At 34.1% G+C, this 59,809-nt stretch overlaps 4 protein-coding genes and 1 non-coding gene across 5 annotated transcripts; 1 reads left to right on the top strand and 4 right to left on the bottom strand.

The window, feature by feature from the left end:
- Nucleotides 1-28,407: 28,407 nt before the first annotated feature.
- TRNAA-CGC (transfer RNA alanine (anticodon CGC)) lies at nucleotides 28,408-28,480 on the bottom strand. The gene has a single exon. It is a non-coding gene; the product is annotated as a tRNA-Ala (tRNA).
- Nucleotides 28,481-30,012: 1,532 nt separating this feature from the next.
- LOC110641268 (nucleobase-ascorbate transporter 11) lies at nucleotides 30,013-36,586 on the bottom strand. The gene is made up of 10 exons (XM_021792933.2): nucleotides 35,424-36,586; nucleotides 34,260-34,357; nucleotides 33,979-34,149; nucleotides 33,538-33,638; nucleotides 33,029-33,164; nucleotides 32,781-32,831; nucleotides 32,282-32,569; nucleotides 31,475-31,709; nucleotides 30,635-30,915; nucleotides 30,013-30,465 (listed from the first exon to the last, which is right to left on the bottom strand). Exons 1-10 carry the CDS (start codon nucleotides 36,151-36,153, stop codon nucleotides 30,244-30,246), a joined length of 2,313 nt encoding a protein of 770 aa, XP_021648625.1. The 5' UTR covers nucleotides 36,154-36,586; the 3' UTR covers nucleotides 30,013-30,243.
- Nucleotides 36,587-41,368: 4,782 nt separating this feature from the next.
- On the bottom strand, nucleotides 41,369-41,976 carry LOC110641266 (protein SKIP34). Its single transcript, XM_021792932.2, has one exon. It carries the CDS (start codon nucleotides 41,838-41,840, stop codon nucleotides 41,550-41,552), a length of 291 nt encoding a protein of 96 aa, XP_021648624.1. The 5' UTR covers nucleotides 41,841-41,976; the 3' UTR covers nucleotides 41,369-41,549.
- Nucleotides 41,977-50,679: 8,703 nt separating this feature from the next.
- LOC110641264 (nicotinamidase 1) lies at nucleotides 50,680-53,275 on the top strand. The gene is made up of 5 exons (XM_058154366.1): nucleotides 50,680-50,994; nucleotides 51,079-51,262; nucleotides 51,347-51,480; nucleotides 51,589-51,774; nucleotides 53,011-53,275. Exons 1-5 carry the CDS (start codon nucleotides 50,755-50,757, stop codon nucleotides 53,107-53,109), a joined length of 843 nt encoding a protein of 280 aa, XP_058010349.1. The 5' UTR covers nucleotides 50,680-50,754; the 3' UTR covers nucleotides 53,110-53,275.
- A 461-nt stretch (nucleotides 53,276-53,736) lies between these two features.
- LOC110641265 (protein NETWORKED 2D-like) lies at nucleotides 53,737-59,397 on the bottom strand. The gene is made up of 2 exons (XM_058154365.1): nucleotides 58,878-59,397; nucleotides 53,737-57,780 (listed from the first exon to the last, which is right to left on the bottom strand). The coding sequence occupies exons 1-2, from the start codon at nucleotides 58,969-58,971 to the stop codon at nucleotides 53,915-53,917; spliced, it is 3,960 nt and encodes a 1,319-aa protein (XP_058010348.1). The 5' UTR covers nucleotides 58,972-59,397; the 3' UTR covers nucleotides 53,737-53,914.
- Nucleotides 59,398-59,809: the final 412 nt, after the last annotated feature.

The raw sequence follows: 59,809 nt of genomic DNA, 5'->3' as shown, positions 1-59,809 counted from the left end.
ATGTAATGAAACTTATGTAATGTATTTTGAATTTTCATGTAAATAATGCAAATTTGTGTTTGTAAATGGAAAAGTGAATATTGATCTGTGATTGTTACATGACTATCAAACGAGATGAATGATTGAGAATTGAAATTGAGATGATGATTATTGGAGTTTGAGAGTGATGAGATATAAATATTGGAAGTGTTTTTCACAGGTTCCGAAGAACTGTTTTCTCCATTTTTAGCCGGTACTTTGCCGGATTTTCTATAAAATTCTCGGAACCTCAAATAAATTATAATTTCGATAAATGGCTTAAATAAATTATATTCCATAAACTATATTCAAAACTATGACAAAAAAATTAATTAAGGAAATGAATTAAGATAAAATAGAGTGCTCGGCACACTGAGTGGCATAACTTACTCGGCTACACTGTAGTCGGGTAAGGGGTGTCACATTACAAGTGAATGAGCCCCAACATGAAGATTTACCTAAAGAATGGAGATTCCATAGAAATCATCCTCAAGAAGACATTATTGATGATCCATCTCAGAGGATGATGACTAGAGCACAATTGAGAAGATATTTTGGTAATGTTGCTTTTGTTTCACAAATTGAACCTAAATGTTTTAAAGATGCTCAAAATCATGAAAGTTGGATTCTTGCCATGCAAGAAGAACTAAATCAATTTGAGAGAAATAACTTTTGGAATTTAGTGCCTAAACCAAAAGATCATTCAATTATTGGTACTAAATGGGTTTTTAGAAACAAAATGGATGAAAAAGGCAATGTTGTTAGAAACAAAGCTAGACTAGTGGCTCAAGACTACAACCAAGAGGAAGGGATTGATTTTGATGAAACCTTTGCTCCGGTTGCTCGAATTGAAGCTATTAAAATGTTGTGTGCCTTGGCATGTTACAAGGACTTTATGCTTTATCAAATGGATGTCAAGAGTGCATTTTTAAATGGTTATATTGATGAGGAAGTGTATGTTGCACAACCTTCAGGCTTTGAAAATCATGAGCATCCAAATCATGTTTATAAACTTACTAAAGCTTTATATGGTTTAAAACAAGCTCCTAGAGCATGGTATGAAAGGCTTAGTAAATTCCTTTTACAAAATGATTTTCAAAGAGGCAAAGTGGACACAACACTTTTTGTTAGGAAGCATCATAATGATATGCTCATTGTGCAAATTTATGTTGATGATATAATTTTTGGTGCTACTAACGAATCTCTGTGCAAGAAATTTTCTAAGATTATGCAGAATGAATTTGAGATGAGTATGATGGGTGAGCTCATATTCTTCCTTGGACTTCAAATTAGGCAAATGAAAGATGGCATCTTCATAAATCAATCAAAGTACATCAAGGATATGTTAAAGAAATTTAAAATGGAAGATTTGAAGAGCATGGGCACTCCTATGAGTTCAACAATTAAAATGGACAATGATGAAAAAGGTAAAGAAGTAGATACCAAGCTTTATAGAGGTATGATTGGCTCTCTTTTGTACCTTACTGCATCTAGATCAGACATACACTTTAGTGTTTGCTTGTGTGCAAGATTTCAATCATGTCCAAAAGAATCCCATCTAAGTGCAGTTAGAAGAATCTTTAGATATCTTATTGGCACATACTCAATTGGTTTATGGTATCCAAAATGTGAATCATTTAATCTTGTTGGTTATAGTGATTCCGATTTTGCAGGAAGTCGATTGGATAGAAAAAGTACTTCAGGTACTTGTCAATTTCTTGGTCTTGCACTAGTTTCTTGGCATAGTAAGAAGCAAACTTCAGTAGCTTTATCTACAGCTGAGGCAGAATATATAGCTGCTGGTAGTTGTGTTGCTCAAATTTTATGGATGAAACAACAATTGGAAGATTTTGGTTTAAAATATAATCTTGTTCCAATTAGATGTGACAACACAAGTGCCATAAACTTGATCAAAAATCTAATCCAACATTCAAGAACAAAATATATTGAGATCAGACATCATTTTATTAGAGATCATGTCCAAAATGGAAATATCAAAATAGAATTTGTTGCCTCTGAAGATCAACTTGCTGATATTTTTACAAAACCACTTAATGAGGAAACCTTTTGTAAAATTAGAAGGGAAATTGGCATGAGTGAACCACTTGCTTGAAATTTAAGTCATAGTAATTTCATATATTTGCATTTTATCCAATGTGTGAGTAATTTGCTGTGATATAAGCTTGCTGAGAAAACTCTAAGGAACATTAGCTAACTTGTTTGTGTACTCGAGAGATTAGTTTACTAAGTTGTATGCTAATGTTGCGTGACTAAAATTAGTTTGCTGTATCATGTACTGTTCAAATTTCAAACCAAAAAGTGATTGTGCTTGAAACTCTCTGCGTGTCCAGCAATGCACTTACTATTCACATTTGGTATCACATTCTCAGTGTTGTGTTAGACATATAGAAATATATATTTATGCATATAAAGATAGATAGACATATTTGAAATAAATAAAAAAAATTAAGTTCAGATAAAGTATACTAAAATAGAAAAGCGCGGGACTCAAGAAACTTAAACCTCTGCTACACGAAACCGTCACCCACTTTTCTTCTCTCCTCTGCATTGGCTTACGGCATTACACCTCCAAAATTTTTTTTTCAGCAAATCTAACCCATTTTCATCAGACCGCTCATCTCTTTCATTTCTCCTTCATTCATCACTACACCGAAAGCCATTTTAGATTTCACCATTCTTCATTTCCCATCGATGGCTCGCACTAAACGCAAATCCCCTGCTGCTGCTGCTGCTTCATCATCCTCATTAGCATCTGACGATCTCCCTGTCGCCGCATTACGGAAGAAATTGAAAGAAAAGAAGAACTCACCTAAACCTGAATCAACTGGTGCATCCTCTGACCCATCTAAGGTTATCAAACCCACTGTATCGGCACCAGAAAAGAAAAAGAGGAGAAAAATGCGAGGGATTGATACCCAACGCAAAAAGGGTGCTGCCCAATCTTCGGGTTCTATTGATAAAGCGTTGCTTGATTGTAAATTCATCAAATGGGATTACTTTGGTCAGGTAAATTTTCAATTCAAAGAACTTTTTGAGTTTCAAGAATGGATGACTGTTTGTGAGTGTACAAATGCGTATTACTCTAGACTGGTTCAAGACTTTTATAGAACTCTAAGAACAGTTGATGATGAAGACAAATTTGAAATTGTTTTGAATGATAGTGTGTATGTTGTTTCTGTTGAGATGATTGCTAAGGCTTTGAAATTGCCTAATGATGGAAATAAAATCTCCACTCATAGAGATGTTGCTAGGGTTCCAGGCTTTAACTTGGCAGAGTTTGAAAATAAAGTCTTCCCTGCCAACACTGCCACTAATGAGAAGTCCACTAGCACAAAAGCTTTTCAACATATTAAAATCATTCACAGTATGGTGAACTACATTTTTTGTCCTAAGTCTGGCAGCTATGGCTATTTGAGTTACCTGGATATGTGCATCATGTGGCACATTATTAACAAAGTAAGGATGAATTTGGCGTACTTGATTTTCAAGAATATGTGTAAAGCTTATGGGATTGGAAAATTGCCTTATGCACATCTCTTGACTGCTTTGTTTAAAGAGCTGAATATAAATGTTTCTAAGGAAAGTTCTAGGACAGATTTGATTGTGCTTAGAGAAATTCACTCTGAGACTGATGGAAGAAAGTAAAGGTTTGAAAAAGGTGGTTCTTCCTCAGCTAAGGTTGGTTCAGATTCTACAAATGAGTTTATGAGTGAGCTTCAAGGGCTAAAAACTGCTATTAATGAGCAATTTAGTACAACCCATCAACCCATTGAACTTCTGAGAAAATTTGTGGATGTGGTTGACTACAAAGTGAGTCACTTGCTTACTCAAAATGAGGAATTGAAGAAACTGATTGTGGATCTTCAGTAGGCCAAGGAAACTGGTTTCCCAACCAAAGTTGAGACTGCTGTACCTGCAAATGGTGCCTCTTCTCCTGCTACTCAAGTCTCTGCTCATGGTACTGATAGGGGTGAAGGTACTAAGCTGGGTGAGTCTCCAGCTGCTGTGGCATATGAAAGTGGACAAGTGGTTGAATCTGAAATTAAACCTACAGATGAAGCCCCTGTTGAACATGCTAGTGAACAGGTTGTTGAACCTGAAGTTGGTCCTGTAACTGATGTTCCTATTGAGCATGGTAGTGAAAAGGTTGTAGAACCTGAAAGTGAGCCAGCTGTTGCACCTCAGAGTGAACCACTTCTGGAACCTGCAGCTGCCTCTACACAGTAGAAGGAAGCCTCTCTAAAGGATCACCAAGAGAGTGCTCCATCTGTAGCTGCTACACCTCCAGCCAAGAAAGGTAGAAAAAGATCTAAGTCTACCGTGTCAAATCCATACCAGTCCCTAGCCGCTGCCCTACAACCACCATCTGATGAAGATGAAGCACAGAAGCATGACCGGTTGGCTAACCAAGGTTCTCAGCCACCTGCTGCTAAACCCACCAGGAAAAAGATGGTGCCTTCCAAAGCCACTCGTAGAAGCAAAAGACTTAATGATTAGCACAAAATCTGAATTTTAGTTTCCTATCTGCATTTTTAGTTTACTAGTCTGTTTGCTACTATTGTCGACTTCCTTTTTAGTTTGCTACTGTTTACCTTACTGCGTTTAAGTTTGGGCTAACATTATTCTTTTTGGGTTATTTTCTCCTGTTTCCTTTTTGGATGATGACAAAAAGGGGGAGAATAGGATGGATATGTGTTTATACTTGTGTTTATACTTTGACAAATGGAAGTATGTTTATGTGCATATTATTTTTAAGAATATTGTGAAGTATGTTTATGTGCATATTATTTTTGAGAATATTGTGAATATCTTATGAATATGCTTTATAGCATAAACTCAGGGGGAGCTTTTGTATAGCTGATAATTGTCTTGGAAATTATGTGCATATATTTAGGGGGAGCATTTTTCTGCATACTAACTTGCTTGGATATACATGAACTTACGCTTATTCTTATTGATTCTTGATTGATGATTCAATTGAGTTTTGTCATCATCAAAAAGGGGGAGATTGTTGACCCCGTGTATCTCAAAATGAGCATTGATTTTGATGATAACAAAACTCAAACAGAATCTATCTAACCCAACTTTAAAGTGATGTGTAGATTCTTTTTCTTCTTCATAAAGAATCTTTGAAGTTGCACCTAAGGAGAAAGGATACTCAAAGGCATTTCAAGACAAATCCAAGATGAGAAAGGAACAAGATTATGAAAACCAAGACCCAAAGTAAAGGTATGAAAGTCATAAAGATAGAGATTGAGTCTTAGGTCTTATATGAAAAGAATAGATGAGAGTTTAGTCGAATGGAGCTCAAAAATGAAACTTTATTTTCTGATTACTTTTTCTCATCATGACCTTGGATACTGCTTTTGGAACTTATTTTTCTTCTTAAGGTCTAAATCTTTGTTTTTAAATATTACAAGTTGAGACATGCAGCTGTTGACTTAGTTTGCTAACTGCTTTGCTAAAATATTAGTTTGCTAATGTGTTTGCTAAAACATTAGTTTACTAACTAGTTTACTGCTGTTGCCAAAATTTCATTAGTTTGCTAAATGATCAGAGCTGCTCAACTTTACACAAAAAGACAAAATAACGGCCATTTTGTCTTGAGCAGTGTGTATAACGTTCCAAAAAGGTTTCAAATGGTCTAAAATGATTTGGGACTATAAATACACCTTCTTTATTTCATTTTACACTTGATGAAAGCCTACATTTGAACTCCAACTTTGATTTTTCATTTATTGCTTCATTCTAGAGCTTTAAAGTCTTTGAGCTACCATTGGCAAATCAACTCATCTCTTCTTTATAGTTTGATTTGTATTGAGTAAGAGTGAGTGTTAAAACATTAAGTTGCATTTAAGAGAGGTTGTACAAGCACCTATTGAAGCTTGAGAGAGAGTAAGTGCTTGAGATAGCACTTGTCAAGGGTTCAAGCTACCTTGGTAAAAGCTTGGTGTTGAAAAGTTGTAAAGGATTTTTGGTCTCTTGCCTTTAAAAGAGCAAATAGTGAAGAGAATACTCAAAGAGGGTTCTTTGAGAGAGTGGATGTAGGCTAGTTAAGCCGAACCACTATAAAAATCATTGTGTTTGATCTCTCTAACCTTAACCTCCTTACTTTTATGCAATTTAATTTTTATACATAACCTTGAATGTTGATTGAATATATTGAGTTGGTATATTTAAGGATTTATGAGTATGATGAGAAATTAGTCGAATATTTTGTGATGCATGTTGTAATAGCCATAAATATTGATTAAAGCTTGAATTGCAACTTAGGGACACTTTCTTGAAATACATATCACTGTCATTATTTATTAAGAAGCACCTAGTTGAACAAAGCCATAATTTTTCATTAGGCTACAAGTAAGGGCTGAAAAATTGTTAAAGTCCAATTCACCCCCTTCTTGGACTATTCTGGGACAACAGTTAAAACATTTACTTTTCAAACTCCTCGTATATTATATATGATATTCTACTGCTCTCTGATTCTACTATAGTGTTTTATTTGTCATCATCTCTTTCTAGAGGGCTTTTATCTTGTAACTATTCATTGACCATTTTTCTGACATTTCAAGTATTCGCTATACCTCACTGCTCTTGACTTGATGTCTCATAACTTCAATCAACTTTGGCGCTTACCTCACTTTTATTATGCCCTAACGTGTCTCTTGGTGGCTTTAGTCCTCGTTCCTTTGTTTCAATAATCTCTTTTTCCCAATGACATAACTTATGTTCCTTATTCCATGGTATCCTATGAGTAGCTTTCCTGTAGCACCTAATCTAGGCATCTTGTTCGAGATTTTCACTCTTCTTATGACCTTAGTGGTCAATACCTATAAATCTTTTCACTCCCATGATACTTCAAATTTTTAATCTCTTTTGTGTCATTACTAAGGTACTTAGACCTACCTCTATCCATCTTATGTAACTAGTTAGGTAGAGTTCCCTCCAAGGGCCAAGTGTATCATTTATCAACATTGGAAAATGAACTGGGTCTCTCCTTCTAGGTGACAAAAGTGTTTATATTCCCTGACAACTCAGTCATGCGACTTTATCGTTTCCCACTCCTTCTCTAGAATGAAAATATTTAGACTTCTTCCTAAAGCTTCTTAGTATGTGTCCTACTTCTGACACATTGGCACTTAGATCGAGGCTCCACTACTCCTTTAATATATCATCTCATAATAACTGATTTCAAACATTTCTTAATGTGTTCCTAGCATACCTATTCCTTCTTATCCTCAGAATTATAACTAGCTCTACTGAGCTTTCTTCCTGTCCTTTGGATCTTATCCACTTCCTTTTTCCTACTTCTGGTATTGTTGATATCTTTTCAACCTACTGTACTTTTTTCTTAATTTTAGTCCTATCTCACCCTTACACCTTTTCCTTCAAAGATGTCTATCCCATCATCAACTTTAACTTTCTTTTTATTTCTTAGTCTTATCTTAATTACTAGTTCCATTACTTCGAGAATTCTACCCTTACGGTTTACTCCTGCCAGCACATTCTTCACCTTTTGTAACACTTATAATTAACCATAGAAAATTCTTTTTATATCCCCTTTCCCAACTTAACTATTAGAACATTATCATTCTCTACTAGCCTCAGTAGGAAATTGCTCATCCTGGATGGATAGGAGCCCTTGAAACTATAAGTTCCATCTGAACTAACACGGCTGGGGGAAATGTGTGCCATGCCTTAATTCTAAACAAAATACTTCATGTGTTCATTCTCCTTAATATAATCACATATACTGCCTATAGCTTTCCAAACTTCAGCCTCAACTTTTCCCATTAGTAACAATTTCATCTATTGAAACTCATCCATAAATAGTACTTCCTCTAGCTCATAGTTTAAAACGGTTGCAAGCCTTGATAGCTAACTCCATTTGACTCCTGTCACTATTCTGATCGTCCTTTCATACTTAACACTAGGTACGTACTTACTGTCATTCTCATATCAGGAAATTGTGTATGAATCGGTGCCTATCAAACTCTCAAATAACTAGGTCTCCTTGACTCAGTTTCTGTTCCTTATGTAACGCTCTAGAATCAAAAGCACGAGCTAAACTTGAAAAGAAAGAAAAATATCCTCTTATTTTCAACTACGCTCGATTATCCATATAATAACGTTTAACCTATGTTTCTTGGTCTTTCTCTTCAAATTTCATCATCTCCTAGCACAATTGTGCTCTACCGTACCATTGTCCTTCCTGACATAATATTTTATAATTTATTAACTTTACTTATACTCGACCTATGATTCATATCTATCATCGTTTATATTGTGCCCTTAACCTTTGTTGAATCCTGAAAGATTTCTCTCACTAATAGATTCTTCCAGCACTAATTCCACCGTTATCTATGGTCATTAATTTGATCCTTGAAATTTCTAGTGATTTATAACCAACCAGACTTGTCACTTTTCGTTCTACCCCTACTGTTGTTCTATCGTTATTGCTTCACTATAAAGTGATTCTGTTGATCACACTAAAAATGTTTGCCTGACATTCATAACGAATCTCTAACTACCTTCTCACTATCTCAAAGGTCTAACCTAAAGCCTATGTGTCATTATTTATAATTCTTTCTACTCATCATACCTATTTGATCCCTTAGATTAACTTTTATTCAACTTACTACTTATTAACTTCTTTTTCTCTGCCTAATTAGATAGTCCGTAATACCATCGCACACTTTTTAGCTTTTGCTCATTATTATTGTATTCCTCGCCTAATCTTCTTGATACTGTTAACAAGTTAAAAGAATCTTGCCCCATTGCTATTCACTTCATTTTAAGAATAGGGAATAAATAAAGTATGATCCAATCATGTAACTCTAAGCTCTATATTTTAGCCCCTGGCACTACCTCAACTACATAATGCCATGAGTATCACATTACTAGATTCCACACCTCCATCACTATCCTCACTAATGTGGTCCCATTTTGGGTTCTCCATCCTTGTCATTCACCTTGCTAAGAATAACACTTAGCTTACCCTATATCTTAACTTTGTTCCTTTTATTATGCGCCTTCAGATTATCCTTTCATTTATTTTCTTTGTCTTACCCAAAATAGAACTTGACTATTCTATCCCTGGTTCCATTCTTCTTCCTAACATGACAGTTGTACCTGCTAACTATATCTTTCAGAGTCTCTACCACGTTATCACATATCTGTGCTACTCAGCTTTGGTCCTTTGACCACTCTAGCTAGTACTTCCACTGGCATTTAGATTATATTGCATCTGCAATCAATTATCCAAATTTTCATTCTACACTTTCTCTATCTACTGGCCTTCTGTGATTTATCTTCGCTAATTTATTACTCTTAACACTATTATAATTAGATTATACTACTGTTTGAACAATATGAAGTCAGAAAGGAACTCAGGAAATTACAGTCATACTTTTATTGTATGATCTATATTCTTATCCTTTAGCTTACATAATACCCTTACTACCTCGAGAACTGATTCTGTAGAAATTTTATTTATTTGTTATTATTATTATTATTATTATTATTATTATTATTATTATTATTATTATTATTATTATTATATTTTATTTATTTATTTTTATTTTTATTTTTTTTTCCATGTTTACTCAATTAGTCAAAACTTAAGATACCGGGCACCCAAACCCGTCATCCCATTCAAAGGATTTACATCCATCATGATCTGATTATATATGATTCCTATAATGAAACTTGTATCAATCTCCAGAATACCCGAGCCAACTACTCTCTACCACACTCTACAGTCCCATCTGGGGCACTATTTTGTTGGTCACCATTATTAGTAATAAATCCCTATCCCTCTTGAAAAAAATAAGACCATTTTACATCATAATTGACTGCGAAAAAGGTACTATATCTTCCACCTTGCCACAACCATGTCAAGCTATCTACTCTCTTATCATACTGCAAACCCCTTAAAGCATTGTTTCACAGGTTAAAAACATCATTCATAGCATCTTGTCACCCTTAAGGGAGAAAAATTGTACCCTGCGCCCTGCTGCTACACAAGGAAGATACTTTTTTTCACTAAACTTTAAGCAAAAGGCCCATTACAATGCCAAAACTCTCTAAAACCCCATATCAAAGACCAAATGGCCTCACCCTATAGGTGTTACCTTTAATTTATGATTATACTGAAACCGCTATTCTTTCAGCAATTCCTGATGTAACTGTAGCTTATGTTAGGGTAACTGAGTCACTGACTCTAGCTACCTTGCAACTGTGACCCTTTAATATTCTAGCTATAGGGTTTTAAATCTCTACCTAGGATTTCCAAACTCTTTTGCAGTAATAGAACCCTATTCTGGCATAACTGTACTAAAACAGAGACTGCCTGCAAACATCCTTATCATGAGCACTACAGGGAAGTACGCAGCTCTACACAATAATTTCATGTCGGTACTGTAATCTGCAGCTTATAGAGCAGACATTGAGAATATTGTATAGTTACTACGATACGTCCTGACAGACTAGGTCTCCTAATCTCTTATCTCTCTTGAATCTACTATTGTCATAAACTTATTCTAACTGGGTCATCCACTGATGACTGCCAGCAGTGGTATCCTCATCCTTATCTAGGGCAATTGTACTTTCAAGACTCACCTTTATGTACTCGTGCCTTGCACGAAATAGGCACACCATTTAAACCCATACTGACAAAAATATAGTATTTATTGGAGTACGTGTTTCCATGGTAGACCTCAATAGTCTGCTAAATCTATTTCACATTTCTATGTACTCCACTAAAATCAAGACATTAACTGAGGCACTTTTATATTTTCGACGTATAACACAGAATCTAGAAACAAAGAATTATAGAAAAGACAAAACAGAATCCTATACTCCGCATGTAACATCCTAACAAGACTCCTTTTTACACTCTCAAGTATATTATTTCCCATGAATCTAGAGCCTAAGCTCTGATACCAACTTTGTCACGACCCAACCTATGGGCCGGACCGGCACTAGGACCTGGGCCAGCCTAAAGCCCCCGAGGCCCGTAGTAAGCCTAACTATTCCTCAACCCATAACCAAGCCCACAATTTAGGCCCAATATGCATATAAAAATAATTTAAATTAAACTGTTATAATTTTATTTCAAGCCAACTTAGCCCAGAAATTATCAGAAACTAAAATTAGGGGAGCCCAACTCAACCCTATTACATCATTTACAAACTATTTAAAACTCATAAAAATTTTTCATTTATTAACACAAAAACTTAAATTCATGCAGTCCCTGACAGGATTAATGCTACTACTAGCACATGCGGAGTTCTAAATTATAAATTTAGACAATAATAATACCGTTAAGTAATTTTTCTCCATAACCTGAGAGGAAAGGAATAGGTTATTCCGAAGAAGGTCTCCTGTAGCCTAGAAAAATAGGTGAACAGGAGTGAGCGTTCGACTTAGAGAGTAAAATATCAATTTTAACCATAATCTCTATAGCTATCTAAAGCTAATGCACCCTGTGAAGTGAAATGTAACATCGTCATAAATTTCATACAAATCAAATCAAAAAGGCAATTTAGAGCACTCACACACCCAACACTGTCAAACAATATATATATATATGGAAGCTGATCCCCTATACAGCCCTCTTAATCCAACCTGTGCCAGTAAAGAACTCAAGCCGAACTTTCGCTTAATAAACCAAATCAGGATCCCAGTGAAGAACTCAAGCTGTGTCTACCCCGAAGGACAGGGTCCCAGCGAAGATCTCAAGCTGTGTCTACCCGTCCTGTCCATAGCCAACACCATACCACACGCACGCCAACTCACGCACACTGCTCCAAATTACCACAACAACATCCATGGCATTTTAACAATTATGAATGCAATATAAAAACATGCCTAGTGTTTAACTACATAAATATATATTTATAAGTGATGCATGGGCATGCTTGAACATATAATAATATCGAAATTACAATTAAAATTAATATTTTACTCACAATACACCGATGACTATTGTGGCTACTGGATGCAGAAAAATAGCTGATCTCGATCACCTAATAATTAAATTATAAATTTATTAGTACTAAGTTAAGATAAAACTCTAAAGAGGCAACAGACAGCCTAATTCATGCCGGAAATCCGGCAGAGTTTCCCCTATACCTGGGACTTACCCAACCTGCAAAAAAGCTCAAATAACACTTCTAGATTCAACTCACATTTCATCATCAATATATGGCCCCTCCTGGGCTCTCCAAACCAAGCAATACTCAAAACCTTAAAAATTACGTTTTAGTCTCTATAATTGACATTTTGTAAAAATCCACTAAAACAAGCTCTAAAAATTCTAAAATTTTGCCCTGCGGTCCTTAATAATATTATAAGGCTATTGCAAAATGAATTGTAATTTTCTAATCACCCATGAATATTTTATTCAAGAATATTACTCAATTTCATAAGTTTCCAACAACTAACATATTCTTAATTCAACCCAATTTAATATTCACATATTTAAACCTCCATCCTCAAGCTTCAACCAATCATATAAAATTTAAATATCTTAATTTCAAATAATCTTATATACCCATATGCTAAAAATCTAACTAAAATTCATCTATATTTTTCAAAAATATTCTACAATCACTCAAAAATTCAACAAATACCATAATATCTCCAAATAATTTTACTTTTATCATATATTTTTCTTAGAATTTTTCTTCAATTTTTCCTGTTTAAGAAACACTGTATTTATGCTCCACAGATAGAGAAATAATGAAAATAGTCTTATCCAAAGTTTATCTGTGTCTCAAAAATTTCAAAAATTTATGAGGAAGCCTCTGGAAGTTGAATCATCTTCAAAGCCCACCGGAGCCACCACCAGAATCACCGCGCATGGTGGCCGGCCGCAGGTTGCCGGCGATATTTGTCGGATCTGATCATACCATCATGTTCCATTCCTCTCCCTCAGTCCATAGGTGGTCTTAGATAGTCAATCCAAAGGTCGGATCGTCGGAAATCTCGTCGGAAAGTCAAAGAAAAGCTGATTTTCTCTCTCCTCGCCAGCGCCGAAAACGGCTACCAAATTCAGCGAGGCTAGTCTCATCTAAAAGGGCTCGCTCTTAGGAGTCCATAGCCGCTGGAATCACTCCAATCGGACGTCGGGATCACCGGATACAAGCATTCAAAGTTTGGGACCCTTTTTTTTTTTTCTCTCTCTCTCTCTCTCTCTCTCTCTCTCTCTCCACTGTTGGCCGGATTCTGGGCTGCCGCCGCCGCTTGGAGGTCGCCGGCCGAGTGGGGAGCCACTTGGGAGGTCGTCGGCCGATCATCGGAGAAGGAAATAAGAAGAAGAGAGGGGAGGAGAGGAGAGGAGAGAAATTGGGGGGGGAGACGCCTCCTCCCGATTTTGTTTTGAAAATTTTTATTTTATTTATTTATTTATTTTTACTGGCAGTGACAGTGGAACACGCCAAGTCCCATCCCCCTTTCCCCCTTTTTTTTTGGTTGTTACTGCCCAAACTTTCATTCTGCACTTTCTTTATCCATTGGCCTTCTGTGATTTATCTTCGCTAATTTATTACTCTTAACACTATTATAATTAGATTATACTATTGTTTTGAATAATTTAAAATTAGAAAGGAACTCAGCAAATTACAGTCATACTTTTATTGTATGATCTCTATTCTTATCCTTTAGCTTACATAATACCCTTACTACCTCGAGAACTGATTCTGCAGTAATTTTATTTATTATTATTTTTATTATTATTATTATTATTATTATTTTCCATGTTTACTCAATTCCAAAACTTAAGATTTCGGGCACCCAAACCCGCCATCCAATTCAAAGGATTTACATCCATCGTGATCTGATTATATATGATTCCTATAATGGAACTTGTATCCTCTCGAGGATACCCGAGCCAACTACTCTCTACCACACTCTACAGTCCCATCTGGGACACTATTCCATAAGTCATCATTATCAGTAATAACCTTCGATCCATTCTGAAAAGATAGGACTATATCCTAACTTGCTGCAACAAAGGTACTACATCTACCACCTTGCGTAACCATGTCAAGTTAATGACTCTTTTATCATATCATAGCTCTATAAATCATCAATTCATAGTTTCGACCTTCTCTAGGTAGTAGAGTTGTACTTTATTCCATACTGATACACACAAGGTATACTATTCTCACTCTATAAATGTCACCTTTACTTTGCAACTAGTCCGAAACCTCTGGTCTAATGGCAACTCTTGATATAACTCTAGCTCATGTTGGGGTAACTGAGTCACTGACTCTAGTTATCACCCAACTGTGACCTTTCAATATTCTAACTCTAGACTCTTAGCCAGGAGTTCCCAACTCCTCTGCAAATATAGAACTCTGTTCTGGCATAACTGTACCAAAGCAAGCCATCTCAAACACCCTCATTATGGAGCACCACGGGGATGCACGCAGACTCTACACAATAATCTCATGTCGCATCAGTCTGCAGCTTACAGAGCAGACATCGAGAACATTGTATAGTTACTACAATACGTCCTGACAGACTAGGTCTCCTAATTTCTTATCTCTCCTGAATCTTCTATTATCACAAACTTATTCTGACTGGGTCATCTACTGATGACTGCCAGTAGTGGTATCCTCATCCTTATCTAGGGCAACCGTACTTTTAAGACTCACTTTTATGTACTCGTGCCTTACACGAAATGGGCACACCATTTAAACCCATACTGACAAAAATATAACATTTCTTGGAGTACGTATCCTCATGATAGACCTCACATGTCTACTAACTCTATTTCATATTTCTGTGTACTCCACGAAAATCAAGACACTAACTGAGGTAATCTTATATTTCCCGAGGTATAACGTAGAATCTAGAAACAAAGAATTACAGGAAAAGACGAAACAGAATCCTATACTCCGCATGTGACTCCTAGTAGACTCTTCCCAACACTTAGATAATTTTTCCCTATGAATCTGGAGCCTAAGCTCTGATACCACATTTGTCACGACCCAACCTATGGGCCGGACCGGCACTAGGACCTGGGCCAGCCTAAAGCCCCCGAGGCCCGTAGTAAGCCTAACTGTTCATTAACCCAACTCTAAGGCCCATTTGGGCCCAATATCAAGAAAACAAACGGACAGAGTCCGGCCATAAAATGGACTTACCAACGGGGAGTTTTCGACTCACCCGACCTGTAAACACAATATATAGTCAATTGGGGAGCTCAGCTCACCCTCCACATACTCATCAACATAATAATAAATGGGAGCTCAGCTCCCTCATCCAATCCATCAAACATGCATAGCATATTAAGTTTACAGGTCCCAAAATAATAATTTAGTTTACAGACCCAAATCAAATAAACATTTCTAACACATGCGGAAATTCTAAGATTTAACAAGTTTATACAAACAGTAATAATTGACCTGCGAGGGAGAAAGCAGGTTAACCTCAAAAATATCCTCCTGTGGCCTGTAAAAATTTTTGAACAGGAGTGAGCGTTCGACTCAGAGAGTAAAATATCAATTTTAACCATAATCCCTATAACTATCTAAAACTAATGCACCCTGTAGAGTGAAATGCAACATCAACAACATTTTCACATCATAACATCAAAAAGGTAATTTGGAGCACTCACACACCCTGTAGTATCAATCATAACATATGGGAGCTGATCCCCTATACAGCTCTCTTAAATCCAACCTGGTGCCAGCGAATTACTCAAGCTCGGACTTACACTTAATAACCAAATCGAGGGTCCCAGCGAATTACTCAAGCCGTGACTACCCCTCGAAGGATCGGGTCCCAGCGAATTACTCAAGCCGTGACTACCCCGTCCTATCCATAGTCCACACCACATCACACGCACGCCAACGCACGCACACTGCTCCAAATTACCACAACAACATCCATGGCACATCTTGATTTATGAATGCAACATAAATTGTGCCTAGAGTTTAACTACATAAATATATGCATATAAGTGATGCATGGGCATGCTTGAACATATAATAATATCGAAATTACAATTAAAATTAATATTCTACTCACAGACTTGACGACAATCACTGTGGGCGGGCGGAGGAAGAAGGCATCGTCTCACGACAATTTTATTACAATCATTTAATAAATTTGACTCAATACAAACAAAGAAAAAGACCAATACGCCCTAAGTCGTCGAAAATCCAGCAGAGTCTCCCTATACCTAGGACCTACCCAACCTGCAAAAGGGTTCAAAACACACTTCTATATTCACAATCCATATGTGCACAACTCAATCACATCACACAGCCCCTCCTGGGCCCACCAAATCAATCATCCATCACAACATGTAAAATCTCAATTTAGTCCCTATAATTGATCATTTTTGCAAAAACTGCCCAAATAAGCTCTAAAAATTCTAAAACTTTGCCCCGCGGTCCTTAGCAATATTACTAAGCTATTGCAAAAAGAATCATAATTTTCTAAGCTACCACGGATATTTTATGGATTTTTAATCCTATTTAAGCACTAAAAAATTACGAAAAAGCAAGGTTCGGGTTTACCTTTGCCAATTCCGACTTCGAACGCGCCGACGCCCGACAATGGTGTGGTAGCCAAAAGCTCGATCCAATTCGGAGTCTTTTCCGTAGTGCATGCGGACGGAAATTCACAGATCCGGACAACTGTAGAATTTCCGCGAATTGAAGATACCTACACGAAGCCCAATAATAATATATAAAAATCAGGGGTGTTACATTCTTCCCCCCTTACAGAAAATTCGTCCTCGAATTTTACACAAGGCAGAATAAAGTACATGATCACACATTGAACAGATAAGGGTACTTGCTACGCATGTCCCGTTCTGACTCCCAGGTGCACTCTTTCACTGACTGACTCTTCCACAAAATCTTAACCATAGGGATCTGTTTTGATCTTAGCTGTCTCACTTGGTAGTCCACTATGGCTACAGGTTGCTCCTCAAAGGTCAAGTTCTCTTTTAGCTCTATTACATCCTGCCGTAGTACATGGGGAGGATCTAGGATGTACTTCCTGAGCAGGGAGATGTGAAATACGGGATGAACGTGAGAAAGGTTGGGTGGTAGTTCCAACCGGTAGGCAACTGCTCCAACTCTATCAGTAACCTCAAAAGGTCCAATATACCGAGGTGCCAACTTGCACTTCTTTCCAAATATCATGACTCCCTTCATTGGAGAAACCTTCAAGAATACATAGTCGCCCACTGCAAACTCCACATCCCTCCGTCTGGGGTTGCATAACTCTTTTGCCTACTGAAAGCTGTTTTCAATCGTTCCCTGATTAAAGGAACTATCTCTGAAGTGTACTACACTAGGTCTACATCATGCACCCTCGCTTCTCCCATTTCTGTCCAACACAGAGGAGACCTACACTTTCTTCCATATAGTGCCTCATAGGGTGCTACTCCTATGCTGGAATGGTAACTGTTGTTGTAGGCAAACTCCACCAAAGCTAGTTGATCATCCCATCGACCTCCAAAATCCAAAACACTCATGCGAAGCATGTCTTCCAGTGTTTGGATTGTCCTTCAATTTGTCCGTCTGTCTGAGGGTGGAAAGCCGTACTGAAGTTCAACTGTGTGCCAAGTGCCTCCTGCAACTTTCTCCAAAACCGAGAAGTGAACTGGGGCCCTCTGTCAGATATTATGGAAGCTGGAACTCCATGCAATCTGACGATTTCTCGAATGTAGAGTCGGGCGTACTGTGCAACAGAATATGTAGTCTTCACAGGCAAGAAGTGAGCTGATTTGGTTAAGCGGTCTACAATTACCCATATCGAATCATACCCTCGCGTGGTACGAGGCAACCCAGTCACAAAATCCATAGTGATCATTTCCCACTTCCATTCTGGGATAGGGAGCTCTTGCAGCTTCCCTGACGGTCTCTGATGTTCAAACTTCACCTTCTGACAAGTCAAGCACTTGGACACAAAGTCTGCTATGTCTCTCTTCATGCCATTCCACCAGTAGCTATCTTTCACATCATGGTACATCTTGGTGGAACCTGGGTGGACATTGTACAGTGTATAGTGTGCCTCTCGCATGATTTCATCTCTGAGATTGTCCACATCGGGCACACATATCCTAGAACCTTGCACTAGGGCACCATCATTGGCAAATCCAAACTCACCACCTTCATCTTGCTGTACTCTTTCTATGATCTTCATTAATTGTTTGTCTCTGTGTTGGGAAACTCTAACTCTATCTCGCAAGTCTGGCCTCACTGAAAAATGAGCCAACAAGACCCCCTCATCTGAAAGATCTAGGATTAAACCTTGATCCATCAACTCATGTACTTCCTGAATCAACAGTCTCTTCTCTGCTGAAATGTGCGCCAAACTGCCAGAAGATTTTCTGCTTAAAGCATCTGCTACTACATTGGCCTTCCCAGGGTGGTAATGGATGGTGCAATCATAGTCTTCCAGAAGCTCCATCCATCTCCTCTGTCTCAAGTTTAAATCCCTCTGTTGGAAGATGTACTTCAAACTCTTATGGTCGGTGTATATCTCGCACACTTCACCATACAGGTAGTGTCTCCAGATTTTTAGTGCAAAGACTACAGCCGCCATTTCCAAATCATGGGTGGGATAGTTCTGCTCATGCCTCTTCAGCTGCCTTGAAGCATAAGCCACTACTTTTCCATTCCGCATCAAAACACACCCTAGGCCAACTCTGGAGGCGTCACATTACACGGTGTATCCTTCACCGCTCATAGGTAGTGTTAACACAGGGGCAGTGGTTAGACACTCCTTATCCTCATCATTATAACTGACTCTATCGAGCTCTCTTCCTGTCCTTTGCATCTTATCCACTTCCCTTTTCCTATTTTTGGTATTGTTGGTATCTTTTCAACCTGCTGTACTTATTCCTTAATTTTAGTCCTATCTCATCCTTACACCTTTTCCTTCAAAGATGTCTATCCCATCATCAACTTTAACTTTCTTTTTATTTCTTAGTCTTATCTTGAATACTAGTTTCATTACTTCAAGAATTCTAACCCTATGATTTACTCCTACCAGCACATTCTTCACCTTATGTAACACTTATAATTACCCATAAATTTTTTTTTTTTGTATCCCCTTTTTTCCAACTTACTATCAGAACATTATCATTCCCTATCAGCCTTAGTAGGAAATTGCTTATCCTAGATGAATATGAGCCCCATAAACTATAAGTTCCATCTAAACTAACACGGCTGTAGGAAATATGTGTCATTCCTTAATTCCAAACAAGATACTTCACGTGTTCATTCTCCTTAATATAATCATATATACTGCCCATAGCTTTCTAAACTTCAACCTCAAATTACCCATCAGCAACAATTTCATCTATTGAATCTCATCCATAAATAGTACTTCCTCCCGCTCATAGTTTAAAACAGTTGCAAGCCTTAGTAGCTAACTCAATTTAACTCCTTTCATTACTCTGTTCGTCCTTTCATACTTAATACTAGGTATGCACTTACTGTCATTCTCATATCAGGAAATTATGTATGAATTTGTGCCTAATAAACTCTCAATAACTAGGTCTCCTTGACTCAGTTTCTGTTCCTTATATAACATTCTAGAACCAAAAGCACAAGCTAAACTTGAAAAGAAAGAAAATATCCTCTTATATTCAACTACACCCGATTGTCATATTATAACGTTTCACCTAAGTTTCTTGGTCTTTCTCTCCAAATTTCATCATCTCCTAGCACAATTATGCTCTACCTATAAGGTATCATCTGCATGAACCCTTTACCGTACCATTTTCCTTCTTGACATAATATTTTATAATTTATTAACTTTACTTATACTCGACCTATGATTCATATCTATCATCGTTTTTATTGTGCCCTTAACTTTTGTTGATTCCTGAAAGATTTCTCTCACTAATAAATTCTTCCAACACTAATTCCACCCTTATCTAGGGTCATTAATTTGATCCTTGAACTTTCTAGTGATTTATAACCATCCAGACTTGTCACTTTTCGCTCTACCCCTACTATTGTCCTGTCGTTATTGCTTCACTACAAAGTGATTACATTGATCACACTAAAAATGTTTGCTGACATTCATAACGAACCTCTAACTACCTTCTCACTATCTCAAAAGTCTAACCTAAAACCTATGTGTCATTATCTATCATTCTTTTCCTCTCATCATACCTATTTGATCCCTTAGACCGACTTTTATTCAACTTATCGCTTACTAACTTCTCTTTCTCTACCTATTTAGGTAGTCCGCAATACCATCGCACACCTTCTAACATTTACTCATTATTATTGTATTCCATACCTCCATCACTTTTCTCACTAATGTGGTCCCATTTTGGGTTTTCCATCCTTGTCATTCTCCTTGCCAAGAATAACACTTAGCCTATCCTATATCTTAACTTTGTTCCTTTTATTATGCGCTCTTTAGGTTGTCCTTTCATTTATTTCCTTTGTCTTACCCAAAATAGAACTTGACTATTCTATCCATGGTTCCATTCTTCTTCCTAACATAATAGTGTACTTGCTAACTATATCTTTCGAGTCTCTATCGCGTTATCATATGTCCGTGCTACTCAGTTTGGTCCTTTGACCACTCTAGCTAGTACTTCCACTAGCATTTAAATTATATTGCATCTGCAATCAATTGCCCAAACTTTCATTCTGCACTTTCTTTATCCATTGGCCTTCTGTGATTTATCTTCGCTAATTTATTACTCTTAACACTATTATAATTAGATTATACTATTGTTTTGAATAATTTAAAATTAGAAAGGAACTCAGCAAATTACAGTCATACTTTTATTGTATGATCTCTATTCTTATCCTTTAACTTACATAATACCCTTACTACCTCGAGAACTGATTCTGCAGTAATTTTATTTATTATTATTTTTATTATTATTATTATTATTATTATTTTCCATGTTTACTCAATTCCAAAACTTAAGATTTCGGGCACCCAAACCCGTCATCCAATTCAAAGGATTTACATCCATCGTGATCTGATTATATATGATTCCTATAATGGAACTTGTATCCTCTCCAGGATACCCGAGCCAACTACTCTCTACCACACTCTACAGTCCCATCTGGGACACTATTCCATAAGTCATCATTATCAGTAATAACCTTCGATCCATTCTGAAAAGATAGGACTATATCCTAACTTGCTGCAACAAAGGTACTACATCTACCACCTTGCCAGAACCATGTCAAGTTAATGACTCTTTTATCATATCATAGCTCTATAAATCATCAATTCATAGTTTCGACCTTCTCTAGGTAGTAGAGTTGTACTTTATTCCATACTGATACACACAAGGTATACTATTCTCACTCTATAAGTGTCACCTTTACTTTGCAACTAGTCCGAAACCTCTGGTCTGATGGCAACTCTTGATGTAACTCTAGCTCATGCTGGGGTAACTGAGTCACTGACTCTAGTTATCACCCAACTGTGACCTTTCAATATTCTAACTCTAGACTCTTAGCCAGGAGTTCCCAACTCCTCTGCAAATATAGAACTCTGTTATGGCATAACTGTACCAAAACAGAAGCCATCTCAAACACCCTCATTATGGAGCACCATGGGGATGCACGCAGCTCTACACAATAATCTCATGTTGATGCTGTAATGCGACTACAGAGCAGACATCGAGAACATTGTATAGTTACTACGATACGTCCTGACAGACTAGGTCTCCTAATTTCTTATCTCTCCTGAATCTTCTATTATCACAAACTTATTCTGACTGGGTCATCTACTGATGACTGCCAGTAGTGGTATCCTCATCCTTATCTAGGGCAACTGTACTTTTAAGACTCACTTTTATGTACTCGTGCCTTACACGAAATGGGCACACCATTTAAACCCATACTGACAAAAATATAACATTTCTTGGAGTACGTATCCTCATGATAGACCTCACATGTCTACTAACTCTATTTCATATTTCTGTGTACTCCACGAAAATCAAGACACTAACTGAGGTAATCTTATATTTCCCGAGGTATAACGTAGAATCTAGAAACAAAGAATTACAGGAAAAGACGAAACAGAATCCTATACTCCGCATGTGACTCCTAGTAGACTCTTCCCAACACTTAGATAATTTTTCCCTATGAATCTGGAGCCTAAGCTCTGATACCACATTTGTCACCACTCAACCTATGGGCCGGACCGGCACTAGGACCTGGGCCAGCCTAAAGCCCCCGAGGCCCGTAGTAAGCCTAACTGTTCATTAACCCAACTCTAAGGCCCATTTGGGCCCAATATCAAGAAAACAAACGGACAGAGTCCGGCCATAAAATGGACTAACCAACGGGGAGTTTTCGACTCACCCGACCTGTAAACACAATATATAGTCAATTGGGGAGCTCAGCTCACCCTCCACATACTCATCAACATAATAATAAATGGGAGCTCAGCTCCCTCATCCAATCCATCAAACATGCATAGTATATTAAGTTTACAGGTCCCAAAATAATAATTTAGTTTACAGACCCAAATCAAATAAACATTTCTAACACATGCGGAAATTCTAAGATTTAACAAGTTTATACAAACAGTAATAATTGACCTGCGAGGGAGAAAGCAGGTTAACCTCAAAAAAATATCCTCCTGTGGCCTGTAAAAATTTTTGAACAGGAGTGAGCGTTCGACTCAGAGAGTAAAATATCAATTTTAACCATAATCCCTATAACTATCTAAAACTAATGCATCCTGTAGAGTGAAATGCAACATCAACAACATTTTCACATCATAACATCAAAAAGGTAATTTGGAGCACTCACACACCCTGTAGTATTAATCATAACATATGGAGCTGATCCCCTATACAGCTCTCTTAAATCCAACACAGTGCCGGAATTACTCAATCTCGGACTTACACTTAATAACCAAATAGAGGTTCCCAGCGAATTAATAAAGCCGTGACTAACCCACGAAGGATCGGGTCCCAGCGAATTACTCAAGCCGTGACTACCCCGTCCTATCCATAGTCCACACCACATCACACGCACGCCAACGCACGCACACTGCTCCAAATTACCACAACAACATCCATGGCACATCAACAGTTATGAATGCAACATAAATTGTGCCTAGAGTTTAACTACATAAATATATGCATATAAGTGATGCATTGGCATGCTTGAACATATAATAATATCGAAATTACAATTAAAATTAATATTCTACTCACAGACTTGACGACAATCACTGTGGCGGCTGGGCGGAGGAAGAAGGTCGTTACGCTCACGACAATTTTATTACAATCATTTAATAAATTTGACTCAATACAAACAAAGAAAAAGACCAATACGTCCTAAGTCGTGCCGAAAATCCGGCAGAGTCTCCCCTATACCTAGGACCTACCCAACCTGCAAAAGGGTTCAAAACACACTTCTATATTCACAATCCATATGTCCACAACTCAATCACATCACACAGCCCCTCCTGGGCCCACCAAATCAATCATCCATCACAACATGTAAAATCTTAATTTAGTCCATATAATTGATCATTTTTGCAAAAACTGCCCAAATAAGCTCTAAAAATTCTAAAACTTTGCCCCGCGGTCCTTAGCAATATTACTAAGCTATTGCAAAAAGAATCATAATTTTCTAAGCTACCACGGATATTTTATGGATTTTTAATCCTATTTAAGCACTAAAAAATTACGAAAAAGCAAGGTTCGGGTTTACCTTTGCCAATTCCGACTTCGGGAACGCGCTCGGGACGTCTGACAATGGTGGGGTAGCCAAAACCTCGATCCAATTCGGAGACTTTTCCGGTAGCTGGTCTGTCTGGACGGAAATTCACAGATCCGGACAACTGTAGAATTTCCGCGAATTGAAGATACCTACACGAAGCCCAATAATAATATATATAAATCAGGGGTGTTACATTGAGAGTCATCCATTTAATTATATTAGAATTTGTTATTATGTTGTGAGCCCATTCTAGTATTTAGAGTTGTATGATATGTCTTTATACGATATTTGAGTGGTGTTAAGAAAGTACAAGTCCTCTAAGTATAAGTGGTACAAATCTAGATAATCGGATAATTTATCCTCTAAGTATAAGTGGTACAAATCTAGATAATAGGATAATTTATGTTGTATTACTACCTTTATGTGGCATGTGAGTGATGTGCATTACAATTCATTATGGTTGAGGACATGTGCCATTCATCTAAGCAGTCAAATAATTTATATTATATAATTAAGGATTAAATCAACTATTTTTAAAATTAAAAAACAATTCAAACATTAATTATAACATGATTACCTAAAAACTCAAAAATAAAATTTTCTAAATTAAATACTATTGTTTTATTTTTGATTGTTTAAATCAAATCCCCTTAACTAGAAATTTTTTTTTGTAAAATTAATATACATACAATAATTTTATTATAATAATTGATTATGATAAGATCCATATAAAATTCATCATAATTAACAGTTATAATAAAATTATTATATATATATTAGTTTCATTATATAATTTTTTCTGTATAATTTTTCCTTAACTAGACATGTCATTGGAGGAGATGAAACCCTAAAAATGCCATCTATCAAATAAACAGTCATGTATATTTATTTATAATTATTAAAACTACAATGTATGAAATATTTTAATATGGTATCCGAATTATTGATCCATAATGAGTAAGCAGGATGGATTGCGATGCTTTTCTCGTATGATTCCTTAAGGTGAAGAAATGCATAAACACGTAAGAGAGTGTGATTTGGCAGCAATTCGGTGCCCTAATTAGCTGAAGTCACTGCCTAAAGTAATCAATTTCTTACTCTCTCTCTCTCTCTCTCTCTTTTAAGTTTTTTTTTTTTTTTTTAACGGGTTGTGTTTTTGAATTGCAGAGGCAGCTGATAAGGTGTGGGGGCGTGGCCTCTGTGTGTATTGTGTTGAGTTTTAGTGGTGAAAGTGACATCTGATTGTTCTGGTTCTGGACTTTTGATTCCTCTTTCTCCAAAGAATTTCTTTGTCTTCTTCCTTCACTTCTCATTTTTGCGGCTATAAGAGACCCTTTGGTTAACAAACTTCCCTGCATCCTCTTCGATATTAAAACCATTTTCAATTTGAAATATAAAATCTTCGGTCAGACCGATTTGATTAGCACATGAAAACCTTTGGCCTTGCTCTTTGGAAGAGACTCTTGACTAATAATGGAAGGGCTTAAGAGACACTTAGCTACTTCTAATCATTGGGCTCTGCATGGGGCATGCAAAGACCACGTTGCACATGTTGTAGAACTACAACTTTGTGAGGTATGTTTGATTTTCATTATGCCGAGTAGATATGAGGTCTGATACTAATGCATTGTCTCCAGGACGGTGACATATCTCGATTCGATTCAAATCTTAATTAAAATTAATTAAAAAAAAGTCTGATTTGCTTAATTTCATGTTGTCAGTCTTTAAGTGGATTACTAACATTGTGATTTTTAATAAACGACAAATTTTACAATATTAATTATCGTTATTCCATATCATTAGTTGTTATGGAATGATAAATAAATAATAGCTAAACACATATATAAATATAATTATTATTTTTAAAAGATAATCATAAGATGATTATAAATTTTGGAGACTCACTCATATATATATATATATATATATATATATATATATATATATATGTTGAGACTCATAAATATATATATGTCTATTTATTATTGGATTATAAGCATCTTTTTTCACTCGGTTGGAATGTTTGAATTAATTATGTGTGTCAAAGCCAATTTGTCTGTAGACTAACTTGTTAACATTTTGAAATTATTTAAAAAGAATAGAATATAAAAACTTTATATTTTATAATTTATTATTATTATAGAAGAAGGATTGGTTAAAAATCAAAATATATATATATATTTAATTTTATCCCATAAGTTAATTTAATTTTATTTTCATTTGCAATTTAGTTATTATTAAACTTCTTATAGAATTTAATATTAATAGAATTTATTTATTGAATATATAAATTTAAATATTTATATTTTACATGTATGATAAATTAAATTTAAATGAAATTTAAATATTATTTTTAATTTTTTTTTATTTTTTCTATAAAGTCCAAAAAGGCTCGTGCAATCAGTGCTTTTGACCTTTGACCGAAAGGCACGTGCACAGTGTCTTTTTCTATTCAAAATTCCCCACCCCGGTGATTTCGTTTTCGGTGGCGCACGTGCTTCTCTGTTCCCGACATATATTAACATAATAATCATGTCTTCTAATGTTCCCATTTCCCTTTTTTTTTAATATTAATTAATTTTTTTTTCTTATTAATTAAAATTTTATTATAACTATAAATTTTCAAATACAATTACTTCAAATTATTGATATTATTGCCACTAAATTTTCTAATATTTGTATACGTTTTTTCAATTATATTTTTTTAATTAAAAATTAAATTTTTATGAAATGAAAATTTATATCTATTTAACGAAAGCTTGAAATGGGTGAAATTAAAAAAAGAAAATTGATCGATTAAAAGGAAATGAATTAAAAGGATATGAATTAAAAAATATTATTTAATTTTAATCGATTAAGTTAAAAATATTAAATATTTATGTTAAATCATGATTATGTTTAAAATGTTTAACTTTATATAAAATAGATAAATTTTTAAGATTTGACATAATTTTATTTAAAAAGATGAATTGAATTTAAAAAATTAATAATAAATTATAATATAATATTTAAAATTTTATTTAATTAATAAATAAAAATATTGAATATAATCAAAATTTAATGTAAATGGTTAATATTTTTAGTATATTGATTAAAAATTTATATTCAAAAAGAAAATATATTTTATATTTATTTTTAATTGAAATTTTATCCTAAAATATTTTTATCAATTGAAATTAATATATTATTTTTTCAATTAAACAAAATAATTTTATGTATTCAGATATAAAATCTAAAATAAATTTATATCTTTTTACAAAATATTTTAAAAATAATATATAATTGAAAAAAATGTATCCATGTTAATTGCAATATTCATTAAACAAAATGTATATTTTATACATAATTTATTTTAATTAATATGTATTATTTAGTTAATTAATACTAAAATTTATGATAAATGAGCTTTAACATTTATATTTTATTTTATACATACCCAAATCTGATTTCATAAATTAAATAAAAATATTAAATATTTACGTTAAATTATAATTATATCTAAAAATTTTTTTATTAATTAAGTAAAACTTTAATACTATATTTTAATTTATCATTAACTTTTTAAATTCAATTTCATCATTTTACATATAATCGTGACAAATCTAAAATATTTTATTATTTGGCATAAAATTGAAAATTTTAAATATAATTATGATTTAACGTAACATTTGACATTTTTAATTGATTTACCTTTAATTTTAATTATAATAATTAACAATTAATTAAAGTAATTGAAGTACAGTTCATCTAAAAAGTTTGATATTTTTATTAAATGTATAAACAATTTATTCAGCTTATGCTTTGATCTTAAGTTTCAATTCACTTTCTTTTAATTATATATATATATAGCTTGTAATATAATATAATGCAATTAAATTTTCTATTGAAATTAATAATCTCAAAAGGGATGAATAAGTTGAAATTTAGATATTTTAAAATGTGAGTTATAAATAATTTTAATATAAAATATTATGTTTAATTATTTAATTTTTAAATTGAATCATGTAAATTATTTAATTAATTATTAACCAAATTCTTAATTTTACAAATCATTTCACATTTTATATAAATTAAAATAAATAAGAATGAAACACTTTCAAATTAAATTAACAAATCAAATTAAAATTTACAAGCTTTAGAGACTAATGAAAGATGCATATCTTAACAATACGTAAAGTCACGTGTTTAAAAACGTTCTAAGCTCAATTTCATATTTATATTTATTGAAAAATTTTAATCGAGTTAATTTTTTATTTTTTATTTAAATTAATTTAAAATATTTTAACTTAAAAATAAAAAATATAATTTCTTAACTTTTAAATTTAAATTTAATAATTAAGAAATTTAGCTCAAAAATAAAAATAAAAACTTATTTTAAATAAAAAAAATTATGAAATTTAGCTTAAAAATGATAATTTTTGGACTAAATTAAATTTAAATTAAAATTTTTAAATTGATTTAAATAAAAAATAAAAAATAAAATAAATTAAACTTTTTCGATGGCGAAATTGAATATTTTGCCTTTAAAACATATGGATAGCATTTCCACAACTATGGTGAATGGTTTGACGAAACGGTCAAGCATTTAGTGAAAAATAAGCCCAATAATGAGTATAGACCCATGACAAGGTGGCCCAATCAGGCATTTGCGGCAGAAAAATGAAAACCATGGAGGTGCGGGGAATCGAACCCCGTGCCTCTCGCATGCGAAGCGAGCGCTCTACCATATGAGCTACACCCCCACTTGTGTTATTTTTTGATAATAAAATAATAACATGGTAAAAAAAATTTTAGGTAAATTGAATTTTAAATACACTTTTCAACTTTTATTCATTTGTTAGTTTTTTTTTTTTTTTTTTTTGAATTGTGTTTTACTGATCAAATAAAATTTTATGAATATTGAGAATTTATTTAACAATATTAAAAAAATTATATTACCTTTTCATTTTAAAAATTATTAAGGTTAAACGAGTCAAGCTCATGATTTCCAGACTCCAGGTCACAAATCTAATGCCAAGCATTGCCATAGAAGTCCAAAATCCAATGCCTAGCTTATTTAGTCTCTCCCCTCCCCTCCAACACGTAATCTCTGAACAAATCTTTGCAAGAATTTCAACCTTTCTTTCATTTCCTATCACAATTTTTCATACTTTATCCATTCACTCGGTTGGGTTTGGATTTTCCTGTCTTGAGCCAGTTTTATTCAGTCATTTTCTTTTATGGCATTGGCGTTTATTAATTTTTATGTTTGATAGAGCAAGTTTCTTAAATTTAATCTAGAAATTAAGGCAAAAGCTGAGTGAATTAAGAATGGATACTCATGGGGAGAAGGTGTGCGTTATTCTTGGGAATGATTTACAAAATGGATTCAAGACTTTGGATTGGACACTTAGGAAATGGAAACCCAATCCAATCTCTGGAATCATTCTCCATGTCACTTGCAACAATTCCATTTCCATGGACTTCGTTTACACCCCATGTAAGTTATGTGATCAAAATCTGAGTTTCTTGATTTTGTTGTTTCTTTCATCTTCTTCTGCATCTATTTGCTATCTTTAAATTTGGATGAAGAGATTTGTAGAGGAAGAGAATGGTATTTTGCAGGCTGGTCTATTGAAGGGAGGTGTTCTAGATCCCACCATGGCCAGCAAATACCAGATATATTTTCTGCAGCACGAGCATAACAAAATTGATCTTTAATTACTAATTGTAATGGTTTTCTTACTCATGCCAAAATTTTGTACCAAATCAGAGTGTTGTAGGAAAAATGGAATTCATGAAAATAATCCTGTTGAAGAAGGAAGAGACTGAGCTCAATGCTGAAAGGTCTGAAAAAGCTGAATGGGTTTTGTGTTTATGCAATAGCAGAGTGAAATGTAAAGCTTTCTTATACAGCAGTTGGATTTTCTTATGAGTTAGGAGCAATAAAGGAATGGTTAAGGATGGGAAGTGAGACTTCACACATGGCAAGCTTGAGGGTTGGGCATAAATTCCTCAACCAAGAATGGCATAACAAGAAATCCACTGTCACGTCATGATTATGATGATGCATCTATTTCGTAGATTACATTTGAAGTTATTGACATCAATGCAAAATTATTATGCGTGTGTAAATTTTCATTCAAATTTGAAGAGTTCTGAAGAGGGTTCTAGCACGGAGACCATACCTTCTCTTGCAGAAAAAGGTATAAAAACAAGTAGTTTTAAAATGCAACAAAAGATTCACATAAATCAGGAAATACCTTGCTTTCAAAGAATGTTTTGAGTATTGACATGATGTGAATTCAACCATGTTATTTTCTATGACAAAATACAATGTCATTAGTTCAGTAATGTATGAAATTTGTCGAGTTCGTGTAGTAAAGATGAATATATTACTGACACTATGTTTGCTAAAGGTCATATAGCAAACAGTATCTCAACCTAGGAACTTCACAACTACTCATAAGCATACTGTAGTCTGCTAAAGGTCATATAGCAAAGTAAATTCCTGAAAAACCGTATATTATGTACGCAAACATCTTGACCAACAGAAGAACCGTGAAACTTTTGTAGGAAGGGAATAATCTGCATATATAGATGGATCAGTAGCCAAGTCTTCAGGATTTGACCATATATACACCCCCCTTTCTTGTCGGGTACCAGGGACTGTATTATCAAGTACAAATGCTATCAAGAGAGTCACCACCATGCTCATGGACATAAGTGCATTTATCGCAAAATCAAACTGATAAATGAACCAAAAAAGAAAGAGAGAAAAGGGTCAAACTTTCAATGTAAGGATGACAATGGAAAAACAGAACTGAAAATGCAAAACTAGACAATAGAAATGAATGCTCATATAAATTACTAAGCATGTGCACATTGATTAGAGAAGAAAGTGGCAAGGGGCATACTTGTTTACTGCTAGTGTGGACTGGTCCATTTGAAGCTGCCCCATAAGGCACAAAATAACTTGGCAGTATCAAGCTAGATTCAGGTTGATACTGCTGAAAATAGGCAGGAATTGACAAACCAAGGAACAATGAAACACCTACTATTGCGATGTTCCTAAAACTTGATGTTTGACCATACTGCAAAGTTGAGAGACCCAATGCCACAATAAGGCCCCACATGAAGCAAAGTATGGAAGCAGCCAATGAAAGTGGTATAGAAGCAAGAATAGCACCCACTTTTCCTATTGAACAAAAATAAGAATTATTAGTAGGATAATTCATCCCATAGAAGGTCCTTATGAACTCAATACAGTACACTCCTGAAGGAAAGATTAAATGTGTAATCAATATGCCATTAAGCGAGTTCCTAAACAATATATTGGTATAAACAATGCAGAGTAGTTTAAAATTTACCTTAATTAGTCTGACAAACAAATTTATGAGCAAACTCATAACTAGGGCATGACACGAAGGGTATATGACTTTCATGTGTGCATGCAGAAATTATATTATAAAGAATGTGTTCAAACAGGGAGCCATAGATTTCTTGAACTCTCTTTTAGGCCTACTTTCTAACCTCAAAAGGCAAAAGAAATTTTAGTTTTCACTTTGATGCCTAATCCAACCTATCTAATTAAACATGTGGTTCATAGAAATGATTCTGCAGGCTTAAACCATTCCTAGAAATCACCTCATGGCTAAACTCCTCAACAGACATTCAATACAAAGAAATCCTTACTGTAGATGATTTAACACAAACTTGGCTTTTTTTTTTTTTTTTGACAAGTTCAACGTCCTTACCTACAAATGAGAAGAGGATCAAGAAAACTGCTCCAAGAACCACAGCCCTCCGATTGGCCACCTTTGTTATGTTGATGGTATGCATATTTTCTGTTAAGGTCGTTGAACCAGTACTTGAACCCCAAAGTCCAGCCAGTATACTGCAGAAGCCCTCCAGTGCAATTCCTCTGCTGACAATTCCTGGAGTTGGAGGCTTTGAGTTAATTAGTAAGGAAGTAGAGTGATATGTTCCAACCTGTAACCATTGTTACATTTGCATCAATATCATAGTATAACTTCTTGGTCATTCAGTTCTCATATATATTGAAATATAATAAAAATATCTTCAAATCAACAATCAACTTGGCTTCTATCCTCAAATTCCCCATAATAGGTGAAATCACGAGCCTCACATTATTTGTTTCTTTTTCTAATTTACAGGAAACAATACATGCCGTTCATAACCACATAAAGCAAATCCTAACAAATTTGTAAGATAATATGGACAAAATACAAGATGATGGGCATCACAGCAATGCATTTGTTTCTCCTTCCCTTTCTACTCAACTCAACTCAACTCAACTAAGTTTTTATCCCAAAAATTTGGGGTCAGCTATATGAATTCGTTTTTCCACTCTGAACGATTTTGGGTTAAATCCTCTTTCTCCTTCCCTGCATTTTTGACTTAGGAATAGTTGTTGGGGCGAGCAGGTGGGCAAGGGGGGGGGGGGGGGGGGGTTGGTGGGGTTGGGGTGTTGTTTTGGGGGGGCGGGATGGGGACTATAATGTGAAGTTTGGAGAAAAAAGAATGTAGTGGAAGCTACTAACCGAATCCACTGATGCAACCAGTGACACAATTATCATGATCATGGAAGTCCTTAGATGGAAGATGGGGACGCCCCATTGTAAAGGGTAGGGAATTCTGACCCATGCAGAAGTTCTCCATGCATTAGAAACATCAGTCCTGCAATGCTGCATCGTATATGCATGCCTTCTACATGAATCGAGTAAAATATTTGAACTTGGTATGTCAGGGCTGCATCCTTTATAATCATATGCTCCACCAGCAGTCAGAAAGAATGCATATGTCCATATGATCATGATACTCAGGGGGACCTGCAGTAACAAAAAATTTCAGTAAGTTATCCAAGTCATGATAGCAACAGTTTCCAGTACAGTCTAGCAATGGGCTTCAGCTTTGATGGTGAAGTGATGGGATTTAATTGGAGTACACATTAGTTTCTAATCTCAACATCAATATACCAATATTCAACAGAATAAGTAAGCGTTGGGTGGGGTTGGGGGCAAAGGGAACTAGGAAACATACCGCATAAATTTGGAACAAGCGATGTCCAAAGATAGATAATCCTCGAAGATACTAATAAAGAGTCAACAAAAATACAAAATTAAGTGTTTTGAACACTTTTAAAACAATTAAATGAATTAAGATGACAAATGACTAACAAATTAGTTGTACATTGGAAATATAAATATTGAATGCAAGGGCCTTCCCATTAAAAAGAAAAAGTTCACGTATTTATTTATGTTGCTTGATCTTCCAAGAATATCACTTACCAGGGAGAATATAAGAACCAATAGTATCAGAGGAACACTAACTTCCACGCAACTACCAGCTTGGGGAAAACCATAGCTAAAAAATGCTAAACCTACTGCAGCGACAGTTGGTGCAACCACAACTGGATTAATCAATCTGCAAGATGTTAGCGTCCAAGGAAAGAATTATCAGACAGGATCATAGAATTTATGCAGCTTTAGACAATAAATTGTTCAGTTACATATAAGCTAACAAAGAAATTTACAACTGACCAACGTAACAGAAAGTTATGCATAGATATTCTTTTTTATCATCAAAGATACAAACAACATTAGGCATTAAAAGAATTTTCTCACTGGGTACTACATTATGCAGCTACAATTGGGTTACAAAAGAAATCCTATGCAAGTAGCATTAAGACGGCAAAGTATAGGAGCAACATATATAGCATTACTGAATGACAGAATACGCATTAAATCTCGAAGAAGCAATAGTAGAAAAAAACAATATAGGCAATCTCTTTTCATACCTTAGAAGAAGGGACATTAAACCAGTGAATCCCAATATGCTTTGGAATATTGAACCAATAATTATAGCCCCCTGGATCTCCCTCATTATGTGTCTGAATTTCTACAGTAGGCAGTAAGCAAGAAACTGAAAGGTTAAAGCAGTTCATCAAAGGAAAAATACAATATTCATGGTCTGCAATCTCCTTGATGCTTGAAACACACAAAAAAGGTATCAGAATAATTATCACGACAATTCTGACTTCTCATTTATCAGAAGTTTGACATTATAGATCATGTTTGATTGTTTGGTTCCTCAATTTTGAGGAAAAAATTTGTATATTTTGAGATGCAAAAGGTTTTTGGTATTTTAAAATCACCTAGAAAAATTTCATCATATTTATGGCAAGGTTAAAGCTGATAGATATATTACTTCAAAAATTTTTCCTAACAAATTAACTTACATGTTCTGAGAGATTCCGGTACTCCCGTGCATTCATGATAACTAATGCCGGTGCCAAATACACAAATGAACTCCCTTGAACTAATGGAAGTCGGGTACCAAAGTAGGAATGCAATATTGTTGTAATGCCAGAGAGCAGCAACATTGTAGAAATCACTGTAGCAGTGTCTTTCTGTCATTATTTATGTAAAGAAAGACAAATAATTTATTAAGCTTTGTTGATTCCATTCTTGAAGTAGAAGTGCATAAACCAGTAAGATATCCATGAGAATTAATGCTTACATCTGTCCCCCCCATGGCTGGTACAATGATCAAGGGGATGAAAATCAGTGAGCCAGCCAATGATAAATAGTGTTGCAGGGCATAATACATTAGTGACACTGCAGTTAAAAGACAAACAGGTAAGGATCAGGGAAAAGAACTAATTTCTGGGAAACTTATGAGAATAGAAAAAGGAGGAAAAAAATCAGCATTGACTGAAAGATTGTAAAGTCCCATAATGGCAGAAAATGATCTGTGGCTTTGTAACCTTTCTTGGGCTTTGAAAATCAAAATTCACACTTCCTTTAAAATTTAGATAAATTTTTGGATCTTTGAACTCCAACCTACAATGCAGGGTGTGTGATTGCATAATTTCCTAAAATTCAGACATAAACATGAAGGTCAACTTTAAAAGAGAAATGAGTTAATAAACCTGACAAATTTCAAAGATCTAGAGGCAAGGTTATGATATTAAATGCACAAAAGGAGTATAAACAGGAAAAAAATTTTGCACCACTAGAAATTTCACAGTAGTTAACTGCAATGGTCAAACTTGTTTGTCTCGCATATTGTAATAAACTAAACTTTGCAAAATTGCTCAAAATTAGAGAGTACTAGTGGATATGAGTACAGTGTTAACAAGAGTTCAACATCCCAATCCCTAAAACTAAAATTCTCAAGCATAAAAGGTGATTTCCTGACACTGCATTTAATGACCTCTGACTGTTTCCCCCCTTTCATTTATTTGCCTGACTGGTATTATTCTGATACCAATGCCATGTCTACAAACTTCTGACAGAAAGAGAAAGATAGCAGCAACTACGCTAAGCCCGTTTGAAAATTTTATTGTGGCTTCATCCATTAAAGAACGCAGACAAATACAGGTATTCACCATTCACTAGCTCTTTCAAGTTCCTATTAAAGCAATAAATAAACATTAACTAATCTTCATCTGCTAACAAATTTAGTTCTCCATCAACAGCCACTTACACAATCAGCTCTCTATTCAGCTTATTATTTTAAAAATACAATGGGTTCTATCTTGGAGTCTTAATACTTTATCATATTGCTAATAAAACAGTGTTTTCATTTCCACATACAAACACCCGTTAAGAAACAAAATGGATCAAAGAAAAACCCGTTAGAAAAGTAGAAAAAGAAGGGGAAAATGTGTGTAGTTCTAACCAAAACCAGGATTATCTCTCAAACCAAGTCTCATTCCACTGTGTCTGTGCCACCCTCCAGTATCAGGATCATCCCCACCCGGATACATCTCAATTCCAATATCAGTTCCAGCATTTTCTTCTTCTTTCTTTGGCTCCATAGGCGGAGTAGTTGCCGGGATTTCATTTACAGTACCATTTACACTCTCATTCCTGGCGCCACTGCCATTCACATTAACATTGCCAATTCCAATTCCATTTCCATTTAATCCAACTTTCCTTTCCCCATCCTTAACTCCCACAACAGATTCATCTCCTATTCTCCTCCTCTTCTTCTCATCTCTCAATCCCAAGCTCCTACCATTTCCATTCCTGAACTCATTGCCTGACCTAGAAGCTGAACCCGAAGCAGGTTCAATTTCTGAGCCTCTAGCAGGCCTGGTCCGGCCAAGAATCGGGTCGATCTCGATTTTTGGGGACGACCCACCGTTCTTATGATGGTGAAGACCCCTCTCCAAGTCAAAGCCAGTGCTGCTATCAAACTTTTCGCTGTTGCTTGTAGTGGTTTCACTAGAGAAAGTGGAGACAAAGCCAGTTCTCTTAGCCCAAGATTTCAGCTCTCTTGGATTATGAGTTCTTGACACAAATGGCTCGATCTTCGGCAGTGTAGAGCCGAGTTTCGTGTTAGCGGTAGCTCTTTCTCTCTGTAGCTCCAACTTGCCAACAGAATCTGAGCTCGAACCAGTTTCCATTATAGGATTTTCTCAAATGAGTAATGAATTGTGAAGAAGATAGCTCAGAAAATGAAACAAAAACTCAAAAATTAAAGAGAAAACTATAGAGTAAAATCAAAGAAAAGAAAGAGTTGATGAGAGAGAGAGGCATTGGTGAGGAAGTGAAAAAGCAAAGAAAATGATTATATCTTCATTTTAAAGCTGATTTTGCTAATGTTAGCTCTATGGCTGAGTGAGTAAAACAAGTTTAGTGTAAAAACTGAGAGACATGACATCTTTGTTTTCTCTTTCAAGTCTCAAACACCGCTGGCCAGTTGCTCTCAGCTGTTGTTTTCAAGCGGTGCAGAATGACAACAATGCCCTCTACCAACCGTTACAAAACCTTGCAGCTGAGTGGACAATATGGTCTGTGTCGCTCTAAAGATAAAGAAGAGGAAGAAGATGAAGAAGTAAAAAGAAAGAACAAAGGAATCATCTGTTTTATTTTATCTGTTTTGCATCTCTTTTTCAACTTTAATTGAAAAGGTTCCTTTTTGTTTAAGCTTTTACTGATAATAGCAATGGCATGATCCCAGAGATTTCTTCCATTTTAAGTCTCTTCTCTGGTAAAGACCAACCTCCTACAATCATTATTTTCCTTTGAATTCTGTTATGAATGATGTTAATATGAAATTTGCTGTGATTAACAGGTTTTGTAAACAGGGGCTAAAGATTGATATTATTGTGTCTGATTCTTGATAATAAAGGCTGTTTGAACGAATCTAAAGAATTACATGCAATCACAGCTATCTCTAATAAAAGGAAACACCAATTTTAGGTGGGAAAATTATTATTTAATTTTTTTATTTTAATAAAATTAATTATTTTATTATAAATATTATATTAAGTAATTTTTATATTTTTGTTTCTTTTCAAATCAAATTTTTTTTGTTAATTAAGATACTCAAAAGACAAGATTAAATAGTTCAACGTTAGAAAAAAAAAAGATTGTATAATTGTATTTTTTGAATTTCAGAAATTAAATTAAATTAAATTTAAATTAATATTTAAAATAATTACTATATTTTTTTAAATATAATTAAAAGGCTAAATAGTAAATGATAATAAAATCTCACCCAATGACATGATATTTTTCAAATTTTAAAATATGATTTCTTTTATTTGTTATTATTGACACAATTCTAGCCACGATATGTTCTCAGACCTTATGAGCATCCTTCAATTGAATTGTAGTAGTTAATACACTTCACATATTTTTTATAATAATAATTTTTCTTTTTATTTTTATAAAATTAATTATTTATTTTTTATATTTTGAAAAGTATTAATCTCTATACTTTATTTTTTTAGCTCTTTAATCTTTTTATTTAATTTTTTTATTAGTTGATAGATTTTGATATCAATCAAATTATCATTTAGTGTATTATTATATTGAAATTAATTAACCTGTCTTTATATTTTGAAAATACTATTATTTAGTCTTTTTTATTTTGAGTGAGATTAATTAATTAGTTTTTTTACTTTAAAAAAAATAATATTTTAAAAATTAAAATTTTATTGCATGGAGATTAAATTTGAATTTGTATTTTTTTAAATTGTTCAAAATTTTTTCATTTAATTAATTGGACATATTTTTATATTTTCTCTATTAAAAAATAATTTTTCTAAATTATCATCTTAATTACTTAGAATTTTAAATAAAATACTTAAATATTTTGTATTGTATCATTTTCTATCAAAATATTAAAAATAAAGAAAAAATGAGGGAAAAAAGGATTGAACACAAATGAAAGAACACAAAAAGAAAGAAATAAAGAAGAAAAGATTAAAGTAATTTAGATATAAAAAATAATAAAATCAAATTATAAGAAATAATTAATATATTTTTTAAAAATATCAGAATAAATTAATTAATTTAATTAAAATAAAATAATTAAAAATATAATTTAATTGGCATTAAAGTCATTAATTAATATAAAAAATTAAATAATTTAATAATATATTTTTTAAAATAAGGTGAATAAATAATTGCTTTTATTAAAATATGAGGGTTAAATAATAACTTCTCATTTTTATAATAAAGAAAGAAATTTTGCGAGACAGTGAATGGACTCGATGACTGGGACGAGTTGTGAGCAGGGAGCTGGTGAAATGTTTATTAGGATGAATTAATCAATGGGATGGGTCCCTAGAGTAATTAATTAGGTGAAGAGAGTTCTCAAAGTCAGCATCATTGTGTCAATTTCATTTTTGGCCTTTTTGAGTATTCGTTTTTCTTTTCATAGCTTCACTGCAAATATTTGAATATGTGCATTGCAATAGAAAGGATAATATGCTCAAAACGACCTCTATTTTTTCATTAAATTTGCGTTTTGGCTATTGATTTTTAAGCATAATGAATTTTCTTAAAAATAAATTATAATCATAAAATTCGAATTCGAGAACCATTTCTAATTATATATGGTCTTTTTGAGTTGGATTGTCCTTATCCATAGTTATTAGACAAAAAAAGGGGTTAGCTTTTCATTTGGTGGAATTATGGGGTCTTAATTTTGGTTCTTGAAAGCCAACAATTGAATTCAACATAATGATGATTGATAAAGCCACAAAACCTTTTTTTTTTTCGTGAATTTGAAGAATCAATGATTAAATTAAAATCACCTACTAAGTGAACATTAAACAAGTGATTATGGGCAAGAAACTAATCTGTTAGAGATTAAATTCAATGGAGTTAGTTTAGTTGGTAAGGATGTAAACTCTTTTTTTATCAACCACACCAGACTGATACGTGCAAGTATGTCTTTAAGATTGCCAAGAAAAAACATATAGCTGTGGTGCACGAAAACTGACTCGAAAATACTTCTAATTGTAAGATAAAAAAAAAAAGAAAAAAAAAAGATTGAAATATATGGTTTACAAACGCAGCTTTAAATCAAGACAGAGGCACCTAGGAGCTTAAATCTCTCTATTGTATTAAATAAAAAAGAAGTGATTATGGAAACCTTCCGCAATCGCTAAAAGGGGAAATGGATCAATCAATATAGCTCAATCGGCTATACACTGTAGACTTTATTTCATTAAAAAGATTAAAAAAAGGCAAGTAATCAATTGGCGAGCTGCAGCTACATACAAAGGGAAATTCCAACTTAAAGAGTTACAAATCTTTAGTCGTAAGTAAGCAGCATTAAGAATTAATTAGCTTTCAGATTAGCTAAGTCATAGTTTGTAATTTTAGAACCAGAAGATTAGATTGGACAAATGGCCAATCTAACCAGATATCAAACTTGTGATCGGTTTGATCTAGTTTTTTTTTTTTTTATTCTTATTAAAAATGCTTTTAAAAATTTTTTTATTCACTTATTAAAATTAGTTATAATTGATTAAAAATATTATGATCTTAAGTTATAAGTAAAGCAACATTAATAATCCAATAAGCCTGTCAATTTTACTATTCTTTTAGCAGTGTAATGAAGAGCTTTGTCGAATAATCCTTTCTCGTCATGTAGTGCCGCATCTATCCAGAGACGTAGTGGGTGTCGTTCATTGGCGGGATCAGTTGGCAGCACAGACCAACATACCCAGCAAATCATCACAAGACACCGTACTCATCTGGTTAAACGGGTTAGATTAAAACTTTGCTACCCAGTGTCTACACTTTTGGATCTTTCATAAACTTCATTTCATTTTCCGAGTACCATCTTTCAGAAGGCCAAAAAAGGCGCCGCCGCTCTTCCTCCATACCCGCCCGCCTTTTACCATCAGTGCCCCATCCTTTGGGTGATTTTTATCAATTAACACACACACACACACACCCAGAGATGCAAGTATATGATATAAGTATTAAGCATCAATTCTAGCAACCAGTTTTATGTGATCAAAGCTACAAGATGATATATTAGATTCCTGATCACACACTGCATATTAAAGCCTTCTAAATTTGATTCACGTCTGCTCACTTTGGACAAGATAAAGTCTCTGGATCATCCATTAGATCAACATGTAGAAAGTCTACATCAAAAAATTTCTTTTTTCCTTGTGGGGGGTGGGGTTTGGATTGGGAGTTGGGCCACCCAAGAAAAAGAAGGCACATTGTGTGTTTGCACATGCCTCTGTGCGTTTGGGAGCTTATCTTCCATTTGTGTCAATTATCATCCTTTAACACGCGCATAGAGGCATGTGCAAAAACACAATTGTGCCTTAAGAATTGATCTAATTGTCCCAAATCCCCACTATAGCTTAACGCTATATAAAAAGTAAAAAGTTCTATCAATTGAATTAATATTGCCAACAAATTATACACATGCATCAAATCCAGTATGCCACCCTCCAATATTCAACACAAGCAGATACTAATTACAAGCCAATCTTTCAATTGCAACGTAGATATAAGTGATTGCAAATAACTATGTGAATGACTGCAATCCGTTAAACGCTAAAACCCATTTCCCAATCAAAAAACCATTTGAGAAGGAAAACTTGAAATTTGTTAAATTTCCTTGAATATCTCAAGTGGCTATGATCTTTGATCACCACAAAAGAGCACTGGAGTGGAGTACCTCTAATAGTAATAAGAAACCCTGAAACATTAGTCTTAAATAATCAGGGGTGTGCATAGGAGATCTCAATGTCCTTTCCAATGCCAAAATCCTCGTGTAGCCTTTCTAACAGATTCATGAACAGCATTTTTCTAACAAAGCTAAAGCTACAATTGATGACTTGAACACAAGCACAATACACTATATAGTTAGCATCTATCATCTATACTTTAACATTTATTCACCAAATGAATCACATTTGCTCTTCTTCTATCATCCTCAAGCTCAGTGCTTCATTTAACAAAGTTGCTGTAGAAGATTACAACAACAACAACTAAGCCTTAACCTAACTAGTTTGTCTATATGATAGTTGGGCCATATGATCCTTTTTTTCACCATTCAGCCTTGTTGGACTCCAAATTGAAGGAACTGCAGTCTCTAGTTTCAAAAATCTCATGGTCACAATTTATTTTTCAAGTGTAATCGAGCCGGCTAAAAATTCTTGTTTGGTTCTGCTGAAAGATAAACACGAGTTCATAGCATTTCCCTTTTAAGAAACCCTAAGAACGAATGACAGGATAGCAGTTTTACCTCAAAAGCTGGGGAAATTATCAGGGTTTCTAAAAATTGAAATCTAGACGAAATTCAAGGCCCTGAGAGGTGAGAAGAATCATAAATCACATAGACGAACAAAAAGAAACCCTTCTAAATCTGTGTGCTTTTATAATTGATAGTAATAATTTTCACATAACTATCAAACAACACAAAATCACAACACAATTAACGGGAGAAAAAAAACTCAGATTTCACTCAAATGAAAAAGAAAGAAAAAACTATAAACAAGAAGGGGTAAACGCTAAAATCACCGAGAATTAAAAGCTATTTAGCAGGTAGAGAAGAGAAAAGGCTAGCGACGTTATCTTGCTGCTCTTGATACCTTCGCTTGAGGTAGTTCTCGAGGATCTCCATAACGGAGACGAATCGCTTCATTTCCTCAAGTCGGCGACTGAGCTCGGCTTCTCGAGCCCTGGCCCGTTCAAGGCGAGCCTCGGTCTCGGCAAGGCGGCCCCGTAGATCTTCTACGACAGATGTGTTGTCGTTTTGGGATCGGGGGTTTCGCGAGGGGATTAAGTCGTCAGGAGATAAGGAGCGTTGATGACCGTAACACATCGTTAGAAATGGTGCAAGATTCAAGAGTTGGTGGCTGCTGAGAGAGTGGAGAGCGAGAGTGAAGTTCCCCTGCCCTAACCGTCTCACACTATCAAGGAATTTTTTTTTTTTTTTTTTTTTTTAATATTGGGAGACTTGCGAGGGGTAGGTAGTAATTTTCTCCAAGGAGGGAAGTGAAATATATGATAAAATATTTAATTTAGCAGGAAATTTTTAAAAAAATTTACCATTAGCTTATTTGACATTAAATTTTAAATGTTAGGATTATTTTTTTAATAAAAATATTATTTTAAATATTATTAAAAAATTAATTTTAAAAAAAATATTTTATTATTTTAATAATTTTATTATTAAAATTAATAAAATTTAATTTTAATTACTTTTTAATACTCTTTAAAGAATATATTTAAAAAATCAATTTTTTTCAATAACAATTTCAACTATATTACCAAATGGGCCCTATATGCTTCTGCGCATTTACCAATTATGATCTCAAGCTTTTTTTTTTTTTTTTAATATAATGGTACAATTAAAAATTAAAAAAAATTATTTAGACAGTAATTAAATAAATTATAATTTAGTTCAAAAACTATAGTAAAATATATAAATTAATACATATATTTTTAAAATTTATTTATTTAATTATTAATATTTTAATAAATATATAAATTAATTTTTGTGTAAATATATATGTGCGCGTAAATATAAAAAGTAAAACTTTCTGATTTAGCCTTAAGGTTAACCTTGCCATTGTGCCAATACTCTCCCTCATCTTTATACTTCGTGAAAAATGATCGAAGACATTGCTAATTCTCTCTCTTTATGTTTGTTCTAATTTTCATAATCGGTTATGCATGTAAACTAGCAAGAACTTCTAATATCAAGTGAATTATAATAGAAATTTTTTACAGAAAATAAGGATAAATTGAAACTAAGGATAAATTGACTGATGTTTCATTTGAAAGGTTAATTAGGTTAAGCTCATTAACTTTGGTTAAGGTAAAAGTCTATAATATATAGAGATGGCAGTTTTTTTACCTAACTTGAGGTGACTTGTAATCCGCTTAAACTTTCACTCAAACCAAAATGATTTGTAAAATTGAGGGTCAACTTGATGACCTATATGTTTCAGTCCCAAATTGTTCTATTTGGATTTGATCTGATCAATCCAAAAAATTAAATCAATAGAATTATTTTCTTGGAGAAAATTAACATTTTGATTCAAATGACCTGCAATTTTTCTAATTGAATCGAATCTTGCTCGAAATCTTTTGTGTAGTGATATAACCCAGCCAAAACTAAGTCAAATAAAACCAACATGGCAATCAAAAAGCTAACATGGCAGTCAAAAAGTCAAGAAAGACAACACGGTAAATAGGCCTTTACAAATAAAGCAACCCGAGTATCCAAAGATAAGATTTGGTTAAGACAGAGCATGATAAAACTTGGTCAAACACAAACCGAACATCAATTCTCAACGAAGATGACCAAGCAACAGCAATGACAACATGCTCGGCTAACATACCCTAGCAACAATCATATAGGCGCTAATATGGAAAAGTCAATTCTAAAGACAGATTTGTTCAAATGAATCACGGATGGGAGCCGAAACTACTGAGATTCACGTCACTAAATTCAAAACTCTCTAAAGCCTATTGACTATAAATATCAAAGACAAGGATTAGATTAGGTACGGTTTCTTTGCATTACTGAAACTCTGTCAAATTCCTACCTCTTCATATCCTCTAAAAACCAATATGTAACTTGAGCGTCGAAGTGGTTGGCAATTAGGCCACTGACGTCACTTTCTTTTTATCTTACATTCTAACTTGGCATTAGAACTAGTTAAAAGAACTCACGGCAATACCAAAAACCATAAAAATTTGGGTTGAATTAGTACGGCTTCATCGGTTTCATTAGTTTGGATAGTTGATACACACCCCTACCTATTCGCATGCTCTAAATGAGGAACTGAAGAGCGCTACCCTTAAAAACAGCTTTGTTCATGCAAATGATCACTCCAACAAAAAAGATGTAATTTTCTCATCTTGCAAGTAGAAATATTTTGCCATACCTATTATATAGCATGCCTTGGTGCATAGGAGATGCTTTGTCTTCTAGAGGTCATCTAGCTTGTGAAAATTTTGCAATCTTCCAGTTATTTCAAGTTCTATGCAAAATTTTAGTTTTGATGAATCCCATCATTCAAAATGTAGGGCCATGTAACCATAAGTTTTAAGCTTGCTTGGTTCTTGTTGAAAGCCATATGTGTGCATTTATGTTAACAAGCATATGCAATAGTCACTTTTTCTACCTCTGAGATTTTCCTTGTAATATTTTAATTTTATCAAATTATGTGATGCATGAAATTAAGTCAATGCAAGGGACTTCAAATGCTGGGGAAGACATGGATGAAGAATTCACTCCTGTGGATGTTGATTGTAAGTTGGTGAAGAGCCTTCTTAATTCCTTTTCTTCCCAACAAGGACAAGCTAGTCCTGAGTCCAATCTACTTGGGCAATATTTTGTTTGTTTACGAGCTTCACATGATGTAAATAGCGGCTGTATCTATTGGGTATTTCATTGTAGTTCTAAGTATGATTTGGGTAATTGATGTGCTTATGGATTCATGAATATTCATTATGTTAGCCATTCTAGAAAGTGAGTGATGGCTACAGATTCTCTCCCTAATCTCAAACTTAATTGAGCAGTTGCTCGTCACATTTTGGCCATAGATTAGATATGACTCTCACCTGGTCTTATTCAGTGGTAATTTTTATACTTCATCTTTAAAATTTATCTCGTATTTAACTTATGTTCTTTACCTTCAATTTATTACTAAAAATCCATAAACTTTAATTTTATTTTAAAAAAATCCCTCTAACTTGCAACAACAAGTTTTCAGATCAAAAAGTTAATCTATGATGTTTACAAATATAGTTTCAACACTTTTCAATGATGGATAAATCCTCATCTTTTACAGAAAATAAATTATTATGATGGCATTAATATTTTTGTAATAGATTCAGATGATGGTTGAAATAGCCAATAATTTTTTTAAGTGTGAGAGAAAATGAAGTAAAAAAAAGTAATTTCATTGTTTTTTTTAATTTGAAAATTTACTGTAGCATGTTAGAAAAATTTTTGTAAAATAAAATTAAAATTTAGATATTTTTTTAGTAATAAATTAAAAATAAAGAATAGAAATAAAACATGGAACAAAATTCAAAGATGAGTCATTATTTTCCTTTTATTGTAATGTTGATATAAACTGAAAGGAATATAAAAGCATGTTTAACATTGTTGTTAAAACTACTATTTAGAAAGATATGATAATTAGAGGGTATTAAGAAATAATTTAAAATTAAATTTAATAAGTTTGAGTCATAAAAATATTAAAATAATAAAATATTTTTTAAATTATTTTTAAACAGTATTTAAAATGGTTAAAAAAGTAGTTTTAAATTTCCAAATGCAATAAATCTCTAAATACAATACTAATACTAAACAGGCAGTAAGTGTGTGTTATTGGGCAAGGAGAATGCATACTCTTGTCATGTACGATATAATAATAGTTTTTTAAGGGACTTGTTCTCTAGTTGGAATGATCATTGTGTCACGCCGGTAATGTCTCTCAGCCCTAACACCCCAACGTGCGGCACTTGGTTTTCCCAAGTCAGCCTCCTCTTGTCCCTTGATCACACGGCAACAAAATCACTTGCTTGAAACAATGGTCGAAACACTAAGCCCCCTGATGGCCGATTATACAAGGCAATAAAATAAACATAAACATTGGAGAAGAAGAAGAATGATGCAAAGGAAACTTGTATTGCTATTGAAGTGGCTGTGCAATTACAAGGAATTTTCTCTACAACTCACTCTTGTGTGTATGAACTCTCATATACAGAAAAATGGGGCTAAGTCCCCTATTTATACAAATGAATTCTGCCCAAGGAGACCCTATTGTGTGGCTGGATTTAAACTATTTCAAATACATCAAATAAAATATTCAATGGGAGGGAAAATGACTTGATGGACAAGGGAAGCAAGCAGCTCCTGCCACCTCACTCCAAGCCATTGCATTTGGGCGGCAAATGGAGTAGTTCTGGCGCCTTGGTGCTGGGTTCCCCTTGCTAGCCCATGCGGCCCACCTGGTGGGCTGAAGCTCCCATCTTCCTTGGCCCGTGCTGCATGGTTTTTGCTCCTCCCATGCACGTAATTCCCTTGCCAAAGCTGCCAGCTTTCATACATTTGTCCATGGTTGATTCGGCCAGCTTACTTCGCACCCCATTCATGCAGCCACACGCCTATGGCTTCCCTCAGTTGAGCAGCTCTTCTTACGGAAATTTGTTGGACATATTGGGAGCAATTCTTGGAGGGTAACAATTGGGCAGGGGTAGGAGAGTAAGATCCATGGACTTGAAATCTAGCCAGTCATGGGATAGTGATCTAGGGAGCAAGCACAAACTAGCAACTAGAGATTTTTTTTGAAAATTTAAAGAAATTTATAATTTATATTTGAAAAACACATAAGTTTTTAAACTATAATTTTTAGAGTCTAAAAATTTTAATTTTTAATTCGTTAAATTAGTGAGTTAAAAAGATTTTTTTTAATTGTTAAATACTTTTAATTTTTTTTTCCTTTTGGAACAAAAAATATAGATTATAAAAATTTTATTTAAAAAATTTAAATTAAAAAATTATTATTCAGTCATTTTATTTTTAAAAAATTACTATTATATAGATAATAATTCAAACTTAAAAAATAAAAAGATTATATGGCTGTATTTTTTCTAAATTACGAGAATTAAAATAAATTTAAATTAATATTTAAAATAATAAAAAATTAAAAAATAGATAAAATAAAAATATAAAAATTAACTAATATATTTTTAAAAAAAATTAAATAATTAATTTTCTTAAAATAAACAAATTAAATAACAAGTTTTTCAAAATTTTATTTTACCTTCCTCCTTCTAGACATGGAATAACTTAGTTGTGGAGGCATAGAAACTGGTAAGCTGCACCCATCATTTTTTAATTGAAGATTTATTTCATTTTCGTCCGTTATAATAAAATTCTTTAATTTTAAATTATTTTCATAAAAATCCAACATGCTATTGCAGATTAAAAAAAATTAAATTACTTTTTTATCATTTCTTATCACCTATCTTATTTTTTTCTCCTTTGAAACCTGGAAAGGAATATTATTAAGTTTGATTGGAGACTAACTCAGCAAAGCAAAGGGACTGAGTGAATGAGTCTGTGATTTAATCAGTGGATTAATGGTTTGTCCCATGAATTATTAAAAATTAATTAAATATATATAAATTAATTAAATACATATAACACCTAGTAATATAAATAAACAAATATAATTAATCAAATTTTAGTTATTTAAAATAAAACTTTTAACATTTATTAAATTACATTTAATAAAGTTTAAATAGTATTTTTAAATTTTATATAAAAATATTCAAATAATATAATGCATAAAAATTTCTATAAATGTATAATTTTCTTTTTAGTATTTATGAAATATTAAGTATATATTAAAAAAAATAAATATATTGAAATGAAAAGAGCACAACTACCAAGTTAGGTCAATTGAATTTAATTTTAAAAGCTTTTTATGAGATTTTGAGTTCAATTTTCTATATTAACACTAAAAAAAGATTTTATTGAATAATTAAAACAGTCATATCAACCAGGTAATACCGATTCACGAGTTCAATTGTCGAATCAACCAGATCATGTCGGTCGCTTCTTTATTTAATTCAATTATACACTTAGATTAATTTGAGAGTTAGTTCACTAGTTCAACTAACTAATTCGATCCGAATTTAATAATTATGTTAGAAAGTACCGTATTCAAAACAAAAAAAAACAATACTAGGATCAGTGAAATTTTGAAAAATACACAAAGCTTCATTAAAGTGTATAGCAGTACATTTTTTTTTTACTTGCACAAAGCATTACACGGCCCTTGCAACATTCAGAGAGCAAATATTAACAATCAAAATTGGAACATCCACTAGCCAATTACTCAATAATTCATTCCCGAAGTAAAGTTTTGCAAGATGATGCGCTGCTTCATTTTCATATTCATTAGGGCACTAGGAACTGTACTATGTGAAACCAATTAATCAGAGGTGATAGCAAACTCCTGGATTTGAGACCCAAGTAATATTGCTCCACTGCAAGCTTTGAGGGCTAGGGCAATGACAACTTCATTAATGCTATAAGATGGCAACTTCATCAATGCTAATAACTTAGGATTCAAATGGTGTCTAAAATGGTGACATGTGGCTGAGATAGTTTAAGGTAATTCGGGTGCTATAGTATCTTTCAAGGATCATACAACTACTTATTCATGGTATCATGCTACCACGACTACCTATAAGAAGTTCTACGGAGAGTAATTCTAATGGGGTCATGGTATAGGCTAGGAAAACCTTCAATCATGGGAGGATTCTTATTTATAGAACAAATACGCTAATGTTTATCTGACACATATAAAGTTATTATAAGTGGATTGTCTTAATCACTGAAATCTATTTGAGGAGTCCAATCATAGTAATAATAGTCCTAACGCATCTGTGTTGAAAGTGAAAGGTGGCAACCAGTTAGATTGATGTAATAATCGACTCATCCAACTGATTGGTTTAGGAAAAGCCGATTTATCAATCTACATGTTAAGGACACTCCAACTTAAACTGCTCAAAAGGAAAAATAAATCTATATCAGAGTAATATCTAAACCATATTCCCTCAATCCATAAGTGGGACACTTAATGAATCTGATGGCCTTGCTATAGGGTTTTGTCTTTTATATTTGTATCTCTCTGTAGCACCAAGCACTCTGTCTTTAAGGACATTCACTGAGCTTGTCCTTTAGGTGTCAATGACTGTTATCAATATGACTCCCTAGGAAATAAACTAATGAGTTCCACCATTTTCATCATGTGGCCTATATGACTATTTTCAATGTTGATGTTAATTGTCTGACCTCTTTTAGTAGAGGGCTAGCGGTAGGATTGTTCTTGGTGTAATTATACTATGGAGTGGGATTTTCATACTGTTGCGACCAAAAGATATCCGACTTCTTCCAAGTACAAACATGCCCTTTATTCAATGGCTTGTTTGCTCATACTCTGGGGTCGGCATGGCTCCTTTACAGGTGTACACATGTCTTATCATTTAAGGTCTTATACATTTTATGCTGTATTAGGGACTGGAGGTGAAGTCTGGCCTAGGGCTATCATATTATAGATTGGGTTTAAGGTTTAGGTTGGGCCAAGGATACCTGACCTTTTTTTATTGCATACACTCGTGCTACGACCTCATCTGTCAGTATTTTGGAGTGTGGATGGCCACTTTATGAGGACACACGCGCTTCTCATCCATGAATCCTAATATCATAAGAATTTTTGACTTCATATATATATATATATGGATGGTGGATGGTACACGTGTTCTTCATCCAGAGACCTGTTCATTTATAATGTATCAAATACTGTTATGGAAGCGTAGCCGAAAATGATTCTTGAATATTGTAAGTGCTTGAAGTGGGGAGATGGTACACGTGTTCTTCATCCAGAGACCTGTTCATTTATAATGTATCAAATACTGTTATGGAAGCCTAGCCGAAGATGATTCTTGAATATTTTAAGTGCTTGAAGTGGGGAGTTTTTGTGTATGTAATCAAAGCATGGACATGTGAATGAAGACAACATTTGGTCGAAGATTTTTGTCAAACAATTAGCGTGCATGGTTATATGTATGGATGTTTTTCTAAAAATAAAACCATTGCTTAGCGACTCTATGGAGAGGTTTGCAATGTCATTGGCGGGTAATTAAGCATTTATAAATTTAATGAGAAGAAATCTACCTGGTCTGTCCTAAAGGTGAGCATTCAGTTCAAATCAAACTGAATCGAAATGAATCAAATTAAATCATGAAAATCGAATTGTAAATTTTAGAAACTGAACTGAATCGAAATGGATGAAAAATCAAATTGAATTGAACTGCTATATTTTGGTTCGATTCGGTTCAAACCTATCGATTTTGATTTTTGATTAATTTTTTAATTTAGACTTGATTTTTAAGTTGTTTGATATGATTTTGATCTTGATTTGAACCTAATAACTATTAATCAATGAAATTAAACAATTTATATATATAAAATTACATATAATTCATAAATTTTTCATAAAAATAAATCAAATCAAAAATTAATAAAATTATTCGATTCGGTTCGGTTTAAATGATTTTTTTCTAAAATCGAATCGAATCAAACCAAAATAATAAAAATTTTTATAATACAAAATTAAATCAAACCGAATTATTTTAAAAATCAAAACGAATTATCGAATTAAGACTGTTCAATTTAATTTATTCAGTTTAAACCAAATAATGCTTATCTCTAGTCTGTCCTACTTAGCTGACTCTATGGAGCTGTTAGATATTTAATCTAAAATTCTGAAATTTGGTTGAAATTGAATGTTAAATTTGAATTTTGAAATTGGGAGCGATATTAGATGTTTGAGCTAAATCTTGGGATTGGTAGATAATTTCAAATTAATCAAATTTTGATTAATAATAATTAATAATTTTATTTATATAATAACTAATAATTTTATTAAATAAAAAAATACATAATTAATAATAATTAAGGGATTTTAATAAATTTAGGGATGGTTAGTCCAATTCAAAAACAAAAGGCAAACGCTAACAAAATTCTTGTCTTGATTCCTACTTTGTTTTCTAACTACGAAAGTCCAAGGGTTTATATTATTTCAAAATCTCTCTGTTTCACTTCTGTCATGTAATCCTCTCCACCGAAAATTAATTAAAAAAAAAAAAAAAAGAAATTTGAAAGGCAGAGGAGCCAATTGGAGCTCTTCTATTGACGAATGCACGCTGGCGCAGAGTCTTCTCTATATAAATACATAAAGAAATATCTTCTCACCTGCACATCAATTCTTGCTAGGAGGAAGAAGAAGAAGAAGAAGATGGTGTCCAACTCGATTGATTTGTTGAAGCAAGAGCTTCCTGTCCAACAAGATTCTTTGCTTCTCAACGGCGATGTTAAGACTGGGCTTGTTCTTGTCGATGTTGTTAATGGTTTCTGTACTGTCGGCGCTGGCAATTTGGTATTCTTTGTTTTTTTTTTTTTTTTTTTAATTTTATGTGGAGTATTTGGTGCAGAGATCTTAATTTTTTGTTGGGTCCTACAGGCACCAAAACAGCCTGACAAGCAAATTTCTACGATGGTTGAGGAGTCTGTGAGGCTTGCCCGAGCTTTCTGTGACAATAAATGGCCAGTTTTCGGTTTTATTGATTCTCATCATCCTGACATTCCCGAGCACCCTTACCCTCCTCACTGTATTGCTGGAACTGATGAGGCAAGACTTGTTCCAGGTACTTGCTGTGCTTTTGTACTGGCTTCAATGGTTTCTTCTTCTACTCTTATGCTTGATTTGTTTTGGTTTTTGTGATCTGCAGAACTCCAGTGGTTGGAGAATGAAGCTAATGCCACCCTAAGGTGCAAGGATTGCATTGATGGGTTCCTGGGTTGCATTGAGAAAGATGGCTCCAATGTATTTGTAGATTGGATAAAGAATAATCAGATTAAAATTGTAAGTATTTTCTGTTAAAATGTCAAGAGACTGCAGTTAATTAAGAAATGTTAAGTAAAGGTTCTTCTTCCTTGTCTAAAATGTGGAGTATATTATCTGTTATTGAAGATACTGGTAGTAGGGATATGCACGGATATATGCGTGCTGGATTTCGTTTGTTCAGCACTATCTGCCAGAAATAGGGGCTTTCTTGCTCCTCTAGAGGACGTGATTGTGTTCTCTCAAGCTTGTGCAACCTTTGACCTGCCACTTCATGTTGCCAGAGCTGCCAAAGATGTTATAGCACATCCACAGGTAATATGAATCATTCAATCACAAATTTGCTTATGCTTGCGCAATTTTTCACTATTTCGATCAAGATTTATATACTAGAGATTGGGAATGATCAATAAATTGTATGCATTGAACACGTATTAGAGGTCACAGCAAACGAGATGAGGAAGCAAATCTTATTAAATTTAGCTGCCTTTCGTTAGAAATTAAATTATTATTATTATTATTATTTTGGTATTCCAGAAAAGGGAAAAGTTAATCTTTGGTTAGAAAACGAAGAGCAATATAAAAGACATAAGTTTTTTTTTTTTTTTTCCTGAAGAGCAAAATTTAATTTTTGTTGTAATGGACTTTTTCCTTTTCTCATATCCAGCAGAATTCATATATTCATTAAGTATAATTTGTCCTTGTTGCATTTACTTTTTTAGCAAAATAAAATTTTAGAATTACTTTTGAAGGAGGCATAGGTGAAAAACAAAACATTCAATATGATGCTACATGGGATCAAACCATTAACTTTGATAAGGAAAGGTATCTATTGAAAGAGACAAATTTCGTATATCTATCTATAGTTATCATGATTCATGCCTTCATTGATTGGTTTTATGGTGGTCGCTTTTTCCTTATATTTTTCCCATCCCTGCTCTATCGGTTCTTTAGAATGCAAGTCTAGAGTGTTGAACCCATGCCTCAGGCTAAGATTTTCTTAGTTGTACCGACCAGCCTATTTGTTGTTGTTTATAACTACCTGAGAGGCTTATCTATCTGGTACTATTTAGAGATGCTTTCTGCAACTCTTTTTAGATTGCACAGATTTAAGGCTGAACACAGAGAATGGAATTGAAGACGCTAGTATATGTGAAGCAGTTTTGTAAATTGATGGCCTTAGATTGCTCATCAAAGTAAACAGGGCAGTGCCTAGAGAATGAGAAGTGGGATGCAATCATGCATAGATTGGTGAATTGCTTTAAGAGGGCTTTGTAGTCAATGTTTTGAATCGGAAAGGCTTTCACATTTGTTTGCTACTTTCATCATTCATAATTGGAGGTTTATTTTAAAAAAAAAAAAAATTTTTGCTTTTCCTTTAGTAGTAATATCTACAGTTCTCCCAACTTTTTTCACATCTGGATTTAAAACAATGCTGATTTGTTTTTGAGGGCCAGCATCAGCTGCCAAAGACACACACACACACAGAGGAACGCCAGAGACATTTGTCCCTAACATTTTATTTTTTTTATTATTATTTTCTTGTGGCAGGAGCTGATGCATCACATAGGCCTGTACATGGCCAAGGGAAGGGGAGCCAAGGTAGTCTCAGAGGTGTCTTTTGGTGCACTGCAATGTCCGTCATCTTAGCCCATCCATCACAGCCGGCATTGAGGCTTTTTTGTATGTGGGAAGATATGATGCTATAAATAGTTTCTCTTTAAAAGTTGGTTATATTCAAGTGTATTCTGAGCAATTAGGTACTCAATTATATCTTGTAGATGAGAAGGTACTCAATTAAAATATATTTTCATAATATTGTTGTGGAAAATGCTTTGTTTACAAATATTTTGTAATGCATGTGTCATCCTATGTAATATTGAACTAATTATTGACATGATAATGCCTTACAGGATTTGAAAAAAAAAAAAAGAAAAGCTCTGTTTGCATGTATAGCATTATTCTTGATAAAATACCATTTTGCAGGAGAAAAGCAACAAAGCACTGCAAACGGTTTGTATCAGCAACATTACTTGAGTGGAATTAAACTTTTTTGATGTGATTCTCTGTAGTGATTACTGATATTCTTAAAAATTTCATTGTGTAGCAGTAGTTCGTTCTTTGATGAGTTCAATTGTATTTCACTTAGGACAGTTTATTTGCCTAGAAAAGGTCAGCAAAACAGGTGAAGAAGCCTTATATGTAATATCAAGAACTCAAAATGAGATTTCACCACAGGGATCTTAATAAATAAAATCAAATAATGCCAATTGAAAATGCTGAAAAATTCCTGCTGTTTTCATTAAATATAAACATCTATATTACAAGGAAAACATGCCCTGTCAAAATCAAGGCGAAGCTACAGCTTCTTAAAAATAACAATGAAAAAGGAAGAGAGAGAAATTAAAAAAAAAATACTAAAGCAGTAAACCATTAAAAACAATCAATTTAGACATTAAATCCCTGCCTTCAAACCATTGTATTTCCTTTGCAGTACAGGGTGCACGCAGGAGAAGATTGAATGCTTTTGCTTTTTTGGTTTGTTACCAAAGATAAATGACCGCAAAGGAACTCGAGATCTGCTGTCGGAGTGTTCCAGTTGGATATTTTGGCGATTCTTTGATCCAGCAAGCTTGAATTCCTCATTCAACTTTGCTAGAGCTCTTTCAACTTCCAGCTGGAGTGTCGTAACATGATCTAAGCCAGCCTGCAATTCATCTGCAACCTTGTTATTCTCTTGTTTCATGTTCAAAATCTCACCTTGGAACTTAGCAGCTTGGTAGCTTGTAAACTTGAAGTCATCATCTTCAGCACTCTCCTTCAAAGCAGCAGTTATTTCTTCTTGAATTTCACACAAGGATGAGAATCTGCTCTTCAGTTCATCTTTCAGTAGCATACTTTTTTCTAACCAGACCGCTAATTCAGTGTGAATCTCTCTAAGGTGCTTGTACAGCGGTTTTGCATCTGATTTCAGAGAAAACTTTGCATTAGTGCTACCATCTTGCTGCTTCTTTTTCTCCTCAAGTTTCAACAACTCAGACTGCAAATCTTTGATTTCAGTCTCAAATTTCTGAATTTGATATAATGTAGAACTGAATCTTAACCAGAAATCTAAGTTCTCCTCTAACAGTTCATCGATGCTCATCCGGAATTTGTTTTCAATTGGTGAGATTTCTGGCTCTTCCATTGTTATCAGCTTGACATCATATATTACATCTCTCTCTATTTTTTGCAATTCTGCCTCTGTCAAGGTTGATTTATCAGATTCATTTTCACCCAAGCCTGTTTGGAGAAGGCTCAGTTTCTGACGCAAGATATTAATCTGTTCATCCTTCTTTGCATTAGCACTCCTCAGTTCTTTTAACTGCACCATTGTATCAAAGAGGTCATCCCCATTTTTGGTTTCTGCTTCACCAAGCTTCTTCTTGAGTTCTTTATAGTTCCGAAGAATTGTAGTATACTCACTCAACATAGTTTTTTCTCTATTTTCCATACCATTCATGAACAAATACTTCCAGTCTGGCTCATCATCTTGCTCTGTTGCCTGCTTCTGTGTTTCTACAACAAGGAGATTGTCCACAGCCTTGGGTGAATCTTGCTTTTCAAATTTCTCCTCCTTTTTCATGTCATAAGATTTCTCCTGAGAATCATCAGGTTCATTACTTGTCTGTGGTAGACTTGCATCGTCTCCATGATTTCTGTTAGAGGTGCTGAGATGTTCTTTTATCTCTTCCTTTTCCTTTTTCTCATCTGTAGCCTTTTCTTTCTGTGAAGAAACTGAAACCTCGACCTCCCCATCAAGACTGCCATCAGGACTTAGTGCACTTCCTCGTCCTCTGGATTCTTCATGTGTTCTACCTGAATCCTCGAGATCCTCAGGATTAAGTTTTTCATCTTGTCCTTTCAACTCAGCCTGAGAATTGACTTCGGCATAAAATTCCTTCTCTTTCTGCAAAGATTCTGAAACCTTGAGCCCTTCTGTAAGTTTTTCTTCTCGCTCTTTCAACTCTGCCAGTGAATTGACTTCAGAAGAAAATTTCTTCTCTTTCTGCATAGAGGCTGGAACCTTGAGTTCCTCCTGTGGCTCCACATTCTGTGATTCATTAGGACTGTCATCAAGATTCAGTGCAGCTTCTTGCCTTCTAAGACTTTTTTGTGGTTTATTTGAAACCTTCTGCTCCTCTTCTGAGTTCAATTTCTGTGGTTCATGGAGGTCATCATTAGCATTCAGTACATCTTCTTGTCTTTTGACCTCTCCATGTGATTCATTAGGACTGTCATCAAGATTCAGAGCAGCTTCTTGTCTTCTGAGACTTTTTTGTGGTTTGCTTGAAACCTTCTGCTCCTCTTCCGAGTTCAATGTCTGTGTTTCAAGGAGATCATCATTAGCATTCAGTGCACCTTCTTGTCTTTTGACCTCTCCATGTGATTCATTAGGACTGTCATCAAGATTCAGAGCAGCTTCTTGTCTTCTGAGACTTTTTTGTGGTTTACTTGAAACCTTCTGCTCCTCTTCTGAGTTCAATTTCTGTGATTCATGGAGGTCATCATTAGCATTCAGTGCACTTTCTTGTCTTTTGATCTCTTCATTTGATTCATTAATATTGTCATCAAGATTCAGTGCAGCTTCTTGTCTTCTGAGACTTTTTTGTGGTCTACTTGAAACCTTGTGCTCCTCTTCTGAGTTCATTTTTTGTGGTTCATGGAGGTCATCTTTAGCATTCAGTGCACCTTCTTGTCTTTTGACCTCTTCTTGTTGTTTACCCAAAACCTCGCTTTCCTCTTCTGAGTTTATTTTCTGCAGTTCATGGAGGTCATCTTTAGCATTCAGTGCACCTTCTTGTCTTTTGACCTCTTCTTGTTGTTTATCCAAAACCTCGCTTTCCTCTTCTGAGTTTATTTTCTGCAGCTCATGAAGGCCATCATTAGAATTCAGAACACCTTCTTGTCTTTTGACCTCTTGTTGTAATTCAACTTCAACTAGAGATTTCCACTGTGTCTGGGGTGTGTCCTCGAGCTCATCATCTGGCTTCACATCATGCAGTTTCTCTGAGATATGATCAAGATTACAATGTGCTTCAGAAAAATGTGTTTGAAGACTGTTATTCTGGTCTTCAACATTTTTGTCTAATTCCTGAAGTCCAAGCAACTTTTCCTCCATTTCCATCAGCTTGTCTCTCAAATCATTTTTCCCATTGATTAGTGTTGCCTTATCATCCTCCAAGATTCCAATTTGTGCTTGAAGCTCATCTGTCTCTGCTCTCAATCTCTGTATGAGTGCTGCCTGTGATGAAACTGCAGCTTCTAAGCTAATCACCTTGTTCACAAGCTCGTCAATCTTCTCTGCAAGTTCTGTCACACTGAGAGATGCATTAGATTCCACCTCAAGGTGTTCCTTAATTTTTACACGTAACAGCTCCAAATCCTTTCTCTCTTGCGTGACACTGCTCGGTTCTTGGTCTGAGCTTTTCAACTCTCTGACTGAGTTCATAGACTTACCTTTGGCTTTTGGCTTTTCCTGATTGATCTCACCATGTAGAAACTCATCTTTGAGAGACTTCAACTTCTCCCGGGCATCACTGATCCGTTTGCTCTCAATTATTGCTTCTTCTGCAGATTTCTCTTGCTTCTCCTCCAACTGAGCCAATGTCTCCTGGCATGATTTCAAGGCTGCTGAAGCCATCAATTGTCGAGCCTCATCGTCTTCAATGACTATGCCTTCACCAAATTCATCTTGCAAACTACAAACCTTATCCTGCATTTCCCTGATTTTCTCATCAATTTCCCAATACTTTGCTAGCCCACCTTCATAAGAGCTCTTCACGAACTCTTTTTCAGTTTGTAAAGACAGAATTTCTTTCTGAAGCCTGTCAATCTCCTGAAGGCCCTTAGATTTGCTCAAACCAGATTTAGCAACCGTAGCAGAATTTGTTGTTTTCATTGACTTCTTGGATTGTAATTTCTTGGTAGCTGAGGTGAAGTTACCCTTTATGTCTTTGGGAATCTTTGGAACCTTTGGGATATTTGTTTTTGAGACTTCTGGATGCTTCTTTGGGAATCTAGATGCGGCATCATATTCCTCGTCTTCCATTGCAAATTGAACTTCTTCTGGGAAAACAGAAGCAATGGTATTGTTGGCATTTTGTAGCTCTGTTGATATGTGATCATACCTTTCAGCTAAGGCCCGGTATGCTCTGTAAGATTCTTCCACAAAATGTATCAGCTCTGGCCTCTTTTTGTAATACATTTCTGCCCTCCTGGCAAAGGAGTCTCCATCCTCTTCGATGAGTTTGAGCACAGTCTGGACCTTCTCTTCCATATCTGTGAATTCACATTTGCATTGTCAGTAGTTTTTATGGCATGCAAAATTAAAATTGAGTTTATGCCTGTCAAGACCAATTGATGGGTGAATGAATATATTTATCCTACTTACAGATATATATTTATTTATTTATTTAGTCTGTTGCAGTAATAGAAACAAACTTCTTATATTTCATTAATACAAGTAATACAGCTGAAGAAGACTGAATAAGATCCATCTCTGAAAATTGTTCCAAATTACACGAAAAATTCCAAAAACCTTTGTGTTTGCTTCTTGGTTTTGGAAGTGATAAATGTAATATTGAATTTGACCAGATATCCCTGTGAATGACAGATTTTAACAACCATGGACAGAAGATGTTAATAAGAAGTTCATTCAGTTTTTCTTCTCCTTTTTTATGCAGAGCCATTAGATTTAATTTGCAGAAGTTTGCTATTAACACTTAAAATTATGCTAAAATAAGTGCAGCCCAATGTTCCAGTAAGAGATCAATTAAGTTTGAAGACATTTTTACATATTTTCGAGCAAATGAAATTGAAGAAAACTGGTTCTTACCCATATTTAAAAAAAAAAAAAAAAAAAAAAAAAAAAAGAAGAAGTTAGATTTTGGGAAATTGAAACTCATCAATGTTTCATGTTTTCATTCAGATTGGCTTAACTTGGAATTCAATAAAAAACAAACTCTACTGTAATATAAAAAGAAGATTGCTTTTCTTTCAAAAAAAAAAAAAAAGAAGATTGCTTTTTGTCATTAGAATCAAGTTCCCCACAAATTAGATTTTATCATACACATGATTCTAGATGATAAAAATGTCTTCAATAAACCAGATGATCATAAACCTCCTTTTTCTGCAACTGTATTGTTTAAACTAGACGATCATATTTCAATCATATCATATAACAAGTTATAATTTTAATATCTTATAGAAATCCTAATCAATTCAGCCAAAACCCATTAGTCATTGAAATCCATTTGCAACATGAAATAATATTGGATGTAAATAATCATGAAATATCTAGGGATCTAGCCTGTCAAAACCTAGTTCTTGAAATCACAGGGGCAATAAACAAAGCAAGAAAGAAAGAAAAATGTTACCTTGAAGGTTTTGCTCCAGCCATTTTGATTGCTTAGTCCTGATGTGGCTTGCCCACCACCATGAATAAGCATTGCTGGCAGCTCTCTGCAACATCTTATTCTCTCTGATCTCTGTTACTCTATTATGTCAGAAACATGCAACTCTCTTCCTTTACACCAGAATACATGCAACCCTCAATTTCTTCTCTCTCTTTAACAACAAGGATACAAGACATGGAACCTACTACCCTTTGTCTCAAGAGAGAGAAAGAGAAAATTTTTAATAAAGAAAATAATATCTTTCAAATCGAAAGAAACACATAGACATTGACAAGAAACGTGCAAGAAAGGAAAGGAATGTGAAATAATGTGTAAGTGTAGGTTTTTAAGAGAGACTAATTATGGGATCATGGAGGAGAGCAATCTTCGCCTGGATTTATTGTTGAACCTTCCCTATAAACAAAAATCAACTTGGCCATGGATTTGCCTTTCCAGGGTGTAGAAGGCAGCTACTTTATCCTTTTTCCTTATTATTATTATTATTATTATTATTGCTTTATACACTTGCCTTTTTATTCTGAAAAAATCAACGATCAGTAATAATAATAGCTGAAGAAGAAACCTGTCAGTCTCTCTCACCGACCCTAGAGATCATCATCCATCCTAGGCCTGATTTTTGACAAAAGTTTGCTTCTTTCTTAATTTTTCTATTATGCGTGGCCATGCCAATAACTTGCATCTTTTCAATCATGGAAAAAATATAATTATCGCGCTGGTAATTCAGTATTGGAATATCTATTTTATAATATTAAAAAATAATTAATATATTTAAAAATATGAAAAGAATAAAACTAAATATAATGCTTTTTATGTCATTTTTGTAAGTGAGTGCTCCTAAATCTAATCCTTATCTTAATTACCCATCATGCTGATAAAACAAATTCTTTTAAGCA

The sequence above is a fragment of the Hevea brasiliensis genome, chromosome 10, assembly GCF_030052815.1.
Source record: "Hevea brasiliensis isolate MT/VB/25A 57/8 chromosome 10, ASM3005281v1, whole genome shotgun sequence".
In the NCBI taxonomy this organism is placed as follows: domain Eukaryota; kingdom Viridiplantae; phylum Streptophyta; class Magnoliopsida; order Malpighiales; family Euphorbiaceae; genus Hevea; species Hevea brasiliensis.
This window is presented reverse-complemented; position numbering and strand designations above follow the sequence as displayed.

Bases quoted from the DNA above. Each gene is read 5' to 3' on its own strand.
- LOC110641264 (XM_058154366.1), top strand. From the start codon at position 50,755: ATGCACGCTGGCGCAGAGTCTTCTCTATATAAATACATAAAGAAATAT. The intron at 51,263-51,346 runs GTACTTGCTGTG...TGTGATCTGCAG, and splicing joins TGAGGCAAGACTTGTTCCAG to AACTCCAGTGGTTGGAGAAT. The intron at 51,775-53,010 runs GTAATATGAATC...TTCTTGTGGCAG, and splicing joins ATGTTATAGCACATCCACAG to GAGCTGATGCATCACATAGG.
- LOC110641266 (XM_021792932.2), bottom strand. From the start codon at position 41,840: ATGTGTTACGGTCATCAACGCTCCTTATCTCCTGACGACTTAATCCCC.
- LOC110641268 (XM_021792933.2), bottom strand. From the start codon at position 36,153: ATGGAAACTGGTTCGAGCTCAGATTCTGTTGGCAAGTTGGAGCTACAG. The intron at 33,165-33,537 runs GTATGAAAAGAG...AACATCTTGCAG, and splicing joins TTAATGTCCCTTCTTCTAAG to ATTGATTAATCCAGTTGTGG. The intron at 32,832-33,028 runs GTAAGTGATATT...ACTCTTTATTAG, and splicing joins TGGTTCTTATATTCTCCCTG to TATCTTCGAGGATTATCTAT.
- LOC110641265 (XM_058154365.1), bottom strand. From the start codon at position 58,971: ATGTTGCAGAGAGCTGCCAGCAATGCTTATTCATGGTGGTGGGCAAGC. The intron at 57,781-58,877 runs GTAACATTTTTC...GTGAATTCACAG, and splicing joins GCTGGAGCAAAACCTTCAAG to ATATGGAAGAGAAGGTCCAG.